General features: G+C 39.6%; 3 long non-coding RNA genes and 7 other non-coding genes across 12 annotated transcripts; 5 read left to right on the top strand and 5 right to left on the bottom strand.

Annotated features, from left to right (window-relative positions):
* Positions 1 to 33,527: 33,527 nt before the first annotated feature.
* Positions 33,528 to 34,003, bottom strand: LOC124341774. The gene is made up of 3 exons (XR_006918602.1): positions 33,911 to 34,003; positions 33,664 to 33,791; positions 33,528 to 33,589 (listed from the first exon to the last, which is right to left on the bottom strand). It is a non-coding gene; the product is annotated as an uncharacterized LOC124341774 (long non-coding RNA).
* A 7,371-nt stretch (positions 34,004 to 41,374) lies between these two features.
* On the bottom strand, positions 41,375 to 43,754 carry LOC124344377. 2 transcript variants are annotated; one of them, XR_006919716.1, is made up of 8 exons: positions 43,525 to 43,754; positions 43,375 to 43,471; positions 43,213 to 43,311; positions 43,052 to 43,131; positions 42,759 to 42,990; positions 42,222 to 42,606; positions 41,803 to 42,157; positions 41,375 to 41,737 (listed from the first exon to the last, which is right to left on the bottom strand). It is a non-coding gene; the product is annotated as an uncharacterized LOC124344377 (long non-coding RNA). The 2 variants fall into 2 exon arrangements; XR_006919715.1 differs by lacking the exon at positions 43,052 to 43,131 and having other exon boundaries at positions 42,222 to 42,596.
* A 132-nt stretch (positions 43,755 to 43,886) lies between these two features.
* On the bottom strand, positions 43,887 to 43,968 carry Trnas-aga. The gene has a single exon. It is a non-coding gene; the product is annotated as a tRNA-Ser (tRNA).
* A 3,818-nt stretch (positions 43,969 to 47,786) lies between these two features.
* On the top strand, positions 47,787 to 47,892 carry LOC124346338. Its single transcript, XR_006919893.1, has one exon. It is a non-coding gene; the product is annotated as a U6 spliceosomal RNA (small nuclear RNA).
* A 66-nt stretch (positions 47,893 to 47,958) lies between these two features.
* Trnat-ugu lies at positions 47,959 to 48,046 on the top strand. The gene is given in 2 exon segments: positions 47,959 to 47,994; positions 48,011 to 48,046. It is a non-coding gene; the product is annotated as a tRNA-Thr (tRNA).
* A 13,809-nt stretch (positions 48,047 to 61,855) lies between these two features.
* LOC124344378 lies at positions 61,856 to 63,700 on the bottom strand. Of its 2 annotated transcripts, none has more exons than XR_006919718.1 (7): positions 63,471 to 63,700; positions 63,321 to 63,417; positions 63,159 to 63,257; positions 62,998 to 63,077; positions 62,705 to 62,936; positions 62,168 to 62,552; positions 61,856 to 62,103 (listed from the first exon to the last, which is right to left on the bottom strand). It is a non-coding gene; the product is annotated as an uncharacterized LOC124344378 (long non-coding RNA). The 2 variants fall into 2 exon arrangements; XR_006919717.1 differs by having other exon boundaries at positions 62,168 to 62,542.
* Positions 63,701 to 63,832: 132 nt separating this feature from the next.
* Trnas-aga lies at positions 63,833 to 63,914 on the bottom strand. The gene has a single exon. It is a non-coding gene; the product is annotated as a tRNA-Ser (tRNA).
* Positions 63,915 to 66,514: 2,600 nt separating this feature from the next.
* Positions 66,515 to 66,596, top strand: Trnas-aga. The gene has a single exon. It is a non-coding gene; the product is annotated as a tRNA-Ser (tRNA).
* A 1,136-nt stretch (positions 66,597 to 67,732) lies between these two features.
* LOC124346337 lies at positions 67,733 to 67,838 on the top strand. Its single transcript, XR_006919892.1, has one exon. It is a non-coding gene; the product is annotated as a U6 spliceosomal RNA (small nuclear RNA).
* A 66-nt stretch (positions 67,839 to 67,904) lies between these two features.
* On the top strand, positions 67,905 to 67,992 carry Trnat-ugu. Its single transcript is given in 2 exon segments — positions 67,905 to 67,940; positions 67,957 to 67,992. It is a non-coding gene; the product is annotated as a tRNA-Thr (tRNA).
* Positions 67,993 to 72,089: the final 4,097 nt, after the last annotated feature.

The raw sequence follows: 72,089 nt of genomic DNA, 5'->3' as shown, positions 1-72,089 counted from the left end.
TCACCGTGCTCACGTTCGCGTTTACGACAGTTTGCAAAAGTATGATTACTATAGCCACAGAAAGAACAAAGATTTTGTAGATTGCCTCCCATATTAAAACAGCGACGTTGATTTGAGATAAGTAGAGCTGTGTAAGTAGGCTGTAAGCTGTGTCACGTCCTTTTTAATTTTGAGATTCACGATGGGCATACATTGATTCAGCAAGTAGAAGCTTTGCTTACAACTTCTCTTTTGTTTGCTCAATAGAAGGCAAAAGAGCCCATGTCTCTCGGAAATTTGCATATGTTACAGGAAGAGTCATTAACACTTTGGTAGTTAAATGGTCTTCACCAAGAATAGTGCCGATATTGCGAAGCTGATAGACCAAGCTCTCTTTTGTCGAGACATGGGCCATGACGTCATTTCCTTCTTCGTACTCGTAGCGAAAAAAGCGATCAGTTAAAACATGTTTGTTCTCTGGAGCGCTCTGCTTATATTGTTCATATATTATATTAGTCAAACGATTCCACATCATAGAGGAAGATGTGCAATCCAACAGGGTTCTTCTAACTCCTGTATTTGGGAAAATATCTATATATTTTTTTTATATTGATACCATGAAATAAGTAAAGAAAAAATCAAGCAACCCTTTTCAGTTGTGCCGAAGATAAGATTTTGGACTATTAGATCCAAATCATGTCAGGCTAAAATAGCTGCTTCTTGAGTTGGTCTTCAATCTTCATTAAGTTAAGGGGCATTGTTATCATCCAGAAGTTGTGCTGGACATTCAATGGTGCCATTGAGTATTCCATCCAATATGTGTACTTGAACGACAATGTACACTTGCTTTTCCAAAAAATGAAATCGATGCCGGTAAACTTTGGAATTTGACTCGTTTTCTTTGCAGTATAGGACAGTACCATGACCACCAACAACCACGGCTATGATAATTTCTAGATTGTAAGGTGAATAAATTGCACATCAGATCATGAAGATGATTCACAAACATATTATATTGAAACTAATCGGATAAACGTTCTGGGCCCATAACCTGTTGTAATGGAATCTGTGTATTACCTTTGTTTGTAGTGAGGAAATAGAATTAGGACGAGATAAGGCAAGAGTGCGACTCAACTACTAGAGAGTTGGAAAGAGAGAAAGACTAGACTTCATTGTCTGTCCATTCAGAAGAAGAAAGACAAACGTTGATAGGACATATAGTAAACAGTACAAACACAAACTTCTGCAGCCAACATAAGGTACGTTATAGTGAAGGTTAAAAACAACACTCCTCGAGTGTTAGACGAGTATTGACAATAGCCTCGGTATAACCCAACCACAATGAACAGTCAGAAATATTCGATACTTTTCCGGTCTCTTTACATCTCTTCGAAATGACGAAAAAAATGTCATGGAAATCAATCCTACCTTTTGTAGTATCAACAGTTGTAGAGAGATTTTTGGTGCATGAGTGCTAGAAGAGATTATGGGGTCAAAATCCATTTGGAAGCGTTGCATCACGTGACTCATCCACTGGAGGGCTGCTCTGCATCAGAAATGCAACTGAACTGCAACGAACTGCGTCCCTGTTAAAAAACGACAGATCGCAAATCTAAAATCAAATATTGACTGGTAAACGTAAGCAACAACATGAATGTCTCCATCTGTCTATCTGTTTCACATATTTTGAGATTTCCCTACTCATTTTCATTTGATTACGTGATTAGTATCTTTGTAAAACTGTGAGCAGGGCTGTTTTTCGTGGAGATCAAATAGTCAAATCGTTGTCGGAGAACGAGCCCGCACCACGTATCAAAAGAACCTCCTCCTCCCCCCTTCTATTTTAATTAATGCATGATGATGTATGCCCTAACAGTCTCCTCCATCTCTACAAAGCTGTAACTATTGTCGTCATAATCCCCGATATAATATGCAAAAATGTCTTGATTCAACTGACAAGCCCCGTCTTGATTCAACAAACGCTGTACGAAACTGTAGTTTAAAAAAAAATAATCCTCGTTCAGAGCAGATTGCCGATAAAAAAATTGATAGAGGCTTAATTTCTTTGTGTTTGTTAAAAACAGAAGAACTCATTCAACATCGAACTCTCTACTAGGGACAAATGAAAAAAAACGAATAATTCCACACACATTGCCTATCGTGCGTATTTTGGTGCGGATATTGCTTAGAGTGAAAACGATTCCATTTCTTCGTCTCGTGTACATAGAGAATTTAAAAAACGGTGGGGAATGTTGGATTCAATATACCTTGTGTGTGTTGTGTTCAATTTCCTTGATCACTAGAGATTACACAACTTTGTTTTAACATGACGTCAAAGTTTCTTCTTTTCACTAGCCGTTTACTTATTTTGGCAAAACAGAAAAGAATTCCACTGCTAGAAGCTTCCCAAGTGCCTCAATACTCAATACACTATCGATAATAAAAGAAATTCCTCCTGCACTCGAAATATGTGTTTTGTCACACTCAAAACGAAATATACACACACACACACATAGTTTAAAAGTTTGTGCAAGTTCGTTAGGTAGATATTTTGGAAATTGTCTGAACAACGAGAAGTTGGCTTTGCAACCTTAATAGTGTTTCTGGATCTTTTGATGGGAAAATTAGAAAACAATTTCGGTGATTGCTGGATGCTCGGCTGATTTGCGTTTTAAAACTCAATACGGAAACTGTGAGAAGTAACCAACCATTGTGGCTACCGCAGTTGAAAAAGTGATAGTCGAAACTCGCGGACGTTGCCGGCTGCCGTCCGCCTGGCAAACCAAAACCGAGTCTTTGACAAATTCAGAAAAGGGAAAGAAAAGTTTTACTGTACAGTTAGTTACACAATGGATAACAACAGTCCTTTAACTGACGATGCGCGAAACTGTCATGAAAATCGAAAAAGCCATCGGTATATAGATGAAAATACAGATGATTTTGATAAATAATATCAGAGCTGAGCGGTTTAATCCGTGGTTGAATGCAACGGCCACAGAACTGGATCTGACTAGTCCTGCAAACAAAAATCAAAAGCCATTAGTATGCACAAAAAAAGGATAATTAATTGATTTGACAACTAAATTGATTTAGGGAAACGGAGACTAAACTGCTGGAGAAAAGTAGCAAAACCCAAAAATATTGAATCACACAAGTTGTTTAAAAAATATCAAGGAGATGACAAGGAAAAGTGGCGGATCGCTGGTCTCGAAAGACTTTCACGAGATTTTTTTGTCCACGAAGGAATGTAAAATAATGGCCAGTTAATAATGTTAAAAAGATGCCTTCTGAGGATATTCAAGATTTTACAGCTTATCCAGTTCATCATATCGATTTTCCTTTCTCAGACCAGTGCCTTCAGCCAGAGACCGATTGTGCCCATACTCCAAAAGCGGTTACTTTACCTAACGCCTGTTATCATCACGAGAGTACCAAAGCTTTGCTGTCCGATGCGTCTCACTTAATTAAAGATACCGTGATCTGTGGGCCAGTTGCCACCAATGCGGTGGTTCACACTCGTGCGGCTATTAGTGTTTTTTTCCCAAGCACTTTTGCAGAAAACTGGCTACTTCCTTGCTCCGCATTTTCTGTTGTACTGAATCTTACGTCCCCAGACATTCAGTTTTCCGCTGTTTCTCTGTTTACCTCGTAAAAATTGCTATCCACTAAATCACTGTCTGTATAGGCATTCCAAATTCTGACTGTTGAAATGTAAGATAGAGAGAGAGAGAGAAGTTAACATATGGTAATCTTACAATCTTATCCTACGTTGAAATATGTAAAAATGAATTCAAATTTGCTGTACACTACTTAGTCTTTGACTCTTTTTCACTCATTGGAAGGTCTAATTTGTAAAGAAGAGGTAGAGACGAACGAGTTTGTGCATGATGAAATCGTATACATCATATATATTATATATATGGATATATATTTTTTTTTCTTTGGGGGGGGGGGGGGTTACTTTCATACAGTCTGGTAAATCTACACTTGATAACTAAATATGCAATTTCAAATTGACAAAAGAAAATGATTCGATCTTCCGCGTAATTTGTATGCCTATGTAGACACAGATGCAATTTAAATTACAAATTCGTGTTGGAATTGATTAGAAAAGTGTACTTAAATAATACCGTTGCACAAGATTTCCTCCATTAAAGTACTATGTTGTTAAGTAATGTTGGTTTGACGACCAGGTACATTTTGGTCATACATTACAGATTTTTAGTAAGAATTGTAATTATTAATATCTATTTGTCGGTCTTTAAATTCCATCGCTGGCAGTTCCATTAACTATTCATATAAACTTGCCCTCGTTCATTGTATTACCCACTTTCGTTACTGTGTCCAAGGTTATACCCTCTAGGTATGTCCTCTTCCCCTTTTTGCCACCGTCCAATTCTAGTGTCCCCTCCTACATTGGAAGTCAGAAGAACGTCAGACTAACGTGTAACGTTAGAGCTCTATCGGATCCTGAAACATTAGTGGTAGTGAATTAGTGCGAAGTGGTTCCTTGTCCAAGGAGTACCAGTAATTGGAATTGAATTTTAGTAATAACTGGATGTTTATTCGCCTGCAGATGTTCAACTTTACCTATTTTTCATTCAATTTTTCTGCCCAATCGCAAGGTCAGCAGCGTGTCTCGAACAGTTCGCGTAATCAATAACAGCCGAGCAGCACCAGTGGCCGAAATAATTCTGTTCCAGCCAAATCAACTTCGTCATTAAACAAAACGCACGACCAGGAACAATAAAAACCGACGTTTTGTCTTGGAACGCTGGAATTTTCTTCATACCCCATTGCTTGTTAGTTTTATTGCCAATTAGAATTAGGGATTTTGCTATAGTTAGTTTTTTCAAAGGCAACCATGCTAAACATGTTATCTTTTTTGAAATAGAAATTAACCTGCTTCATTCTTTTTCGAAGTTTTTACAAGGCTTCTGTCAGCCGCTCAACAAACATGGCTCAACAATTAATTCTAAAGATACACATGATTAGCTTTACAATGTTGTTTCACACGGTCATTTAACATTGTCAGTCTAATTTTTTATGGTTCTTATTTTTGCAGGTGTATTCTTCACAGTGTGATAAATATGACCAGTACGCTGTATTGCAATTGCTGGACATCCATCTTGTTTGGCGAAAATTTGCAACGCCACACAACTTGATCATCTCGTTTGATATTTTTCACGGTGATTGACTCCCAGTTGGATCAAACAAAGAGCGTGAAATTCTATGAAATTTATCTAAAATCATTAATAGTTCACTTGTTTTTTGTCAAATTTTACTTATAAAGTTTTCCCCAGTGCTTCATGGTATTCCAAACCCCCAGTTCCAGAGTTTGTTATGTCACATTCCAAAGCATCATCAAGGCTAGATTCAACTATTGGAACAGGCCTTACGAAGTAGCTGGTTTGATGTTCGTTTTCTTCGCTGCTTGGCGTGACAATAATGTACTGCTCCAACACGTAATTTTGAGAAATTGTTAATTCAGTATACAAGCGATTGGCTCATCTGGGATGAACCAAAAAGTTAAACTGTACAAAACACATAAATTAATATTTTTATAATCTTGACTAATTTCTAATCTATTTACTGGTCCAAGGCAGAGTTGAGCGCTATAAGCATTTTAGCTTTTCCATATTTCGCCATTCTGTCGCACAAATGAGTCATAGAGCAATAAGGATTCGGAATAAAATCTTGTATACATTGTACACATACAATTGTAAATTATACAACTGTAACACACCCCCACTCTCCTCTACTCCGCATTAATTATGTTAAGACAACATTTATTAGGTAAGTTCATCAGACAGGTGCATTAGTGTGATTTAGCCTTTACAGGATATTTTTTAAATATATTTTGTTTGCATCTGCTCCACAGGATTTTCGTATGATCCTTGCAATTACAATCGCGCAAAGTATGCAACGTCGAGCTGGTTTAATAAAAACACGTGACCGTTGAGCCTAGACGCGTTCTCGTGCGGGGCTGGTGGGCCGTGACGGATCATAAAAGGCCAAATTACTGACCGTCGAATGAAGAATTCTTTCCTCGTTGAATGCGTCATCGGGCCATTGCACCCACCTCCAGGTGTATTCTGTCTTCAGTAGCGGAGATTAAGGGTCCAATGCCGCTGACAGCTGGTCGGAGAAATGACCAACCTTTTTGCACAATCCAAAACAAGACCGGATGTTGGTGATTGAATGGAGCCATGGGAATTCATGGATGGTTTGCTTGAATTCAGAATTCTAACAAAAATTGTCCGTTAACGTAACTAAAAAGGGGCACTGTATCCAGCTGTTGGCTTAATCACTCGGGGGATGATTTTGGCCTCACCCAAGGCGTCATGTTCGGCTTTCACCTTTAGCAGGAGAGGTACTGACACTGGGTGGAATCCTTTCATCGCCAATGGTTGAGCGTCGAAATTCAAATGAAAAAGACCGGTCCAGCCATTGGCCGGCACTGGCCGTTAAAAATCGTCGGGCTTAAAAAAACTTCGAGCTCTCACTCATCAGCAGGATAAAATTTGAATTAAACGTGAATTGGTGTGGTCACACTGACCGGTGAACTTGATCTTCATCAATGGAGGCGTAAGAAATCCCGATGCTGACGATGTTGCTGCTAATAGCATTGACGGGCTAGATGCCCTGCGGTAATGACTCACTGCGGATTTTTTGAACATAAAGCACCTCCGGAATGACGTCAAGGTTTGTGCTCGTTTCGGGGAGTACGCCGACCTGGACGGACTGAGCTTGGTGCTTTTCCCTTTCTGAATTCCTGGTCGTGGTAGGTATAAGTTGTCGTGTATATCGTCTTATGTGTAATGTCTTGTCCTGGAATGCCACCAATCATGCTCAGAGAGTGTATGGGTGTATGTGTTGCCTCTGGAATGCAGAGAAGCATGGCCAGGTGCAAACGGCCGTGGTAATATGATTGGTTCGGGTTGCGCTGTGACGTCCTGGGCACTGGAGACTGCAATGCGGTAATGCGTGAGCTTGGACTGTTGTTGATTGTTATTAGTTTTAACTGGAAAATAGACTAAATTTCTCATCTAAAACCAATCTGTTTTCTGCTTAGTCACTATGATAATCCTGGTTATACTGCTTTTGCATTATGGTTGGGTGGCCGCAGTTGTCAAATTTTTGGGACAGTATTGTAACTGCTTACAACGCGTTCGTGCACCACAATTCCAGCAGCCATCTCTGAAGTCGATGAGTAACTTTGTTTCGGCCATGTTATCGTTCTTGCTGGTCTATATTTATCACGCTGTTGAGCGCTGGGAGGTAGTTTTCCTCTCTTGTATGAAGGCATGGTAGCTTGAATGGCTGCTGCATCACCATGCTTGAGATTCTTCGACAGCTTCTTGGAAGCTTCGTCCGTGTGGTGGATAGCTAATGCTTGAAGTCGCCCCTTGTTCAAGGAGCTTCTCACGTACTGACACAACTTGGCCAAGGATCCTGGTCGGCTTGCAATTAAGGCAACAGTCCGTGGCGAATTTTCACTTTCTGGCAAAATCACGCAGCTCACATAACCAATCTTTTTCGCCATGCTAAAGAAAATCTATCATTTCTTATATCACAACTCGAAGGAATATTTGTGGTTTTTTAAATCAAAAGGCGGAGGCATACCATAAAGGCTTGACTTTCACATACTACGTAGTATGGTTTTTACTGTATGTCGACCCCCTCCCACCGTAGTAGATATAAGTACTATGCTGACCATCCTTCCCTAAAACTACGTTGTAGTTCACATGATGACACCCCTAAAATATTAATACATTTTTAACTCAATTCCTTTAGGGAACAACACCAAAAGAAAAAAAATTATAAACAAGAGAAGCAATGCAGCATTGAAAAATTAAAATCAATGAGCAAGAAATAATTTTTTTTTCTAAAATAATGTATTTTTATATTTTTAAATTTAGAATTAATTTTTTTCAATTTACTACGTATCAAACCGTCGAAATCCCCTCCCCCACATTACTACAAGTGATAATGCTGAACCCCTTCCCCATTTTTACTACGTATTACGTGAACGTTGCCTAAGGCTTGAAGGTTTTGTTTGCTATGCTGGCGTAATAGCTCCAAGGAATCGAGTACAGCCAGGCAATGTCAGGATCGCTTTTGAAGTTCATCTTCAAAATCGAAAAAAATTCGCAGCAAACGCGAAAAGAAACTCAGAAAGTCAGTTGGAGTATGAAAATTTAAAAAATGTTAGAGAAGGGCTGCACGCAAAATAAATCAGAGAACTGTCCAACACGTAGGTGCTGTGTAGGTGTGTCGAAGAGAAACGAGTCCACAGGTATAGTGCCAACAAAACATAAAGAACAAGAAAATGTAGAAATATATAATGCTGTGCAATGTTTACTCACCACCAAGGCGTGCTTCCATAACTCTTATTGTTGCAAAGGTGTAGTGAAATCTGGAGAATTTTGAAAGATGAAGGTAAACAAACTGCAGCTAGTTACTAAGATACTTACATTAACGTATTTCTGCTTGTTTTGTTCAAAATTTCGGATACACATGAAGTTCTGGCGGCTTCTTTATCTAAATGTAAACAAAATCTAATGATTCTATCAAATAACTCATTTTCGAAATCCACTGTTTCCTCTGAAGAATCTATTTAAACCAAGTTTTTGGCATACTTTTCACTTCATCGGAAAACTATAGGCTAACTATAACCAGTAGTTGAATAAGGAAGTGTGAGGAACTGCTCCTCTCCAAATCCCACCACAATTCTAGTAGATTTAAAACTCATCAAATAAAGCATGTGGAATTGTGGATTACATATGTGCCCTGCCTATAGGAGGCATTGCTTTGTTATTAAACACTCTAAAAGCGTCATTTACCATTTATTTCTTCCATTATTCATTTCCTTACGTGGAATTAACTGTGTTGTGAACTTCGGTTATAGCTTCTGTTAGCTGTTTTTATTCCTATCCAAACATTGTTTTTCTGTTATTATAATGATTTGGAAACACGACGATGTGTTTCCACGCTTTTAACCGGTGGCTTACGGGAAAAAATATTTTCCTTTTTTTCGCGATAACTCACGTCTAAATTATCGCAAAGAGAAACTAAAATATCTTCTTGTAGAGGAAGTAATAGTTTATATTAGTAGTTTACCCGCAAATTAATAGATTAAAAGTTTGGAAACATCCTGCTTCCGCTATATGTTCATGCTAAAGTGTGTGTTAGTGAAAAAACAATTCAGAGAATTCATTGTAAATTTTGACTTGAAACTTGCACAAATGGTAGATAACATAGTCGTCTACAAAGTGGTCAAAGTTTCAAATGTTTTTCACAATGTGGTTTTATTGCAATTTTTTTTATCGCAAACGTTTTTCATTATCCAACGTTTTTATTAATCCAAAACATTAGAGTGACACCCTATGTAGAGGATGAGACGAGAACCGTCTGCTTGTTGAACAAAGGATCTGGCCTATATAGGTGGTGAAGCGTAATAACAATCTTAGTTCTGCTATCGGCCGCTGTGGTGCGCAACGGCGTAAACTGCGCACGATTTTTTGCTCGACTACTACTTTTTCATTGGTATAACATCTATAGTACTTTTTCGCCTGTTATATAGTGGAATTGGATGGCTGAAAAGCTTGTTGTATGACGAATGGTCTCGCATTCAACTTGTCTTCTCTTCAGGTTGAGCTGGAAGTGTGTAAATAGTAAAACCCATTGAGATCACTTTAACATAAATAAAGGATGTTTGTCAGACGGGAGAGAAAGACAAGCGTAAAGAACAAGTTTGAATCAGATTAGTTATCCCTTTAAACATACAGTAACCACCAAACTATTAGGTACACCCCCCTATTTTCAATGCATTCTTATGGCACTACGTGTCCTAGAAAAAATGCAATAACTCTTGAACCGCTTGGGCTAGATTTTTTTCCTTTTGGCCCTGAGTAGATCTAATGATGATCTACATTTTTTCTACACATGAAGTTGTCGTAGGATTAACCCCCACGGCGCTACGGTATCGTTCAGTTTATTAGGTACACCCGTTTTCCCCCCCATATGCGCCGTGTTAAATACGGCGTTTTCCAAAATTTACAAAAAATACTAAAAATCAAGCTAAAATCTTTTTCTTTGTGCCAAAAGATGCAGAATTCTTCACTCTATACGAATATAAAGAATAATTTACAATCAAACCAACTCAGAGAACCCTTCCCTATACCTCAAAGTTTTCCACTTCAAAATTTGTACTTTTTTCAACAAACTTGCACTTTCGCCAGCAGAGGGCGCCCAATTTCGCCCAATTTTGAAGTGGAAAACTTTGAGGTATAGGGAAGGGTTCTCTGAGTTGGTTTGATTGTAAATTATTCTTTATATTCGTATAGAGTGAAGAATTCTGCATCTTTTGGCACAAAGAAAAAGATTTTAGCTTGATTTTTAGTATTTTTTGTAAATTTTGGAAAACGCCGTATTTAACACGGCGCATATGGGGGGAAAACGGGTGTACCTAATAAACTGAACGATACCGTAGCGCCGTGGGGGTTAATCCTACGACAACTTCATGTGTAGAAAAAATGTAGATCATCATTAGATCTACTCAGGGCCAAAAGGAAAAAAATCTAGCCTAAGCGGTTCAAGAGTTATTGCATTTTTCTAGGACACGTAGTGCCATAAGAATGCATTGAAAATAGGGGGGTGTACCTAATAGTTTGGTGGGTACTGTACTTTCTGAGATTCCAGGTTCCCAGCAAATAGACCAACTCGACGCACAGAGTTTCACGAGGGTAGGCCAGTAGGGTCCATCCAGCCGAAGTCACCGAATCGATGGCGCGCTCATATTTTAGAATTGAGCTAAATTTGGACAGTAGTTTTTTACGGCCCTAAACAACTTATTTGCCAAATTTTGCCCATTCTGGACAATTAGTTTTTAAAATACAGCGAAACGAAAATTGACTTTTTTCATTTTGCCGTAGTCCACTTTTTCCGTGCGTTTTTTGTTTTTCTTAATTTATAGACCCATTTTTTGATAATCTAATTTTTTAAAATACATAGTTTTATTTACATTTTCACGGGCTATCTTTTGGTTTACTTTATTTTTTAAAAATATTTAGTTTAATTTTACTAATTTAAGGACAAAGTTTTGATACCCTCTTTAAAAATCAATATCTTCCCCGGCTGCGAAAATTTTCACAAGCCGTTTTCATAATTATATAGAGGAGATATTGATTTATGCTATGTATAACAATGAAAGAGGTGTTATTTCTCGTTTGTCTGATTTAATTATTCTAATTTTAAGGTTTCTTGCGAAAACTAGCGTCTTTTTCGTCCATTTCTACCTTGGGGGTGGAGCTTCATCTGTTTCCTTTCGCCGCTCTCAACCCCTTAATTGCCCTAGGCTCTCAGATGAGAGCTCCCTTCGTAAATGGGAAGATGGATAACACCCGTAAGGCTCTCATTGGTCGGTTCGTCTCACTAGAGCCAGAGAGATGAGCCACTTGGTTGGGGGTATCCGATCGACCTGCCACCTAGCGGTAGAGTTTTACTCGCTGGTGTTACATATGAAGGCCCGGGAAGATTCCCCGGGCTACCAGGAGCTCATCGTTAGGTGGCGTGCAAATCATCGTTGTAGAATCTTCTAGATAGTTGCTCATCTCATTCACGAACTCACGTTTTTCTCTGGCCGTCACGTGACTGTCGTGTACCAATCAAATAGCGCCGTCTGGCAGGCGTTCAATTTTCCACGTTTATTCCAGTTTTTCGTATTATCCGGTCATCTATGAAAACGCGTTTTAATTTCATTCTCATGAACTTTATGTATTCTATTGTTAATGCGCATTTTTTTCATTCGCAGCCGAATACTGTTCTGTGGACTATTAAACAATCCTGATATTGTTATATTGAGTTTGACAAGCATTTCCTGTATGCATTTTCAGGTAATAAAAATTGATAATCTGACATGCCTCCACACGGAATTTCAATATCGATGACGTGTCGTAAATAGAATATCTCTCCGATTCTCGCTTTCAATAAAAGTTGGGATACCACACTTTATTTTCATAACATTACTTTGGCACAAAATTTGAATTTCAAACTGCCAGCGGGTGATGGTTGTTGTACCAACCAATCAGAAGACCTCATGATGGTGACAAACAAATTGACAAAAAATAATTTTTTCTATGTAAGATACATGGATTTTTTTCCAGAAAAAAAATTTCTTGTTTTCTAAATGTATTGAGTTTAACTTGTTTGACTTTAATTGAGAATATGAAATTGAATGGAATTTTAAAAAAAAAGAGGAGGGGACGGAGGAACTTCTCAAGGTTCCCTTGAAGATCTTCCTCAAGGTTGAACCAATCTCCACAGATACCTACGTTCCCTCAACTGAGATGAGAAGGAGAAAAATCAATGGCCAATTGGATGGAAGTAGGAAAAATTAAATTGAAAAAAAAAATTATTAAAAAGACATCAATTAATATAAATTTGTTCAACAGTTTTTGATCGTCCTCCTTGTGGCGCTGGATAATCCCCTCTGTGGGTCCTTTTTAAGGATTCTATTAAAAAAAATAGCTATTGTAAGGTAGATAAACTTAATAATAGGTAATTAGCGTTAAACATTGTTTTTAGATATCCATGTATGGTTGGAGTTGGAGTTTCCAATGGACTGAATCTTTCCTCCGTATATTTCTCGATGGCCATCAAGAAATCCTCCCCGGAAAAAAAAAAAACATTGCACGGTTTTGTTGCACCACCGTCCTTTGTCATAGTTAACTCCAAACCATAGCAAAAAAAATTAGAGCTTTGGTAGGAATTCAAAATTTTTCAGCTTTGATAATGAAATCAGCCTAATTAAGTCATATGAAAGTTATAGTATGATTAATTAATTTTAATAAATTAGTTACTTACAAAATGAAAGGGGCTAATAGGGAAATTGGCCGGATGTATCATTAAAACGAGCTCCCGGCTAATACTTCGAAAGCATCACATCAGTAATGTTGCTCATTGGTTGATTAGGTGAATTTGCGCAACATTTTGTCATTTCGGAAATTGCACTTCTTGCATCGGCATGAGCGTCAAAGGTAGTGACAAATTTTTGACGAAAATCCACATTGATAAAGCCTTTTTGGTCCAAACTGCAAAAAAACATGATTTATTTAAAAATGAGTAGCGTAAAAAAGAGTAGCGATAAACTTACTATTTGTAGTAGAAGGCTTCACATCTGAAGCGATGAAAGGTATGCATTGTTTTCTCGGCAGTGTGTCTTCCTACTGCGAACAAATATTCGTGCGGGATAGCACTAAAAGAGTCTGGATCCATGCTGGACTTGATTTCCTTCCTTGGTTTGGAAAGATATCTTCTGAAAGTATTTTCTTTACCACACTGAGCACATTTCCCCCGACACTTATTCTTGCAATTTGCAACACAAACAGAACTTTGCATTACCGATGGGGAATAGAGTAAATCATCGTCATTGTTGGTTTCTGCTAGTTCACTTAACGTTTTCTCCATTTCATTTCCTGGTTGGGAGTAGTGTTGTTCAATACGTGAAGTAGGAATCTCACCTTTTGATAATAACACTGGAAGCACTTTTGAATTGAAATTAGTATCTAACCCCGAGGAAAAACTAGAATCCATATCAAAATTCTCTGCCATTTTTAAAACATAAACTAGATCATACACCGTGTTACAAAAGTTATAAAAGTAGTTTAACTATCCGAGATTGAAAACACGTGAAATGAAATCGATTTAGATTCTGAAAATTTAATTTTAAAAAACATAAATGTTAATAAAATTGATGTGTATGTGTGTATGTATGTATCAATTTATATAGCGCACTATCGCAGATTATCTAATCCGATCTAATGACGCTGGTGGGCCATTCCATGGTATTTAAATTTTTTTTGTCGCGGTCCCTCACCGATTTTGATAAAAAAATACTGTGTGTTGTAAGTAATGGTTACATAACACTGTAAAATTTTCAAATTTTTTGGATCAGTGGTTGAGCGTGAATTGTCGTTCCAAATTTCCGGGTTTTTGCGGAATCGTTGAACGGAATTTTCACTAAAACGTAAATGAAACGGCGGCGGATGGAGCAATTGAAATCGGACAAAAACCAAAAAAAGGAGAAAAAAAATTCAATTTTTTGGTTTTTGTCCGAGTCTGATTAGTCATTGGCAAGGTTACGCAATCTTCATTTTAAGAACAAAACTTTAATGGCTAATACCTCCATTCTTGAACGGCGAAGCTGGTCGCGACTTGCGCCATTCGATAGCCCGTCTTTATGTTTACTTATCCTGTAACAATTTCTCTCCTTCCAATCTTCGTGTTTTAGTTATGAATTATTTAAATTTGTTCGTTTTCCCTATCTCTATACCTAGGGGAGCTGTAAACGACGCGCGCGCCCCCCTCTGGGAGAAGTGTAAGGTGCGATGGCCCCTGTGTTAAAAGATAGGGGATTTTTTTTTTCTCCTTTTTTTTGGTTTTTGTCCGATCTCAATTGCTCTATCCGCCGCCGTTTTATTTACGTTTTAGTGAAAATTCCGCACATCGATTCCGCAAAAACCCGGAAATTTGGAGCGACAATTCACGCTCAACCACTGATCCAAAAAATTTGAAAATTTCACAGTGTTATGTAACCATTACTTACAACACACAGTATTTTTTTTATCAAAATCGGTGAGGTACCGCGACAAAAAATAATGAAATACCATGGAATGGCCCTGGTTGGTTTCCAATTTGGAAAGATGTGATTAAACACATCACCGTATGTTTAACGTCATATCCTTGAAAGCAATCAAGGATCCCTGTGTTGTGCGTGCTGCCTTTCTCCACGGCGCGACTGCTACAGGTTTTTGGGTTCAGCTGGGTTTCGAAACCAGAACCTCATTGCCTTTTTCCAAAGCGTTGACGCTCTAATCCACTACACCCCACATCCCCGGATATGGATGAAGCGACACACTAACCGGTTGTTCTACCGTACATGTGGAACCAAAATGAGAAGCAAACTACTTCGTCCAACACGGCGGATGATCCGGATGATCCGCCGGATTTCAATACACTTGGGATAAATCAAGCGTAAAGGGCAATCCTCGCCCGTGTGTGAAAAGTTGCTCGCGTGCGTACCTCGTTAAATTGTATACACAAACAGCACACGAGACTGGTTTGGGGATTCAAAAAGAAAGGGGGGAATTAGAACATGTTTCTTTTTTCTTCTCTCCTAACAATCTCGTCTAAATTGTTTAATGCAATAATAATCGCAAATGCACGAGCGAGGGAGCGTAATGATTCAATTGGCCATACGTCACGTTCTCCCAGCGCCCATCCGTCACGAGTAATAAAGTTAGTCGGTTAATTCGGCACTCGCAAACCTGTCCTTCCTGGTCGACCAGAAGAGTGTGAAATAAAAAAAAAACTATATGAATAAACTGCGCCCCTTTTACCCTCATTCATTACATTTTAATAAAAAACCGATAATCAATTCTTTTAAGTTTTCAGTTCAGGAATGGCTTGACAAAAAGCCATTTGCATTGATTCAAAAGTGGCGCCACAACCCGGCAATTGTCTCATCTACTCGTTCGGCATCGGCGGCGAATGGTCGTTCGACGAGCAGATGGAACGGTATGGCTGTCAAGTTTACGCATTCGATCCTTTGATGGGCCTGGACCAGCACGACCACAGCCCCGCCATCCACTTCTAAAATTGGGGGCTCAGCAACCGGGACGAATTCAACATTTACGAAAATTGGACGGTGCTTTCGCTATCGCCCATCTACGAGACGCTGTCCTCTGATCGTCACGGCCGTCAAATCATCGATTTTTTGAAAATCGACGTCGAGTTTTACGAATGACTGGCCCTGCCGCAGATCATCGAGTCCGGCATGCTGTCCAACTCCGCCAACTCGGCATCGAAGTCCATCTGGACTAGCGGGATCCAATTTACAAGTACCGCGAATGGGCGAAAATATTACGGACGCTAGAAAGAAAGGGAATTATCCGCTTCGATTCGAAATACAATCCCTAGTCGACCGGCGATTTCACCGAACTTGGACTGTGGGGATCGTTTGGCCACGAAATTGCGTAGTACAACGACAATCATTTGCATATTGAATAACAATAAACTTTGACAAAAATCAAATTAAAAAGTATTGGATTTAGTAAACATTAATCTTTATTTGTGTCGTGTTCTAAAATTTTACTGTCAAATAAACTAATTTTCTGTTTACGTCTATTTTTTACAATTTTAAAATATATAATTAACTGCCGGACAAGTTGTCATTGGCAATTAAAAGATTTCGGGAGCAATAGCGAAAATAGACGGGCAATGATTTCGGGCCAGCAAAGTGTAACGATGGGTCGAATTCTTGTAAATGGGTTTGTTGTACGTCAACTTGTTCCACTGTGAACGGTTAAAAATGTGAAATTGGTTACAGTGAAAAAAACTGTGAAATTTGTTACGGTGTGAACGCCAACCACCTGGTCGGTGAGCCAAGCAGGTAGACTTTGGTTGGCCGGTCGATGGATGAAAAATTCTTTCTTCGCAACCGAATAGTCGACGGGGCAAAACGACGAGTAGTGAAGAACGTTGAACCCGTGACAACTGACATAGTTCATCTCCAGGAGATCCTGGGCTTTACACCAATTTTTCAGGACCCGCAACAGCAAAGCGAGACAATTGTGGCCTCATACGTCTGACCTGTGCCAAAAATTCGAATTCGAATATTTTGGAGGAAAAATAATGTCAATGTTCAACTTGCCGGTAATTGGCGGCAAAATCTTTAACGGTCAATTCCCGGGATTCTTGAAATCCGCATGGAGGACCCCGCTGCCGAGATAGTCGTCCGATTCGGCGGCTACAAAATCGCGCAAGTCGGTGACTGGGCGGACGGATATCACGTCCAGATCGAAAAAGTATACGCCGTACTTGTGCAGCGTCAAGAATCGAAGTCCGTCGCTGAGATGAGACACGTGAAAAGGCCCGTCCCTCCAGCCGTTGCGATGGTACCAATACTTGAGCGGAGATCCGGCCATGTAATTGTTCAGATTGAAACTGATTAGGTGAATGTTGTTGTATTTCTCCTTCAGCTTTTTCAGCGTGACCAGGCTAGTGTTGATTCGCCCACTCATGAATAGGACATTGACGGTTAGATTGGGATTGTGGTGAGCGAGGGACTCGACGGCGCAGGCCTGCCGGAAGTTTAAAGTAGTTCAATCAAACTAATATGATAAGATTTAACACTAATAAAATGTCTCAATCAGTTCTTAGAGAGGGAGAGTTTACCAAAATGGCCACTGACGTCGTTTCCAGGCAGCGGAGTGACCTGGACCCGACAGCTAATCGAAGGCGTCACTGGGATTTCCACGGGATCTGTTTACATGTCCGATCCTTCCCCAGTCTTGCCCAGCCAAGGGAACGGAAGTGAGTACTACACGGACGATCCGCTGTGTGGCTGTACCATCGTCGACAAGGATCACGAGGCGACCATCAAAACAAATGAATCAAAACTTTTGAACTAAAAACAAAACCCCTTTTCTGCCCTTTTCATCCCCGGGTTTAAGAAAGCAAGCAGCCGCAGACATTATAGTCTTCTTCCTAAATGACAAAAAAGAAAAACCCAAACCAGCAACCGCCATTTTCCCAACACTGTCTTATCTCCGCCTCAATGCATCTTCGTAGCAAAAAATAAATATTAAACTGCAGCGATAATGTAGTCTACCCAATCAAAAAGTATGGTTCGCTTCTTTTGCGGTATATTAAATTCTATTCATTACTCCCCCCTCCACCCTGGTCTGATGGATCAAATGTCCCGCGTGCGATGACCCAGTTATTATCCCGTCATCATGTGATCTAGTGGATTGCACAATTAATGCGTCTTAATGCCAAGATTTGTGAAACATTTTCTCTTGCCAATGAAATGTAGAGATGTTTGTTTTGTTTAAATACGCAATAACTGAGTTGGTAACGGTTTTTTGGATTGTTTTAGTCGGTAATGTTTAATTGTAAAATGGGATATATTACGTTACACACATTCACGTTCACACATTGAGTTCTGAAATATCAATTCATTTTGTATCGTTTCCATTGAACTTTGAGAAAATGGGAAAAGAGAGAGGTTTGTGATGGATTTCTATTGGTTTTGGAAGCAATGGAAAAAGGTTTTGGGGAAAAACGTTACTTTGAGGAAAAACGAAGACTTCTGAGATCCAATCTGCGACATATTCAGACTAACATCTTTTTCTGAATAGTGATTTGTTTTGTGTACTACCTGGGAAGAAGAATAAATAAAAAAATTAATTTCCCTTTTTTTTTGGGGGGGGAGAGGGGATAGTTTTGTTATTTAAAAACATTGCATTTAACAAATGCAGTGAGAATTAGCAAAGCAAAAGAACAGTGCCTAATTTGTTATAGTCATTGAAGCATGTATATTTTTTTTACATTTCAAAACAGCAGCCATGTTTGGAATAACGTGTTCGATGACCATTGGTTAGACAATCTGACAGTCCCGAATTCTGTCGCTTCTTCGATTTTGTCATCCAGTTAGTGAAAGAAAGAAAAATTTAACGTTGATAGGATGTCATTTGGGATGGAACAACATCGGGGTTGGAACGAAAGCGAGTTTGTAAGATTACCTGGGCGAAATAGTTGTGTACCGTAACGATAGTGTTTTGGAAGGCAAAACAGTTAATGATTTCTTTAACATCGTTGACGTGTATGACATAAATAAACTGAATTCCTTTTATGGAAATAACGGTTTCGAAGGGTTGGACAGGAAGTTGTTGCCATTTTTCAATTTGGAACGCCATGTTCTTGATGGTGAAGTGCAGGCGAATAATTCTAATGTTAGCGTTGAATAAAGGTAAACAGTAAGGTTGGTGGGGAGGATAGGCATAATTCTTCTCCTGACGAATTGCAAAGATCCAAGATCGGGTGGGGGACGAGGTGCATCCAGCTAGTCTAGTCAAATAAATTTTTAATGGGCTGAAAGTAGCTGTTTTAGTAGGATAAGGGTTCCTTCCACGGGGTTGCGTAGATGAAGACGGAGACTTTAAATCACTTTGGTTCAATTTGAAGAAGTACACGATGCCGGATCCTGATCCTGAAGATTGATTACTCTCAGACACCCTCTTTTCAAAATCTTGGGAGTTCTTCATTTCTTTCTTTGTAATGGTTCTCTAGATACAGTCTCAAATTTGTGGTTTATATTCTTTTTCATATTTATTGTTCACATACACATCTTTCCCTTTTGTCTTGACCAGACAAAACCTTTGGAGATTTTTTCATGCCCATCATTCCTAAAATATTTCCAATGCTCTTTTTCTTTGGCTCTGTTGTTTTTGGAGTATTTGTACGAGAAACAGACGATGATATTCCTGATTCGTCGAACTGTGAGAAGTCGTGGTCCGCATATGCTTCTTCGTCATTTACATCAGTCGAGGTCAAAGTTGATGTGTTTTATTTACGCTTCGCAGTTTATTTTCGTTTTTTTGTTTCAAATTCTTATTCCTTGTTCGTAGGTGTAGCTGAAGCTTTCTCTGCCATTTAAGTCGCCTTAAAATGAAAAAAATTGTGAATACAACCTCAAAAGAATAATAATTTTAATATTTAGACTTGGTGGTGTGTGTTCACATGTAGGTGAATGCTCTTCGGTGGAACGCAATCAATAACATACCATGCACTGCAAAAAAGAATTGATGGATTGATTTAGCATCTAATGTCAATAATTTGCTATAATGTAGTTTAACTTAACAAAAAGTGTGTTATAGAACCCATTCATTAGAATAAGGGGAGTTAATGATGCACAGCGCAAATCCCAATAAAAATCAAATACAAGCAAAACAAAACAAAAAATTGGACGACTCAACAGAAGTATAACTATATGTTGTCTGATGAAGAGCAGAGTAAGTAGGATTGAGTGCTGCTGAAGAACAAGGCAGTTAAACTTAAGGTAGTAAACATAAATGAATACTAAAAGCATTATAAATAAACCGATCTTCCAGTTTCTTTTTGCACGTCACAGAAAGAAGAACTAAAGGAAATATTTGTCTTTCAAATGTTTAATCGCTAAATTTCTACATTGTTTTACATATATAGTATAAGAAACAGCCAGAAATGGAGTAGAAGTCCTTTAAAAATCAATAAATCAGTGAATGCAAAATCATTACCAAAGACAAAATTACATCTCCCAATCATAACTAAACGCAAACCATAACAATCCAAAAATATTCCACAATAAGTTATCGATGTAAAATAATCTCATGTAAAATAAAGGTTCAGAGATGAGAAACATTTTTTTATTATAAAAAAGTTCGTTCAAGTAGGATCTACAACACAAGACATTGCATGGAGCAAAAAAAAACAAAAAATTGACTATAGTTTAGAGTTGTGGCTTATTACAGTTCACGAGTAGAAAAAAGGTTTTTCTCTCTTAACTCCTTATTCTCTGCTTCACGGATCTTCAGCTGACTAAACAATTTTGAAAAACTTATATTATTTTAAACATGCATGTTAAAGGTGAGCATCTCTTATCCTTCTTCTATTGTAACGAGAAGCATTTATCTAATAAATATTCACAAATTGAAAATGGTGAAAGCGCGATCAAGATGTGTCATCACATGGTTTTCCTGTAATTTAAAATGCATATGATTACCACATCTCGATAGATTTCTTTCAATTGGAATTTAAGAGTGAAGTATAAACATCTCTACGCAAATGAGCTGAACATATTCTTCAGTCATGAGAGCTCATTTTTTGCATTCTTCATCCTAGTAATTTGTTTGAGTTTTGAGAGTTTGCATTTTAGTTGTCGGCAAATTAAAGTTTTACCCACGCATACCACTGCGTTTGCAACTGTTGTTCTTGCAGCGATGAATAGAACAGATTGTCATTTTGACAGCTGACTCTACTTGGCTTGGCGGCAAACTAACTTCAGTTTCGACCAGAACTGATGAACTCCTATAAAGCTCAGAGTAATTAATGAATATATTATATTTACCCAAGATGTTTGCATTGAAAAAATATGACTACGACTGAGTGTAACTTATCTGAAGAAAATAAAGAAGAGGGAAACAATTTCTAATAAACTCAGCATCTTGGCGTGGCCTATTAGGCTATTAGGCAACACATTTCTTTTAATAATACCTTTTCTGACTTTTGTAGTGCGTCAATTCAGACCAGGAATGTTTAAAGTTAACTCTGTGGAAGAAAATATCAATGAAAATAATCGTAAAACTCCCATTACAAAATGTTCTGTAAACTTCAACATTTTGTTATAAATTGATGAAAAATATTTAAGCTGCCAAAACTTGCAAGTCATGCATAAAATTAAGTTGATTTACAAGATTACATAAAATGAAATACTGCTTTTATATTTCATAAAAAACTAAAATAATTCATTTTAAATTAAGGGAAACTTCACTATGTGGCATATGAAGCAAAGAATTTATATGTAAAACAAACTTGAATAACATACAAGAAAATTCTTCACGCAAGAAATGATCATCTCTTTGATTTGAAAGGACAATCTTTAAATGCTTAATTTAAAACTATAGAAAACTGTACCATGTGACATATATGCTGCAAAGTATTTGTATCTAAAACATCTTTGAATGAACACAAGAAAAATCTTGAAATGTTTAATTTCAAATTAGAGCACCCTTTACAATGTGGCATATGCAGCAAAGTCTTTGGATCTGAAAGACTCTTGAGTGAACACAAGAAAGTTGTTCATGTTTGACTTCTGTTTTATTTAAAATGACACTCTCCATATATTTTAAAATTAGGGATGCGAAATGTTTTTAGGTAATTATTAAGATAAATGTGGGGTATTAAAAATACTTGAAGAGTAGCGAGAATTGTGCGTGCAGGGAGTAATGACTTACTTTCTTTAAAATGACAACTATCAATGTATAATTCATTATTAAGGAAAACTTTATGATTTGAGATGCAGCAAAGTCGTTGGATCTGAAATAAACTTGATTGAAACACAAGAAAATGTTCATGGAGGTAATAATAACCAATTTTATTTAAACCTTAATTGGTTCTTTTTTTCTGGCTTGGTTTGTGGTATGGTGTACGGTTTGGGGAAAACTGCTCCAGGAAGAGGGTTGCCTTCTCCACGGGAATGTTATTTGTTCACCGTTGCGGTTATTGAGGAGGGCGTAGACGATTTCTCTCCATCAATTTATCACAGTTTTTGCAAATTTCGCCAGTGTTTCATTTCCATCGTCCAGTGTTTCAATGTGTCTCTCCAACTTACCTTTCTTTGCTTCAAGAATAGAGGAAAGTACTCTTTTTTTCTGTTTAAGTTTTGTTGACATGGGTTTTTTCGTTATCGAGCAGGGTAGATCTTCAAATTTGGTATGCTTTTCTTGCTTGTTTTGTTTCTGTTTTGCGCTCTTCTGTCCAACATGGTTTTTGAGAATCTCGGGTGATATTCTGTTCTTCGGGGAAAAGTATTGGTTGTTGGCGTTCATCATTGCAGAGTATAGGGTATTGTAGCTACCTACAGCGTTTTTATTTGGTTTGTTTGTTTTTAGTTAGTTCTTGATTACTTCGTTCCACTCCTTTTCAAATTTCCATATATGGCTCGGTAGTGTGTGTGGTGTGAAGTTAAACACTTATATCGATGATTACAGGCATAAGGTCTTCCTCAGCTGTACATAAGGTGTGCCAGGTTGGGCGTGCACAGCGTTAAGTCTATCCTTGCACTTCTATTATCGATCAGGGGGTTTGGTATTGAGATTCTTTGGTGTAGTTTTTAGTAATGAAATCATTGCATTGAAGATTATCACTTCAATAATTTCCTTCGAGAAGCAACGAAAATAAACTTTTTAAAGAAAATTAAACAAGATCCTTTTGTTCCTTAGTAGCTAGATTGAACTCGTGAACCTCTCGTGTTTTTTAAGGAAGGGAATTGGTTGATCCACTCCATGCTGTAGATCAATAGATAGAAGTCAAATTAGCTGAAGATGAGCTCTGCGCACTAGTATGGAATGAAGAAATATAAGTTTTTTTTTACATTTTTTTAACAGTGTTGAATACCTAACCATGCCCTCAATTTGATTTAAGAGTGAACAGTATTCCTTGGCATGGGGACTCCTGCTACCCGCGACACTGGCTACCTGGGGGGTCGTTACTGGCTACCCCGACACTGGCTACCCGACACTGGCTACCCATAAGGCCGACACTGGCTACCCCGACACCAGCTACCCGACACTGGCTACCCAAAGATGGCGACACTGGCTACCCCCTATTTGCAACCTCTTAAAAAAAATTCTAGGCAACAATGGTGTAGCTTGAATTCGAAAAGCAATAAAATTCGTAATGGAACAGATTGAAAAGATTCATTTATTACTAGCTGCCTATTTACAATAAAGTAAGCTACACCTACCTTGTAACTTAAATGTGCTACTTTCTAGTGACCTTCAACAAAATCGGTTTTTCTACTGTCAAGAACTGTTGGAATAATTTCCTAAATGACAAGCAAATTCTACAATCTATTTTGTAAGCGGTTTCATACAAATCAATCTTTCCTTCTTTTAGGCTTGAACTATATGTTCACAATTGATACAAGCACAGCGTTGTCTTATATGCCGTATCACTCTAAATGATGATGGAACATATTCTAACGTTTCTGAGATATCGTCACTTATTTTACGAAATGCTTCCCCTCTACATAAGCAAAAACTGATTATAATCATGCAAAATTAAACTTGCAAATTGCAGAGCAGAACTTACTACTTTTGGCTCTACAAAAGACTACAGAGGAAGAAAAGTTAAAAGGATTAAAGCAAAATATTTTTAAAAAATTATTTAATTATAAAAATGCATATTAACTATAATTAAGTATTAGACTTAAAGCTACGTCACGTGCTTGCAGCATAGTTAAAGGTATTCGACGCAAGCCAAGTAATTGTTCAAACATTTAACACTCTTAGGATCTTACGCGAATCAAAAAATTTTTGCCCCTTTGCTTTTGGCCTCTTCAATCAAAGGATATGACGTCACTTTTCAGGAATTTAAACCTTATGTTATTAAAAAATCGGTAGTGGGTTATGGTCATGCTGAAAAAAATCAAGCTGTAACTTTTAGTTATAATAGTGGGGTTAACATGTTTTATAATCTTACATTGCATATTAAACCCGGGAAAAGAATAAATATAAAATTTTGTCATTTATCACTAAAAAGCTAAAAAATACGGAGTGTTACTTGATGAATAATCGGACGGGATCCAACAGAAAATGGACTTGCCGCGTAAGACTGTTGTAGACAGCTAGTTGCTAAGACAGCGGATAGAGAATAGCGAAGGTCACTGTGGCCAGTTCTGCAACACATCGACGGTTGGATCATAGGAGTGTTAACAAGCGGGTGGATCAATTGAGCTGTTTCCGGAACCCAGCGACGGAAGGATCACAAGAATGGTTCCCGGAAATCAGCGGCGGTTGGATCATACGGTCGCAGCGCATTAGCTGGAATGGTGCACTGGCAGGAGAGCTGGAACTTCCTTGGTGTATAAAAGGACAGTGAAAAGTCAGAAGAACTCATATCATCTCTAGCTTCTGTCCATCATCCGTCTAGTTTCTTTCGATGATCCGTCCAGCTTCTGCACAGCATCCATCCAGCATCCGTCTCAACATCTTACGATGTGAAATGGTGAACAGCAGGAGGAGGATGTTAATCCTGTCGTTGAAGAAGTTACAGCTACCCGTCGGACCGGTGTCCGCTACAACTCCGAGCGAGGATATAATTATCACAAGCAAAAGACCACGTAAGTACTGTAAATAAACCACATATTTAGTTGTACGTGTGACTATACAGCGAAGTAGTACTAGTAATGTTCTGTAACTAAAAAAAAAATTTCATTATTACTTACAGATTGAACGATATAATATTCATTTGCAAAAACCAAAAGAATACTAAGAGAAATTGCAACGCTCGACTCAAGAAGGATATACTAAGCGGCATGTTTCGCAGAGACGGCTCAGCACACAATCATCCTCCGGAATTGCAATTGCAGCATCAGGTAGCCTTTGTGAACGCCGAAGCCCAGGAATCCTTGGTCTCTCGTGATCTGCCCAGTGAGATCTTCGATCACATTCGTCGGCAATTTCCAGAGCTTGTTGTATGCTATAACGACGCGATGCAGCAGCGCATCCAGCGGGAGAAGCGGAGTGTGCAGCCGCGGATTCCATCAACCATTGAGGAGGCAGCACAACTCTTAATGGAGCACCCTGAATATAGGTAAAAATTTAGATTAACATTGTGTATGTGAACGGGTAAACATTGTTGTTTTCTACAAGGATGCATTTGATGGTGGCGTTTTCTTTCAAGGCCGAGTTCAAACCAACGACGGAGGGGACGCATTTGTGTTCATTTCGCCGAAGCTGTTCCCCGAAATCGCCAAAACAACTGAATTGCTAGCTGACGGAACTTTTCGGAGTCTTCCTATACTCTTCAAGCAACTATTTACTCTTCACATCAGCCACTTTTCGTACGACTGAAACTGCCAAATAACGTTTATTAAAAATTCAGTTAATGTAAAACGTTGAAACTTACACAGGTATATCCTTTTGCATTCCTCTTGATGAACACGAAGACTCGTGAGTTATATGACGCTGTCCTAGATAAAATTTTGACTGTATATGAAGAGCGTTATCCTGACGTGTATCTCAACGTGGAGAATCTTATGTCAGATTTTGAAAACGCCATACAGTCTTCCTGTGAACAAGCCTTTGTGGGATGTACAGCAATCGGCTGTTGGTTTCATTACGGGCAGGTAATAAAAACAAAAAAAGATGAATTGATAGGCATAACCATTAATTGATAACCACACGTACTACTCTACCAGGCAATTTGGAGAAGGTTCCAAAAATTTGGCCTCACGTGCGCATACCGGAGTTCACCAACAGTCCGGCTAATCGTCAAAGAACTCATCGCACTAGCCCTCCTACCAGCAGGTGATATTTTAGCAGGATACCAGGTACAAACTTAAAAAGAAAAACATTGATTAACTCATTTTAAATCTGTTTTTAAACCTACAGAATATCAAAAATACCTGCTATTCCAAAAGAACAAAATATCGAGAATCTCGATGATTTCAACGATCAGCCTCGTCCCACACACTGAGGCCAACGTAGACGCTGGCTTCCTGCAAGTTTGCGTCCAGGGGGGACTTCATTGTTCCTCCTACTAGAAGACCTCGATTGGATTCAAACGCGGCCTCTGCTATCGTCGCTGGACGTGGCCGTGGACAGAGACAACATCTTGGAACACGTGCAGTACGTTGTTAAGCAGCTTCCACTTTCATTTTGATCTTTTGTAAAATGAAAAATGACTAAGGTTGAAATTACTTGATTGCTTCAAGGTATTGTGTGAAAGAAGGACATCACATTACCAACATAGCAAGTATGACTGCAGACCCAGACTTTTTTGTTCGCAGCAAATATTCAAAAAAATTTTGTTCGCAGTCAATACTGCAAGTATAGGAACTGGGGTACAACATATTCAAATGAGCATGAAGATCAAATGACAAATTTTTAATTTTAACTTACTTGGCTGCTTCGAAGCAAAAGAAGCAAAAGAATGAATAAAGGATATCACATTGACTTAATAGGAAGTATGCCTCTGGACCCAGAAATGTTCGCAGTCAATTCTCCAGAACTTATTTCTTCACAGTCAACGCTCTATCTGGTGATCTTTGGCTCTAAGTGGTTGTACACAGTCAATATTCCAAGTTCTGGTAAGATTTAAATATGCATGTGAAGATGAAGAAATTTAAACTGGCAGCCCCATGCTAAAAGCCAAAGACTGCTTCTTTGGTAAATAATCAACCGGGCAAACACGGGCAAACCATACAAAGCCAGCGTAGTCTTCTGTTTAAATCTGTTTTCAAGGGGTAGCAAATCGGGAGGTGGTTTTTGTCACCATCTTTGGGTAGCCAGTGTCGGGTAGCCGGTGTTGGGGTAGCCAGTGTCGGGTAGCCAGTGTCGGGGTAGCCAGTGTCGACCACCCAGGTAGCCAGTGTCACGGGTAGCAGGTGTCGTTTTCGCTATGGAAGAACCCAAATTCCAGAATACGTTTTTAGAGGGCGCTCAGCTCATCTTCAAGTTAGTTTAATTTAGTAGTGATCCTTGATATTCGAAGATCCTAGCAAACTTTGGCTGAAAGAGTGAAACTGCTTCTCCAGGCAAGGGACAGTCAATCAACTAAAGGTGCATTTTAAAATGCATTTATGAAGTTTTTTTTGGTGAATTAGGCATGAGAGTTTACAACGAAAGTGATAGCATGAAATGGAACCATAATTCTGCCTCAATCAACAATGTTTGTATTCAAAGCCCTGTTGTCTTGGCTTCTCTATTCGTTAAAGAAAATTCGTTATATTTTACAGGTGCTGGAAACATTTTTTTGCTATTCTGAAATATGGTCTCTTATATACATGGAGGTGACTACAAGAATCGGAATCAGTTGTGAACCTTTTGGCCTCGATTCGGCTTTTTCTCCCGCAAAGCTATTTTTCAGATTCCGGTATTGTTTTTAAAGAATTATTTTTAAAAAAGGACCTTACATTAATTCATGTTTTGGGGGTTCAGAGTGAAATCTAACGTTTACTTTGTTGTCGTTTGTGGTGATAGTTTTATTGATTCATCCCTCTTTAATCCAACTTTGTACAGTATGCATTTGTCTTTGTCTTGCAGGAGTTGTTTCACGTTTCTTCCAGAATTATTTGACTGGATTTCTTTTCCCATAGGTCTGAGTCAGCGTTTAGGTCGCGTCCTACGATAGCATTATTTCCGGTTGTATTGATTTTTTTTTCTAACTCTCGTAAGAAGTATGGTAAAAAAATCCGAACTAACTTAAAGCCACATATTTGTCATGAGGGAACTATTTTCGCCTTATAGTCCTAAATTTGGGGGGGGGGTGCTAAGAGTAATGGGCCAAAGTAAAAAGTGGGAAGAAAGAAAAAGGAGTAATAGTGGCTCATTTTGCTACTGGCCATGTCTCCCCTCCGCCCCCTCGGAGTGAGATTGAGCACGTTGAGAGGCTGACCACCCACCATAGGGCGGACAAACCAGAGGCTGACCACCCACCATAGGGCAGACAAACCAGAGGCGGAGTAGTTGGTTTTTACAGGCTGACCACCCACCATAGGGCGGACAAACCGGAAACTGCCCCAAGTCGGTGTAGTTGGATTGGTGTAGTAGTTGAGAGCACACACCACATGTGTAAATGTTGGAAATCCATTCCATCCAAATCCAATACACAGAAAAAACAATGCATATCCACGGTGGGGTTAGTGACCTACCAAGATCAATAGAAACTCCAGATAACTATGATGATTATTAACTGAATATGAGAAGAGGTATAAAAAATGGCATTTCATGAAAAACAATGACACTTGCCATCTATTGGGCAACTCTGAAAGTAGGAAAATTTCCAAAAACGTAAATAAGTTTTGTTACACAACTTTAACTAGAACAGCGTACTTTAATTCGATTAAAACTAGCTTGAAATCTTGAGAGCATTGCAGGTAACAAAGCTCACATGCTGCTTTTATGCAAATTTTCCGGAAGTGTACCGGAAGTAAACGATTGCGCCTTATCCATTGAGCAACCGCCAAAATTTTCGTGATCTCCGTGAAATTTGGGGATGATTAGGTGTAATTTAAACGAAATCCTATTTTTGGCCAAAATCGAGAATTTTCCTGAACAGGGCTGTTCAGGGCTATAGTTCTCGCCTTACCACAGTAGCGTCCGACTGCGATTAGCTCTCACCTGAGCAAAAAGGTTTCCTTCCGGGGATGCATGGGATCCAGGAACACACCATGCTGCTGGAGTCAGCCATTGAAGAGGCAAAACTGAAGAAAAGCAACCTCATCATCTGCTGGCTGGATCTTGCCAATGCCTTCGGTTCGCTCCTTAACGAATTTCTCCACCAGCTCTTCGCGTTACTCCCGATTCACTGAACTGCGCGACATACTCTCTGACATCTATACCGACAGCATCTTTCAATTTGTGGTTGGCAGGGAACTAGTCACTATTCATCCCACTTCTGGAGTCCGTCAGGGCGATGGACTCTTGAAAGCCTCGCTGCGCTAAGGCTCCTTCCAACTATGGTTTTCCCCCTTTTCTGCGCCGTGCTGAAAGCAACCGCCTATGCAGACGACGTTTCTCTCATCGGCACTACTCCGGAACAACTCCAGTTCATTCTTGACGCTATGCTGATGGCGGCTAAACTTGGACTCCGATTAAACGTACGGTACAATTCTGCTTACATGAAAACGTACAGGAAATTGTTCAACGCCAGGAAAGTTGAAGCATGTAAGTTTATGCCGACTATTCCATCAACAATTCCCAACCAAAACATTAAATGTATCGTTAATGGGAATTATCTGTATGATCACAGTAATTATTTTTTTTTTACATTTTAAAATTTTCAGATGTTCCTGATGGGGTTGTTTTCACGTCAAGCGACGACGTCAGATACAAGAATCGACCCTTAGAAGGATATATTGTCAACTTCCAAGGAAACCAACCGCAAATATCATACTTCAATGGTCGTTCTGACGAAGGATCACCATCTGCTGCTCCAGTTGTTCTTGATAGATTGGTGGTCACTCATGGTGTAAACGGAGGCCCCAGCGTGGAGGATACCCCGCTTTTTCTTGATGGATTGACCTTCAAGTACCGTGATGTCCGCCCCAAGGGACCAACCACTTACGCAACTCCACGTCATTCAGATATGTGATATTTCTGATGTTATCTATTGATGAAACCCCATTAATTAATTTCATTGACAGGAGGATGCAATATCGCTGGTTCGAATGTACCGTCTGAGTTGTCAGCCCTGGCAGTGTCACTGGTTACAACGTTGATAAATGCTCCACCCTTGCAATGTCCAAAGGAAATGCCACTATCTCATCACATCTGACCAAACACGGCACCCCTTTTCGTGGTTTGGAAGGGGGAGAGAGCGAGTGCTATCTCGGTGTCCCCCTAGGCACTCGTCTAAACTTCCGCCCCGTCTCCGATCTGCCTGACAAGTTAACCAAATTGGCCAACTCAGACCTGGCGCCCTGGTAAAAGCTGGAGGTTTTCAGAGCCCACTTACTTTCGTCGCTCTCTCTTCATCTTGCCACAGGGCGGGTACTCCGTGGCTTCCTGGACGAGATGGACTCACGTTGCCCCAAATTTCTTAGATTCGTTTCCAATGTGCCTCAAACTGCTCATGATGGTTTCCTGTATTCCGACCGTATGGCCGGCGGCCTAGACGCCTCTCAGCTCACAAAGTACTCGGATATATGGATTATTGCTCGGGACGCGCAACTCATCGACAACAACGATCCTGTGGTCCGACTCACTGCCCGTCCCCAGCTTAGCCATAACTTATTCAGTGGATTCGACGGCAAAACACCTAACCCGCTTCCATTCTCGGATTACCTCTCTGGTTCGGGCCAGGGCGGCCTCCACGACATCCACTTCTACAAGTGCGGCTCAAACACTTGGTCCCGTGCACCAGGAAATCAGCTCGAAGGCTTGAAGTTTGGATTGATGTATCCGGCGATGAATCGACCAAAGTGATCGCCGACGACGTCTCCTACCTCTCGCTGAAAGCTGTAAGAGGGCTCCGCTCTCTCATCCGGAAGCGATGTACCGTCTCCCTCACCAACGCCTAGCAACAGGGTTAAGTAAAGAGCTAAAAACTATATATATTTAAGTTGATGCCTATTATTATTTAAATTACCTTGTACAACAAGTAACTGCTATGACTTAAAAAGCTAGAGGTTTACAGATAATTTACAATACCTTTTCCACTTTTCAACACTATGTTTTTATGAGCAGCAGCAAGTTTTCTTGCAACATATTCATTATGAACCAAATATGTATAGGAGATTCTTCTTCATCACTCTTTATAACAAAACAGAAAGTTTGCTGTAGTTGTATTGAGAGATAATTCAATTGGAGTCCTTATGTTGGCCATTTTCGTATTTGAACTGTGCAAGAGCATGAACAACTTCTTTCTTTTCATCATCAGACCCTGATAACTTTAAAATGCATTCCGAGAAAAATTTTGAATTGAAAAGAAAACAAATTATTGGCAGAAAATAAGAATAACCTGAGTTCTATACTTTTATTACAATGCTTTTATTAAATTGCAATTACTTTAAAATATAACAAGGGTAAATCAAAATGTGGCAATAAAAATACACTGAAAAAACGAATCAATTTATGTAGCATTGATTCAAGATTCAATTTTGGCAGTTCCAAGCTTTCAACAACTAATCAATACAATAAAAATAAAGCTTCATTTTCTTTTATCCACGGCCCACTCCAATCACAATGCCGAGAATCTGACTAGCCCTGAGGGTTCCAAACGAAATCATGCCCTCTGGCATGATACATTCGAGCAAACATTTACAGCCAGATTCACGGTCATGATTACAGTAGACCATACTTAAACTATCTGCTACTGCTTGTTTTGAATTTAAACTTTCCTTCAATACCTAAAGAGGTCTTAACTTCGTAGAATGGTTTTAAACGCATTCGAAATTAGAAATGCAAGAAACATCCGTGGAAATAGTAGCCAATACCAGCGTGCTTTCGCAGAAAGCCTTAACACAACCAACTTCATTACTCAGGTTGCCTGTCACCGTCAAGTGCAGGGAGCTTTGCATGTGCTGATATCTCGTTTATACAACAAAAATCGCAGCCGAGAGTATCGCTTCAACTGTATTGTTGTGCACAATAGCTGGCGTTTCACCATGGTATGTTCTCCTAAATTAATAACACATCAATTCACTAACCTGTTCTTACCATTTCAGTGTGGAGTTGTAAGAGGCCTTGGTTTGGGGCACAACCGTGGACACCTTCTTCAGATAGCAGCTCAAATTCAAAGGGTTCCTCAGCAAAGAAGGCAGCGACCCCAACAAGCTGCTCAGCAACACCAACACGCTGCAGGGCTAAGTCAACAAGTTGCTCAGCGACACCAACAAGGTTCTCAGCGACACCAACAAGCTGCTCAGCCAGGCCAACAAGCTGCTCAGCCCAACAAGGGCAACCTTCTTCAAGCAGCTGCATTAAAAATTATTCCTCAGCAAGGTAAAACAAATGAAGAAAAAAATGAAAGGCCAATCATTATCGAAGCTTAATGATGATTGGCATTGGTCATCAATGGGCTCAGCCAGGTGGAAGAGGCCGTCAGAGAGGTGGAAGAGGCCGCCAGAGAGGTGGAAGAGAAGCTCAGCCAGTGGAAGAGGCCGTCAGAGAGGTGAAAGAGGCCGCCAGAGAGGTGGAAGAGGTGCTCAGCCAGGCTAGCAAGTTGGCTAAGGAGCAGAACAACAAGGTGCTCAGAGTGGGCAGTAATTTGGCCAGCCAGGGAAGAATTTTCTCCAGACAAAATTCTGCATCACAAGTTCAAAGAAAAAACTAAGTAGGTGTTTAGTTTAAAAAAAAACTTTTGATTTTATAAGTTGAACCAGCTGTATCAGCGTGGAAAATTAATGGAATTAATTAATATTACTCATTTAGATTAATTCTTACCCCCCAGCATTATTGCAACAGCAAATATATCATGGTAACACCTTTTGGAATACAAAAGTAGGTCTAAAAGTATCAAAAATTAGGTAAACCTTAAAATTAAATTTTTACTTTTGGATTTTAGCCTACCAATACGCACACCCATCACTGTTACCTTCATTAACTGAAGATCTAGTGTGCTAGTGTAGCTAGTGTTAAATTCTTTATAATTACTTGTTTGTAAATGCAAAATCTTAATATACATAACTGTTTTTCCAATAAATGGTTTTCCCTTTTTCTATTTGAAACAATTGAAGTTAAAAAAAATAAAATTAGAAATGTTAATATAAACATACCTGTTAACTAGTGTACTGTTATTTTATAAGTTTTGATCGTGGTAACAGATAGAATAGAAATGGCTGACTATCGCAAGAGTCTCTCGCTTTTCCAACACGAGTTGCGCTGAGCCGGCTCAGGCAAGGGTGAGGTTAGCCCGTCGGCGGCAGCGTGGTATTCCATAGATCTAAGCGGCTGATGGCCGCAACTCGTCCTTAGCGTCAGACGGCTGTTTTGAAAATAGCTCACCCCCGCCTGAACTAGACCACCTCTTCATTTGAACTGTCAAACTTATAATTGTCACGTTTCATCTAATCTGCTGCTTCATTAATAAGGGGTATTGTCCTAAATGATTCGTAAGGGTCGTAAGCCTAAACCTCGGAATGAGGAGGAAATGCTACAGCAAATAGAGGAAAGAGCAGCTAATAAGTTAAGAAAGGTCGATCATCGAAATGCTTTTAAACGAGCCAAACGAATTGTCAAGTTAAATATGGTCCCTTTCCTAGGGGCTGCAAGAAACCAAGTGAGAAGAAGGCCAAAATCTAGAAAAAAAAGCTGAAGCCGTAAGATAAAAAAAATTCTCATCTAAAACACAAATCCAACGTAAACAGCAGCACACTTGGTTGGTTGCCAACAATCTATTTAGATATTTTTAAATTATTTTTAATGAATGTATACTTGTTTATTTCAGAAGGTCAAGAGAATCTACACGAAAAATTCCGTGAAGATATTGAACAAGCACCTGTGAATAGGATTGAGCGGCACCAAAATTTGCCTTCGCTCTTGTCTACCTCTCGAGAAGGAATCTGAAAAGAAGAAGGGAACAAATGAAAAATCGACGAAAACTAAAAAAAAATTAAATGAGTCTATCGAAACTTACTTTGAAAGCGATTGTTTCATATGGTTCTGCAGCAAACAAAAGATACTGCCAACGACGATCTGGAGTTTCAATACGCTGCTCATAGGCTGACATGAATCGATGCTTAGGTGCAACTCCTTCAGCGATTTCTGTATGACAGGTAAAAACTATGTTCCATTATTAGATGCCTTTAAAATAATTCATAGGTAAAAAATACATATACAAGCTAATACAAAAGTTAACAATCCACTTGGACATCAAATTATACCTGGGTAGTCAACTTTGAAAAGCATGCTCAGGTGACCAGAGTTTGGATCACGCTGCTTTGTGACTCTGTAACCTGGCCTGCCAATCTTCACAAACTTCCTGATATCTACACGTGCCTTTATAAGTGATACAGGGAAAAATTACTCAATTATTGTAAATCTAGAAATAAAACAGAACGCGCCCAATACAAAATTGATCATAGTTTAAGGTTTATGGATAATGAAAAACATCTAAAGTAATTTTTGCAGAAATACAGTGGTTACAGATACCAAAACTTTAAGAATTTTAAAGCACGTCTTTAGAACGTTCAAGTAACGTTAAACAATAACAAGAACACAACAGAAAATGAGGTATCTGTGAACTAAACAAATGTCGCGAAATTTCTAAGTTCAATTACATTGATGAAAAAGAAAGGGAGACAAGCGGAAGACCGATACGAATAACTCAAGTAATGGAGTGAATATTCGATAGAATGAATTTACCGATGAACATGAGCTTCAGTCACATTGATTGCATTGAACTCCACGTGAAACGCATTCGACGTCATCACTGAAAGTATCACCAACGCTAGGTTCTTGCAATAACTTTTCCGTAGAAGTCGATTTCCTTTTGAGAAGCGAGTGGTTTCTGTTGCTGGCAGCCTTGTCATTGAAAATGGCAGCAAGGGATGCAAAAAATTCTTTCCTTGGTTTGGCTAAGGGGAAAAAACTAGGAACTCTAGATGTGAGGGAGTTGTTTCCATCGGAAAGAAACTTCAGCGATCACTTAGGCTTGGCCCCTCCAATATCGTCTGATCCGCAACCGATTTTGGGGTCTTCCAAACCTGAACTGCAAGCCAAAAATTTTACTCCATGCTGATGCCTCGGCTGCGAGGTTAATGAAGGATGCCCAGTAACTTGGACCGTCGACTCTTACGCTGCATTATCTAGGAGCATTCAAGTGCTATCTGACAACACAGCTGATGCGATAAAACATAACACATAATTTAAAAAATTCTGTCGTTGAAAACGTTGAAAGTATGACAGGAATTAATGTATGTACCCAAACGAGCATGGGAAATGTTTTATAGTTTGGCGCATATCCCTCACCCCCCCCCCCCCCCATCTTCAAATTCAAATTAAAAACTGAATTAAGGTTTATTGGTAGATGAAAACTTGACGCTCTCTCGAGGTTTGGCTATTCTGTTCATAAGTAGTATGGTAATTGTGATGAAGTGAAGTACGCTGAAACTAAGCGGAAGGCAATTTTTATTAGGAACGGAGAGAGATGCAACGTGGCCGTCACTACAAGAGGGGCAAACTTGGACTGAGTGGGAACGAGGCCGCGAGCCTCTCTGTTGGGCACATTTTTTTTTGGGGGGGGGAAGGGGGGGGTAAGATGCCAGATGTGGCGTCATCACAGAAATTATTGTCAAAATAGGTACGGTGAACCGTTACTAAACCCTAGCTATATTACCAGAGCCATTAACTATGGTTACCGGTGGTTACCGGTCTCTTATGGCAGAAGATTCTCTCGAAAGTGGCGTCGCCTTGATGGGTCCGCTACGGACATGCCTCTTTAAAACTCTACCCCCAGCCCTCCTTGAATGTCTGCCGAGATGGTCGCGCCGCTAGCGGCGATAGTCTCATTTTATTTTAGAAAACGGCGAAAACTGAGCCGTCGTACCAAAATCTTACGAAGCAATCGTCCAAATTACGAAACTCCTTATGCAAGAACAATTATTATTTCGTATTCAATTTTTTCCAATTTTGGTCAAACTGGCAAGAAAAAGAAAAGAAAGACGCAGTAGTAATGAACGTTGTTCGTTACGGACATAAAACCAACAAAGGAGTACATTGTTTAATGCGCGTGGAGAAATGGAAGAAGTTTGCAATTACATAACACATCCCTTTAATTTAAAAAAAAAAGTAAATTAGAAATAAAAAATTTTTATTCATTTTTTTGTTATTTCAACATCTTAGTTTCAGTGGTAGTGGTAGATTTCTACCACTTCAAAATAACCAATATGAATTTTACATTTATATAAAGCTATTTTTAGAATCTACAGCAGCGGGTTCGAATATTACAGAATTGATCTCGGAATGTAATTATTAAAAAATACGGAACCTACTACGGACATGTTGAAGATGCTTAATGCTGCATTTTATGTCATGAACAGAGTTGAAAGGAGCTCACTGAAAATGGAGCGCGCTCAGAGCTATCCGCTCCTACCCTCAAAACGAGCGGCTCGCGCTCTTAGCTCGTGGTTTTTAAAAAAGAGCTGAGCGCGCTCGAAAACCGCTCTTTTTCCGCTCTTAAAAATTTTTGTTGTTGAGTAGGAAATTTCGATGTGTCCTGATACTGAGAGTTCTTTGAAAAAACTTGTATTTTAATGAAATACATTACATTTCTAGTTTCTAACAAAAATGCTCAATTGTTTTAAGGATTGCATCCTTATTTATTCTTAATTTGAATGGCTTAAAAAGTGAGAAGTTGAAACTTGAAAACATAAATGGTTGGTTGGTTGCCCTAATTGGTTTTAGAAGGACTAGTCTTCCAATTTCTCGAAGATTTACAGTTTTGTTTAAAAAAAAACAGTCTATCAAAATTAGCACTTCAACGGCAACTTAATTCTTGTTTCATTCCAGCTTCTTGATTTTTGAACACTAGAGGATGAATTCTCTTCTCTATTTTCGTCATTCATACTGACATCGTCACATCACATGAGAATAGAGATAAATAGAAATAAAAATAATCAATTAATGAAATAAATAGATGAAAATAATTCACGATGAGATCATGAGAGTTATTGGATAATTATTAACTTACGAAGAATTTGCGTGGGTTGATTCAGATTCAGAGCCTGAAAGCGTGATTTGATCAGCGTCAGCCATGCCTTACTTGTACTTGACGTCTTTGCGTTTAGACTTAGCAGTAGGCCTACTGCTTTCATTTTTTTCATTTGGCTTTACAGTCAAATTCACTTTGTGACAACACTGGATCATAGATGGCGCCACTGAAGGAACTATTTCCGCTCGCGAGGCTTCCGCCCCCGCTCTAGCTCGCAATTTTTAAAATCAAGCGGCTCCCGCTCGCCGCTCACTGAAAAACGCGAGCGCGCTCGCATTCCGCTCTAGCTCAGAGAGCGCTCGTTTCAACTCGGGTCATGAACGGTCGACAAAGAGATGAATCCATCAGCAAAGAAAACTAGGAATGAAAACATAAACTATCATATAAAATTTTGAATGTATATGTGCTATACTCTCAATACTAATGAAATATTTTGCACTTATTGGTAAAGTGTTATATGTACTTCTTGATGCAATTGACATAACAGAGCATCTATTCACAGAAGGAAATATAAAACCGTTCATGTCACAGACAAAATTACAGGCGCTGAGATCAACTATGTACCAAACACAATATATCTAACAAATGATCTTTTTGCGAAAAATTATGAGTTCGTTTTAAACGCGAAATTCAAACAGGGTTGTATAGAGGTTGCATATTATGAATATTAATTTTGTTATCATAATTTTTGTTCTATTACCAATTTTTTTGAATAATCCAAAATCCTGGAGGATCCAGTGAACACCCAACTATTCATTCATTAATGTAGCTCTTCCGGCTCTTTTGTATATACTTTCCGACCAAAAACTCTGTAGCACACGGCGATATTGACGACGAGGAACAGCACCAAAAGCTCGTTTCGTATGGTGAATTCCTCGAGGTCAAATGCATTTCCCCAAAAAAGTAGAACGACTTCCTTTGGATGAGTATGAAATAGAAAATACTTGAAAACTTACTGGAGCGTGATCCCATCATTCATATTAAGCTATCTTTAGTTTTGTGATGGACATTTTAGATGTATTCAGTTTGCCTCTCTCACCAACAACATTAAACTTCCGTCTCCATAAAGGAAGTTTGTGAAACAAATTCGATCTTGTGGTTAAGGGTGGTTAACAAGTCGAGCATCTGCAATTATCGAAAAAAAAATAATTGTAAAAAATACTAATTCCATGATAGCATTGAACTACCGTTACTTCTGAGAGTTGCGTCGTCACAGATATTTTCAGTGTGGCCTATTTCGCCACAGTCTTCTACATCGTCTTTGGAGCGTTCACATGTTTTATTTTTTTTCTGTAAATTTTTTTTTTAAATTCCAGTAGTAGTAGTAACTCTAGGACAAATCCAACATTATCACGATCTTGTAAATTGGTATCACCCTTTTCGCCTGGCAAAACAACATCGAGCCCGTCTACAACAAATTTAGAATAGGGAAAGGGCAGATTCACCATACAGTCAGTTGCACAATAAATAACAACAGTCCTTTAGCTGCCGATGCGCGAAACTGTTATGAAAGTAGAAAAGGACATCGGTATACAGATGAAAATACAGACGATTTTTATGGATGACATCAGAGCTGAGTGGTAAGTGTCGCAGATGACTGCAACGTCCTCAACACTGGATGTGACTAGTCTTGCAAACAAAAATCAAAATCCATTAGTATGCACAACAATAAGAATTAATTGATCGATGTGACAAGTAAAATGATTTAGGGAAACGGTGACTTGAATGCTGGATAAAAGTGTCAAAACCCAAGAAAGTTGAATCACAGAATAAGTTAAAAAAATGTCAAGGATATTGCAAGAAAAAGTGGTGTTTTGCTTGTCACGAGCGAAATCCCACTCCCTTAGTACACGTTACACAGAGTGAACGTTTTTTGGGGAATCCGTAAACATCCACATGTCGTATTTAACGTGTAATCTAATCATTTTGTTTCGATAATGTTATGGCTGACGAAATATAAAACTCTGCTCGAAATGTCTTCTTTTAAAAAAAGTGGCGGGTTGCTCGAGACGACATGAGCGACCCGAATCCCGCTCCCTTAGCACACGGTCCACAGAGTGAACGTATTTGGTGGGAATCCGTAAAAATACACATGTCATATCTCAAGTTTACTCTAGTTTTTGGATTATTTTTGGGCTGACGAAATATTCAACTGTGCTCAAAATGTCGTCTGTAAAAGTAGTCTCGATCAAACCGAATCCCACTCCCTTAGTACACGGTCCACAGAGTAAACGTGTTTTTCGGGGGATCCATAAACGTCGTATCTAACGTTTAATCTTTTTTTTTTTTTGATAATTGTCATCTTTGATTGTTTTATGTCATCTTGCACAATAAGTGGACAGTTAGATTAACGACGGCTAAAACTTCATCTTCAAAAAATTTAGGATATGGGGATAGTGGAGTTAGTTCAAATAAAAGCAAGTAAAAAGGTAAAATGAGTGCAATGAAGCAAAGGAAAGAGAGAAAGAGACAAGCAAGGTAATGAGGATGTTTACTAATTTGGTAAAAAATCTGGCAACAAATATTTCATCTAGACATGACGTAAGGTTGACATAAATAATTCTTTATTAAACACAACTATCAATTTTATTCAACTTATAAAAGGAAACGGTTATTTCTGATATGACACTTAGTAAGACGGTTGCTCTTAACTGTATTGATAAACAAAAAATTTGTTCTTTATTTGTCAATTAAAAAAAGTAATTGCAAACACTTCAATGTCCAAAGAAATTTCCAACTTAAACTGTTACTCGTTATCGGAGTACCTTAAAGAAATGGAAGTGGATACAGCAACAATTACACATCTACAAATTAATTATTTCTTTTTTCCGTTTCTTCTTCAAGATAATGAATAGTTTGTTCTTTATCTAATATTCCTGATAAGAAGTGAGATAGATGGTCATATTTTTCCCTCTCTTAAATAAGATCAGATTAATGTTTTGTGTTTGATACCTTGCCAAGCAATGCATAAAAATATAGAAAATGTAAGGATAACGAATATGGTGAACCCTTTTCTTATTATTCAATTACATGAAAAACGAAACACCAGTGAAAAGCAAACAACCCATATTTCAAAAGATGTGTATTTCATGGAAAGCTTTATAAGCAAACAAATTTTTTCAGATTAATGTGAAAGAATAATACAATTGGTAAACAATAAATGAAAAGTTGTGAATTGTGAGAAAAGTTGCACTCACTAGGCGCCCGTTGTCTGTGTCGACTATATCCTGGGATAGGTTGAAAACAGCTGCATTACCGTTTTTAGTTCTTACTTCTGTTGACTTTGGCGATAGCAATAAGACTCTGTAAACACATCTCTGATTTGCTCTTTCTTTTGACAGTTTGGTGGCAGAGTATGCAAAAGCCTTACTATAATAATATAATTACATTCTCCGCTAATTCGAAGCCAAAAGACCGAGTGAATCAAGGTTTTCAAAATTATTTGGGTCAAATGAGAATTGGAAAAACATAATGAAGATGTCACAAACTACTAGACGTTGGGCTTGAGTACGACATTCACGACCATCCGAGCTTATTACACTAGGAAGGTGGGGAAGGCAACAAGGGTGAATTAAACATGACAAAATGTTTTTTTTTTATTCAAGAATTATGACACAATCTGGCGTCGTTATTCATGATGCCCCCAGCATTGTTTCGCCCGAATGACATTTAAAAATTATGTCTAAAACCACATTTCTTAAAAGATTATTAAGACTGAAGATCGAACCTACCTTGCGAACTCTTGAAGCAATTTGAATCTCTCTTACGCTGCCGGAAAAGAGCTTAATATCTCTCACTAGGAAAGAGTTTTCAGTGTAGTTATCATCACTTGATCAAGAGGTGGATAGGTGGAGGTGCAATTAGGTGGGACAAATATAATTTCAACCTGACCAATCAAGGCAACACAAGAAGGATCATCGCCATAGCAGTTGTCCATAAAAATTGCAACTGGTTCCTTTGTATTTTTTCTGGATCGAAGGAAAAAACACGTTGTTTCACAAGCCTTTATAAATATCTTGATCGACCCAAGCGTTTTTTGGTTCGTGTAAGGAGCTGGGGATTGTTGATCACACCAAAAAAAGATCGAAGTACCACTGGATTGTTCAGGCAGTATAAGAAGAACCCCTGCTCAAAACAGCTAATTTACCCAAAAAAAATCCGTAAAGGAGTAAAATGTTACTCATCATGAGTGGAGAATGTGCTACTTGCAGTTGTTGATTGTCCAAAATGGCAGCAGCGGCGGCTTCAGCGGCAGCAATGACCATATGAGTCGAACTTAAAAGTGAAATTCGTCGCTGCTTCTGCTGCCGTTGTTGAAGGACGAAATAACCACCACTCATCACGATTCCTCCATTTGCGGCAATCATTAATTGTTTTCCATTAAGCACGGCCTTTTAGGATGATGGATAGAGAAGGTTTATGCTACTGACATTTGATGACGGCTAGGATGTCGCGAAGGGAAGTTAACATTCTTTGTAGCTTCAACTTTCTGTAAATAAAAGTCAGATTACATGTGCTGGTACTATTCCCGGATTGGACCAAATATCTAAAAAAATAGGATTTCACACTGTTCACACTTCTCATACCAATTGCAATTGCAAATGGAAATTTTTTTGCAAATTGGAAAAGGTGGAGAAAAAATCTATTTTATATTTGGTTCATCAGGAACAATAACTCATAAATTAATTGTTGTCAAACAGAGCATCAAAACAAGGAATAATGATTTTTCACAGACAGAGAAAAAGTCCACGCTTCAGATTTTTTAAACACCACAATACAAAAGAAAGGAAAAGTCTACATTGCTCTGTTTTTTCAATCAGTTCCCGGACCATACCAGATTTCCAGGAGAAGATGAGGCTGTTTCACGACATACATGCCCTGATCAAGGCCGATAAGCCAATTCAGTTGGTTATTTTAAGTCGACAAGAGGATAAAAAGGAAGAAGGTAGAGCTGATGTTAATGAAGAACCTTCTACTACTGATGAAAGTACTGATTTGCCTAAAAACGAAAAGGTAACACTTTTTTAAAATTTGATTTCTTTTTATAATTTTTTAATCAAATACTTGTAGATCTCGTCTTGGGCAGCCATTCATCTAACGGTTGCAACAAGAAAACGGGGCAGGCCAAAAGAAGACAAAGGCTTCTTCAACCCATACCACAAGCACGCAAAAAAGAAAAGACTGGCAAGAAACGACTTCGATAATCGATTGGAAGAAGAAGTGGCAATCCTGAACGAGGAAGCCGAGGCCATTGCACGAGAGGAAGAAACGTGCAATAACATTGATCTCATCACTCCCTCACTTGCTGATAGTCCTCTTGTGGACGAAAGTTGCGAAGTGGAAGCTTCCACCGTTTCACCCTACGATTTGTCTGCCGACGGAAAATGCAAAGTGGACGCTGCTACGATTGATGATCCGTCTTTGGAGGTAAAAAAATTAAATAAGAAAGTCTTTCAAATAAATGCTACTAATTTCCTCGTTACCTATTGATAGGTTCTAAAAACTTGTCGTACAGCCAAAACACATAGAAGCAGGATCAGAGAGCCCTGTCTCTTCTTGGATAAGCCCCAAATGATAACGAACCACAATTATCTAAACACGGGCGACATGAACTTGGCCCAAGTGATCCTGAAAAGACTTCATCCAACGATCGGAGGGTTGTATTGCTCCACAATGGGGGCGACACTTGAATTCTCTCCCGCGCAGGGCGATCAATGGTTCCAAATAATCCAGAATGGGTCAAACCATTGGGTGTGTGTCGCTAAAGGTTTTTCCAACCTAACCACGCTCTGGTGTACGACAGTATGCCCAGCACGCCATGGAAGAACGACCACATCCTGAGCTGCATGTCGAGTCTCCTTTACACGCCTGAAAAGAAAATGACATACCTTGTTAAATCTTGTCAGCGTCAAAGTAACGGATATGATTGCGGAGTCTTCTCCATTGCTTTTGTCACAAGTTTGGTCACTGGAGAAGACCCTGAAAACAGATTATGCAACCAAAAGAAGTTGCGTGCGCACCTGATGGACTGTTTGGTTTCGGGAACCTTAACGCCATTTCTGTCGGATCCAATCCGAGCCAAGAGGTCTAGGGAGATTGTACAAGAAGAAGAGCTGTTGTCGCCAAACCGGATGGGAGAAAAAGGGGTTGGAGCTCATCGGATATGACACAAAGGGTTGTGAAGGATGGTATCACACAATATGCATCAAAGGTTTACCCCCAAAATTTTGATGATGATTGGTTTTGTGACAACTGTAAAAAAACGAAAAATCTTTAATCACTTTGTAGTAGAAAGCTAATCACGTGCACTTACTGATTGGTTTATTGATAACTGTATAACATGAAAAATTCAGTATTCACTTTGAACCAAGCTCATCGTGCACTTACTGATTGCTAATTTTGTGATAACGGTAGTAAATAAAAAATCATTAATCAACTCTCTGCCAAAGCAAAAACTCATCGTGTTGTACTTACTGATTGCTGGGTTTGTGATAATTGTAAAACAATAAAAATCCAGTAATCCACTCTGTACCAAGCTTTTCGTGCACTCAATGATTGCTGATTTTGTGATAACTGTAATAAACATAATTCATCAATCCATCATGTATCCAAGCAAAAAGCTCAAAATGCACTAACTGATTTGTTTAGTGATAACTGTAAAAAATGACAAATTAATTCTTAAATCAACTCTGTTTGCAGAAAGCTCGTCATGCACTGATTGGTGTTGTGATAACTGAAAAAAAGACAAATTTATTAATAAAACATGTAAGAAATCTGATCGTAAACTAACTTATTGGTTTTGTGATAAAGGATCGGTGTCCAATTCAATCTTTACATCAAATCATGATTGTCAGCAATGACAGCAGGAAAATTTCAACTCATCAAAGAAACAAGGACGCCATTAACACTCACGAAATATATAATCAGGCCAATTACTAGGTAAAGAAAGAAAACCAAGAGAGCAGAAGAAGGTACAGCAGAGCAGTCCGCGCCACCTGGTATCCACGGAGCAATAGAATATTTTGAAATGGAGTGGATCCACAGTATAATAACACTAAGTGACACTAGAGCGCCGTGGACTCCACGGTGCAATAGATTTTTCCATTTATTTCTGCCAAACTTGTCCTGTAGGGAATAAAGTGTCTAAGCGCAGATGGTAGGATTCGAACCTACGCTCCCAGAGGGAAACTGATTTCTAGTCAGTCGCCTTAACCACTCTGCAACATCTGCTGTTACATTATTCAAAATAGGTTTTTTGAATCCTCCCTATATTTTCTTCTTGGTAGATTAGTTAATAGCAGAGTTGTGACAATAAATGTTTTAAGTTTAATGGTAGGAATTTTCTACAAAACGACTGAAAGTACCAGGGATCGCCGGTTTTTCCAAATACCGAGATTTTAAATGTAAGGGGCAGGGGGAGAAAAAAGACAGGCCATCTCTATCAATAATAACCATCTCTATAATAGACTCGCAATATGCTCTGCACTCTCCAAAGCCGTGGAAATCATCTCCCATAGGCGGCATGCTTTTAATTATTTTGAAATCTGCTTAGAGGGCAAGGACACTCCAACGTTATTTCAGCCAACGTCTTCTCTGTCTGAGGCTGAGGCACTTGTATTCTCTGCTATACAGGCCCTCGGTCAGTCTTGTCTGCTCCTTCCTGCATGCCACTCGTCCTCTCCTGGCTGCGTCTTAGCTAGGCTTTGGGCAGACCGACCCACTAGGGGTGATCCCAACGCTGAGGCGTTACCAACAAAATCCCTCGCTGCTAAGGCTTTTTCTGCCTTTCTGACTGAAGTATGGAACAAGGAGTGGACCTACTCTCCCAATGGCGCTACTACTCGACTGTTTTTCCCAGAAGTCACCTCCGCTGCCTTGCTCCTGCGCAATCGCTCCAATGCAGTGACGTTTCAGCTACTGTCCGGTCACTGCGCTCTCAACTCCCATCAGCATCGCTTTGGCTTCTCTGCCTCCCCTGCCTGTGCGTGCGGCCATTCTTTCGAATCCATCTCTCATTTTCTATTTGACTGTCCAAATTTCTCCCAGTTGCGTCAATCCCTATTTCTCACAACCTCTGCAAACGATCTCCGCTGGCCCCCAACGCTATCTACGTTTCCCACATGTATTCCTCTCTGGCATGCCCTGGTCGTTTTCATCACAAAATCCAAACGGCTCGTTTTAAAACAGGCCTAGAGTCTTTTAGCCAACATTCCGGGTCTTGTTTTATTTAAGGTGCTGCTGCCTGGCCACGATATCCATGCTATCGTTCTGGCCCCAGGCTATCGGCTGCACTGTCATGACTAGACGCCTGGCCTACCCTCTCCCCAAACGAGTCTGTCGTTTCTGGATGAGGCCGCTCGCTATCGCGTCTGTCGTCTATTTTGTTCTGGTTTGGCAACCCTGCTGTGTTTAGGCTTTTTTTCTCTTTCCGTTTCGTTTTATTTTCTTTCTCTTCGCCCATGCCCCCCCCCCCCCTCCCACCAACTTGTCACATAGGCCGCACTCTAGGAACTGCCAAGAGGGCTCCTGTGTCTGTCAGTAGCTACACCGGCGGTCGCCGGCTGGCGGCCAGCAGGTTCAACCAAGCCGGGCAGGTCTCATCAAATGGCGACACAGGGTCCCCCCTCGAGGCCCGCACTAGAGCTGGCGGTAGGCCCAGTTTCCCCTCGGTTATTTTTTGTCTGTTTTTATTCGCTTGTACCTATAACCTTTCACTTCTAAATAATGTATATCTCCATCGGCGTGCAATACACTGGGCTATACTCGGAATCCGAGGTGTGCCCAATTTATATTAAAAAAAAAAAATCTCTAGGACCTTTTTTTTAGACTTGGTATTTGGAAAACCGGCAACTACGGGAGGGGGGAACAAAGGGAAAATAACTGAGAAATGAAAACTTTTCATTTTCACATCGAAATTAAAGTGATTTTTCAAATAGCATGGGGGTCGAAATTATAAATGAGGTTATAGAGCTAACGATGCTCTTTTTTTAAGCCCTAAATAACTCTCCTAGCCCTATTTTCCGTCCAGTACAAGAGAGCCAAAGTAGTACGATTTACTACTGGCCCTCTCGACTGTGCGGAAACTTTTACCTCCAATTTAAAAGGGACGTTCCCGTGAACGAAAAAATCCCCCCAAAATATATGTTATACACCTTAAGGGTAGTCGGTGAAATAGGACTGAAACGCAATAGGACTGGTAGAAATAGGACTACGTTTTAGGACTACGTTTTAGGACTAGTCAAATTAGGACTGGTCGAAATAGGACTACTTTTTGCAACTCATTATTGCCAGTCCTATTTCTCCTTACGAGCAGTCCTATTTCTACCTGTCCTATTTCAACAGATAAAAAATCTGACATCCTTGTCGGATTTGCCAAAAGACGATTTTAATGTAGATCCGGCACCGCTCATATACTATTCAGCCAATTAAACTATGTTAGTAATAGTCCAGTTCGTTTTTCATTTTTAACTTGTATATTTCAAAACTTTTTTAACTTTTTTTTTATGAAAAGGTTGAATACAATCATGTTAATAAAGCCCATTTGTTAGAAATATCAATTTGATATGCAATTTAAGGTTTATTCGGAAATAAGATATTGTGTTAAAAGTTTCGATTTTTACGGGACTGACGCGCAGCCCAAGCCGGCCAGAAGGGGGGTCGGACGGGGGGGATTGCACGTACCCATGGGAGAGGGGTAAGAGAGTTTACCTGGGCCATACCATACGGCACCATCTTTTCCGTATTGCTAAAACGTCAAAATCAAAACGTCAAAATCCACCCAGAAGACAATATAGGGAGGATTCAAAAAACTTTTTTTGGACAATCCAACAGAAGATGTGGCCGAGTGGTTAAGGCGACTGCCTAGAAATAAGTTTCCCTCTGGGAGCGTAGGTTCGAATCCTACCAACTGCGCTTTGACACATGATTCTTACACGACAGGTGTGGCAGAAATAAAAACCTTGTTTCATAAGTCTTCGATAGCTCAGTTGGTAGAGCGGTGGACTGTAGGTTGTATGAGAATTGATATCCATAGGTCACTGGTTCAACTCCGGTTCGAAGGATTTTGTCATACTATATTACCCAACCTTCTTTTCTTACATGAAAGTATTTACTGGGATACATGATGACAATGTATGCAAAAAGTTCTTTTGCCAAGTGAACATTCTAAGATCAACCAAATTCACAAAAGAATCATTACATTAGAGGTTAAAGTCAAATTCAAGACTGATTGCGAGAAAAGTATGCAACACTATCTTCACATGTTGAAAATGTATGATGAGGCAAATTCACGTTGGAAACATCGAAATATACAATAAAATTGAAAGCCATTTGTGGAAATCGATACAGTCCGAGTGGTTAAGGCGACTGACTAGAAATCAGTTTCTCTCTGGGAGCGTAGGTTCGAACCCTACCATCTGCGCTTTGACACATCATTCTCTGAACGACATGTGTCACAGAAATAAAAACCTGTTCATAACCCTTCGATAGCTCAGTTGGTAGAGCGGTGGACTGTAGGTTGTATGAGAATCGATATCCATAGGTCACTGATTCAACTCCGGTTCGAAGGATTTTGTCATACTATATTACCCAACCTCCTTTTCTTTCATGAAAGTGTTTACTGGGATACATGATGACAATGTATTCAGAAAGTTCTTTTGCCAAGTGTACACTCTACAGTCTAAGATCAACTAAATTCACAATAGAATCATTACATTAGAGGTTAAAGTCAAATTCAAGACTGATTGCTAGAAAAGTATGCAACACTATCTTCACAGGTGGAAAATGTATGATGAGGCAAATTCACGTTGGAAACATCAAAATAGACAATCACATCGAAAGCGACTTGCGGAAATCGATACCGTACTGCCAAACATACATACAGTTACTGTGGAATATTCAAAGAATGATCACTCACTGGACATTTTCTAAACACAAAATAATAACATTCAATAAAAAAGTGATTTTTGTTGTTATTAATTTAACACTGCAGCGGAATATATGTTGTGAATCGACCAGGTATAAAGTAATCACCTGGGGTACATTGAAATGTATTCCATACGTAATACATATACTAAAATTGGAACGATACAGAGAAGATTAGCATGGCCCCTGCGCAAGAATGACACGCAAAATCGTGAAGCGTTCCACATTTTTTTCCCCCAAACTTCATGGATGGAGATAAAATAAGCTGTACCATAAGTATTAGTCGATGATTTACCAGCCTTCTTAGCTCAGTGGCAGAGCATTAGTCTTGTAAGTCTGTAGTGGTGTCAATTAATGGTCATGAGTTCAATTCTCATAAGAGGCAAATCGGAAACTTAACGAATAAATATTGATTAAAATTACGTTTTTTTTCAATGAAAGAAGAGAAAACTTGTCAATTTAAATCAATTTAAAACCACCACTGCCAAATAACAAACAAATGCCCCAATAAGCCAAATAAAGAAAGAAAATTATTCGTGTGGATGAGCGGCACTCCTCATTTCGTTCAATCATTGTTCTTAGTTTTCCCCTCGTTCGTTGAACAAAATCTCTTTCCCTTGATTAGAGTGTGGCCTTCGGAACTCATTGGCTGATGACATTTTGAGCAGGAATATTCCTTTCGCGGTTTCTTAATTTTGCACATCTCCTTTGTTCTTTTTCGTCAATCAGTCGTTCACGGAATTTTTTAACGGGCTGCTGATTTGTATTACTTTGAGAGACGTCGTTAACATCACCAACTTTGGAAATCAGTCCGGAGATTGATTCAGACAAGAGAGGTATACTCGTCGGTGGCATTGTAGACGCAGCCTATGTACATTAGTAGTTTAAAATTATGCACAAAATTGATGTCAATAAAAAAATTACCTTAGTAAGCCCAAACGTTGATCAGAAATTTAAGCGCCGTCTCACGCTAGCTTGGCCTGTGGTGTCTATTTGCTCTTCAAAAGTAGCGGGATTGACTGATGGAATTGAATGGAATGGGCTAGCAAAGGAGACTTCGAACATAAGTTGGAATCAGGCAATTCAGTTATCTAAAGTAAAAGTTTCACTTCTTCTACGCAGGTGCTATTCTTGTACACTCACTTCCATAAATAACTTTACAGGCCAAAGCGCGAAACAACGCACCTGTGTTGGCCACAGTGGTGTACAGTCTTTGTTGTTTGTAATCGAGAGGGAAGGGTTAGATTTTTCTCAATGAAAGAAAAGAGAATTTTGGTTAAAGCCAACATTGGAGCGTTGTTTCGCGCTTTGGCCTGTAAAGTTATTTATGGAAGTGAGTGTACCTTAGAATTCAAAAAATACATTTTAAATCAACGGCGATATATTTGTTATATTTTCTCTTACCAGTTTGACAGAGTTGTCTTGTTGATTTGAAATAGAACGAGGCCGGATTTCTCCATAATATTGGGATTTTGCGAGACAGCACTTTTCATAAGGTGGTACCGCTGCATAATTAAGGTATAATGAGAAACGTAATTTGGTGTTTTCTGGGGGGAAACTATTGTGTTTAATAGGTGTACACAAATTGCCTCAACCACCCGACTCTTAGAAGGTGGCATAAAGGGACTTCCAGCAGATACGAAACATCGCTTCATAGCATCTACACCAACGTGCCCACTTTGATTTTTTGATCTTCCGAAACGCCCTTTGGGTGATTTAATTACACGGCCTTAAGAAATTGGTTTCTTGTCGTACGGAGAGAGGTTGTTGTAAGACTGAACTATTTTTTCAGCATCGAGTGTTGATATTGATAAAGACTTAATGTCAACGAGCAGCTCCATAAGTTCGACAACTTTGTCCCAGACTTCGATCGAATTGAAATCCAAAAACTGGTCTTCTTCAGAATTATCTTCTTCATCAATCATGAAGGAGAGGACAGCAACATCCAGTTCAGAGTCAAGACAATCATCTTCGTAAAAAAATCATCGTCGTCGTTTAATCCTTCTTCGATTTCAATATCGATGTTGACACCCAGAGTTAAATTCGATCCCATTTCCGAATAAAGATATTCTATTCCAAATAATTCTCCAGTGTAGGCTGCTAATGGATGAAAATCGATGTCAGTAGATTGATCCAGTACGGCTGAACGTAGACATTTGAGTTTCAGTCTAAGTTGAGGATCAAATGAACGGATATTGCTTTCAGGGGAGTTAATTACTGCAATCGATATTTGGCTATTCCACCGTACAATTCCTTCGAGGATGTATGCTTGAAAGTGGACATCATTTGCTGCCGTTCCTAAATTTTTTTGCAATAAAGTCATCATTAGTTTCGATATTATAAAAAAATAACAATATCAAGTCATACCAGAAATAAAGTTTTTCAAATGAGAATGAAAGCTTTCAAGTGATGTGGTTCCTCGGGCAAACCGAAACACAGGCAAAAACACGCCACCTTTTGAAAATCCTCCCGTCTTTGTATATAATTGGTAGCATTCTGGATCTTGTATGCAAGCAATATGGCGTTTCTCTTCTTTCCAAATATCCCACACGTCTTCTCGTAGCAATGGTACGCCAAGACGAGTGTCAGTTGAGTCTCTTAGAAAGCGAATAAGATCTTCAATCAAACGAACCGTTTTTTCTGGTCCTATTGTTCGTCTTTTAAAATGTTTTGCAAGTTCTACTTTCGAGATCGACTTGTTAACGGCATCCGTAGAAGGGTTTTTGAAACCAGCCAACACCAGTTCAAATTTATTTTGTTTCACGAAGAAGATCAACATCTTTTCCATCCCATTTAAAAATAGTGCCGGATAGCTTTGCCATAAAAATTCCGTAGAGAGGATGGGATTCATTGGTGCAGGCTTTAGCCATTCTTCTCATGAAATGCCACGAATCGAGACGGACCAACAGTGATTCCCAGCGATGGAAAAGATGTTGGAATTTAGACTTTTCTTCACCCGCCTTGCAGCAGTCTCTGTCAGTGTACAACACAAAGCGGGTTGCAGAGCGTTTTCGTAACGATCCTTTAATCCATCAGCCATGCGGGATAAATTGGACAGACTTTCAGAGGTAGTCATAGATATGAGGATATCTCCACGCTCATTCCCTACGTTCGTACACCACGATGCCGATTTCACCCCTTTACCCTATCAAACAAGTGTTGTAAGGATTTTGTATACACATTGGGCTTAGGGAATCAAAATAAATCTCACCTGTAGTCTCCGCATGATTTTCTTAGTGGAATCAATTTTCAGTACTTCTCCGTAAATAGATGTAGCACTAGCCTTCAGACACGGCAAACGCGACCAAACGTCTCGAATATAGGTAGCTAGGAACCATTTCGGATTAGGTGGGGATTTAAAATCAGGGGATCGTGGTACTCGCATGCTGATAATTTCAGCTGTTGGTGACTTTTCTTATGCCTCTTGCAATCAGTCAGATAAGATATTGTTCTACGCATCCAGTCTTCGGTCTGCATTTCGTGTACGTCATGGCACACAGCAGTAGGGCTGTTTACTAACGTTCTAGTGCGCATCAGATTAACCACTGCTCTATCGCATGCATACTTTCTCGTCAATATAACAGGAAAGCGAACTTGGTAGGCGTCGGGCAGTTGAAAAAGTAGACGGGCGTCATAAGAAATTAATGTTACACGACACGAAATACACTCCAGATATTCGGCGGCGAGGTAGTAATGACAAGTGAGATCGATGAATTTTCGGACTCGGTTGTAGAGACCTTTTGACGTCAAAGATTGGACATCACTGCAAGTTGGGCATGTGAAATTAAACGCCCACATTTTTCTATTGGAAATGGTCTATCAAACCTAACGAGTACATTGATCTATTTACAGATTGAGCTAGTTGGAGAACCGAGCAGCTGTCAGTCTAAGTAGCAGTCTTATATAGGTATATAAGGCGACTGGAATCAGCTGTCAAGAACTAGTTAATGTCTGAAGTTGTTCTGCCATAGTTACACTCTCTCTTGTTTGAACTGTATCCCGATTCACAACTTTAACTATACTCAACTTTATTACTGCTATCTAAAATGTAGTGTATACTATTAACTATTGTTAGAAATAATTGAATCAATACAGTTCTCTGTTCAATAAATTATATTGACTCCAACAGGTTATGGGCCCAGCTACATGCTAAGTATTTGTTTGTTCACTGAACAGTGAACACGTTCTATTCAATATGGCATCTCAGAACAATAATGTGTTAAGGGATACAGCCCACATTCCAAAATGTGATGGATCGAACTTTCATACATGGAAATTTGGTATGATGCTATTACTTCGCAATCATGACTTACAGCATGTTCTTGATATCGAAAAACTCCCAGCTGAGGTAACAAATTTCTTTCAATCGAGAATCCAGTTTTATCTAATAACTGAAGCCGACAGCTTTTACAAATTCTCTGACTGTTGACGATTCACACCCAGTTTGTTTAGACTTGCTGAAGCCAACAGTATAAAATTTATCTCTTGTTGTTGATTAAATATCACTTGTTACTGTTGATGATTAACATCCATCTCGTTCCTTTTTTAACCTTGCTGAAACCAACAAATATTTTATGTTGAAGATTGATCAAAAGCTATAACAAACCAATTCATGGGTATCTTAAGCAAATGTATACTGATCCACTTTATATTAACTTATTCACTAGCCTAAAAATGCTAAAGGCGTTGTAACCAACAACGCGATGCCAATTAAAACCTGGCATCAACGAGACACACTTGCAAGCAACTATATTTACGCAACTGACGCAACTGATAAAATGAGAGAATACTTCAATTGTGAAACTTCAGCAGCCATGTGGATAAGACTGTCAACGAGATTTACCTTTAGATCCATGACCAACAAAGGGCAGCTGTGGTCTCAGTTCTACGAATACCAATTCAACCAGTCCCAAGACATGTTAGCCAACATTACACCAGTTGAAAATTTAGTTCGGCAATTAAAAGATCTTGAAGAAACCATCACAGAAGTTCAAACCACTAATAAAATTGTGAGTATTCTCCCGTATCAATTTCAACACTTTAGAGTTGTTTGGGATACGTACAAAGAATCTGAATAGACAATGGAATTGCTCACACTTCGTCTCCTGGCTGAAGAACGAAGAATGGATGCTGTCAAACGTGAGATCCCAAGAGAACCAAGTCCCAGCAAATCTGTAGAAGCACTTGCCGTCATGAATCAATATCGAAGAGGAAGTTATCGTGTTGGTCGCCACAACTGAAACAACAGGTGGCAATCCCAGTCACAACAAAACAATTGGAAGAAAAGGCAAAATGTTTTCTGTGACTTCCACAACAGTTCTACCCATTCATCCGAAGAACGCAGAAATCATCCCAAAAACAAAAAGCAGAAAAGTGATCAGCACGCTAAAGTCTCAAATATAAAGAAGAAGAAGATGACCAAAGTTTTCACATCATGGAAGACTCTATGGAAAACACAGAAGAAAATGACGACTGGTATACTTACTCTGGCGCTACATGCCACATGTCAGGTAATGCAAGAGTATTTAGCCGTCTTGAAAAAAAGCTACCATGAGCTGGACTGTCAAATGAGTTGGAGTAAATCGTCTTTATGTTGCAGGAATGTGTCCTTCAGAGCATTTATTGACAATCAACCCTTTACTGGAATATGCTGGAGAACGTACTTTACGTACCGAACGTAGGAGTTAACCTTGTCTCTATTTGTTCGGCGACGGAAAAAGATAATATACAAATTCTTTTTTCGGAAAACGAAGTCTTCTTCTCGAAAAACGGAAAAATATCGATTAAAGGAAAGAAGCGTCTAACGGCCTATATCAGCTGGACATCACAGAAATTCCGAAATCTGAATATAACGCTCTAGTTGTTTGACAGACTCTTCTAACCACTTGGCATGAACGACTTGGACATGTGGCAACCAAAACTGTTCAGATTCTGGCTTCGTTGACATGGCTACTACTCGGTTCCTCTTTGGAACGTGTAAAACGACCCTTTGAAGGTTTTTTAGTTTTGTCAAATTGAAGCGGCCGTTTGTCGTACTCTACTCGATCTTTGTACAGACGCACCACATCATCCGCTTCCGATTGTTTATTTTGTAAATTTTCAAAAAGTTAAATACGAATTGGTGAGAGTGGTTTCATTTATCTGATAAAGCGCCATGCCGGTTTGCTGTAATATTGTGTCGTTGTTCATGACGCGCTCTCAGATGACGGTAGTGCTGGATAATTTTGGTGAATCTAGAAACGTAGGGATTTTTCTCTTCTGATACAATTTTGATGTAAGACGGGAGCATATTGCTTCCACTAGACGGCTCTTTGCTGGCGTATAGGAATATGCGCCTCCAGGTAGAAAACACCGTTTCATATTTTCAACGTTGACATGGCTACTACTCGGTTCCTCTATGGAACGTGCAAAACGACCCTTTGGTCCTTTTTAGATTTTTCAAATTAAAGCGGCCGTTTGTCGTACTCTACTAGATCTTTGTACAGACGCACCACATCATCCGCTTCCGATTGTTTAAGACATAGTCCGGAATCGCTGTTCACCGATGCCAAAGCAAAATTGTCCACTTATCCCATCCAGCGATCGAGTTTTTTCTTTGGCGCGAGAGAAAACAAAGGGATGGGTGCGGAAAAAAGGGGAATTCTACTTTTTCGTTTTTGAACTTAAAATTCAGATAGTATGAATGAAAAAAAATTAAAATCAGACCTGATATAAAGCTAACGCAGATCTATTTTTTTTTAAGTCGCGTTTCCCTAGCCCTAGCCGTTCAACTGCAAAAAAAGGACAAAATGGCCTAATTTGCATAAGGTCCTCTCGGCTTTCCAAAGACTTTTAGAACGGGTCAAAAGTACTTCGGAAAATGAAAACAAAAATCTGAAAAAAATCAGAGGTGTTCTCACTACCTCCAACAATGTACATACCAAATTTGAAAGAATTGGTCAAAAACTGTAGTAATGAGAGGACTGCAAAAACAGCGTTATTGCATAAGGTCCTCTCGGGCTTCCAAAGACATTCGGTAGGGTAATGTATACATTACGTACGTATATATTTTTTTATTCAATATGTATCAAGTTTTCCTTATTATTGATATTTGCAGTTTTTAGTTCAGTTTTCCACTCTTATTCAAATATCATATCAAGATTTTGGCATGTAGTTGACATAACTTGTTCACAAACAGCAGTTTATACCAGATCCTTTACGCTAGATATTGCTAGTAAGTAGTATTCTTATAACAAGTGAAAGCTTATCGCGAAAATGTAAGTTCATGCCATCATTAATGTGATGTTCAAAGCACCTAGCCTGCGTGAGAAAAATTGTTAGATAGTCCAGTCTACTTGCATGTTCCAATACGCTAGATATATTGCTAGTAAGTATTATTCTGATAACAAGTGAAAGCTTATCGCTACAAATGTAAGTTGAATCATGCCATCATTAAAATAAAATTTTTTACGTTCCTAGATTTCAGATCACCAGTTCTGCGTAAGAAGAATTGTTAGATATAGTCCAGTCTACTGGCATGTTCCATTTTTTTTTAAATTTACGTGATGGCAGTCTTGCAACACTAAAACGATAAGGTAAATTGTCATAACGTCAAAATATGAAAGAATCATATTTTGTTTACTTCTCTTTTCATAGGTTGATCCAAAAATCCAAAATATGCCAAAAGAAGGAAAAACTAATGCTGAATGGAAAGAGCGTTTGCAGCAGTATGCTACCGGTAGTTTTCGATTTGGCAAAGGACAAAAACCGCCACCTCAGTCGCCAAGGAGTAAAGCAATTGAACAAATTGATAAGTGCCCCAAGAAAAACAGATCGAAGGATTTGTTCGGGAATGCTGTCCTTTTTTACTGTGGATATCATCATAGCAGTCTAATTATATTTCATCATTTTATTTTGAATTTATATGCTTCAAAATGTATCTGATAGTTCATTTTTCATATTCGTTTCATATTAAGCATCGGACAATCGTTCACTGTCTTCTGACAAACCAATCTTATCGGTTACAGCGGATACAGAAACCTCTAGGCCTACTTTGATCGCCGCCTCGGGAAATAAGGAAGCTATTCGACCTTCAGAGGTAAAATTTTGTCAGTTTAATTGCAATTTCATTTATCTTTTACAGTTTTTTTTCGGATCGATTGAATAGCTTGTATCTTAACGTGTGTTATTCTTCTCATTTAAAAGTAATCTAGTCGCAAGTGTGACTACTCTAGCTAGGAAGGAGACGTTGAACCCTAACGATATAAACTTTATTGCACATAGTCTCTTTGTCACTAAGGGAGTTCTAGTCAGCGACTTTTTCCAGTGCCGCCTATTTCTGTGGATGCCGAGGAAAATGTGGGCTTCAGAGTTCAAATGTCCGTGTGGTCCATTCTTTGACCTCAAAAGGACTCTATGATCGAGTGCGGAGTGTAATTGATCTAAAAAATCGCTATTTTTTTGCGACTAAATATCTCAAATGCTCTTCCTGTAAACGACACCTTCCTTTCGTACGATTACCACTGGCTACAACAGCTTCAAGATGACGTGAACACTCGTTTTCCCGTTGTTTTAACACGAAAGTTCACAGCAGACCAGTCGATTGTGGGTCTACTGAGAACAAGAATAATTGGGAACAGCCCAACTGCTCTGTGTAATGATGTACACGAACTACATACGGAAAAATGGATGCATAACACGGTGGAATGTCTTAGTGACTGCAAAAGACACAAAACGGACCGTGAGAGAATGAAACAACTTTCCTGCACTTACGATTCACCGCCCGAGTTAAAAAATCCCCCAAAACCGAAGTTGTTTCTGGCCATATATGTCAGAGATGGAGCTAGCGCCGTTGAAGACTGGCCTTACACCAGTGTACGAATCAATCCTAAAAATCAACTCTACCAAAAAGGTCGCAAAAAAACTTCAAGGAAAAGCTGCTGATCGTTTCTTGGTGTACGAACGTCGGCAATGAGCGTGGAGAAGTCCTCATGTCAATTCTTACGATGTTGGAGAGCTTAGCTAATTTGGACCGAATGGCGCAAAACTAAATGGAAATTTTTGAAAAATCGCAGCCCAATCCGTTAGTATTGTACACAGACAGAGATTGCAGTAAATCAGACGGCCCATCCAAATTTCAAAAGATGTTCCATCGGTGGAACTAATTAATCATCAAACTGGATTCGTGGCACTTAATGCGTCGTCTGTCTTGTGCGTGCACCAATGAATCTCACCCGCTTTACGGGACTTCATGTCTCAGATTTCTGTCACCATTTTTGAGTGGAACCATGATGATGTAGAATTTCTAAAAAAAAAGCAAAAGTGTCAGAGTTGCAGATGCCCAAAATGAAAAATCCCTCGATAGAGACGGCGATGAAAGCAATCTCTAAGCAAGAACTTGCTGGCCATTGTCGTCAAAAGACTAGGAGCGTTACAAACACTACCAGCATGCTCGAAAACTTTTTTCCTTTTTACTGAGCGCCACCGACACCCTGGCTGTCCCGCTTCTGAAGGAGGATGCCATGGCTGTTCTGAACAAAGAATCAAGACACGTTCAGTGCCTACAAGATTCAACAGGAGTTCAGCTTCACACGAAGGTTGACACAATAGAAAAGGAAACATTTCTCTTCCCGTGTACAGGTGCGGCAGGAGAACTACATCCCTGGAAAGCTTTCACAGTCACATTAAGAATTTCATACCTGGTATGTGTTTTTCTTTGGGTAATTTATAAAGCTAAGCTCGACGTTTGTAATCTGTCTATCAGTTTATTTCAAACTTTCCGCTATTTTAGGAGAAAAAATTTGAATTAATTGCACCAAAAATGATTTCACCTGGTTTTATTTGAATTTTCAGGAACATCCGCAAACGATCTTCATTTTCAAGCATTTCTCCTGGACGGACTTTCCAGGTGGAATACTGCGCGAGCAGCTGCCTCAATTGAGGCCCCAGCACATTTCAGATCGTTTGACAACAAGCTACAAGGAAAACGAGATCAACTTTCATTTTATCTGTTAGGAAAATGGCTCGACATCAATTATCGCCCGCCGTCTGCTTATACTGGCGAGGTCTTCGGAGTCGAATATTTGTATACTGAATGTGTTACAGCAGCACCAACATCTTTAAGTGACATTGACGGTGGAATAGAAGAATAAACTGCCGAAGACAATTTTTATTGTCATTCTCCCGTTGGCATTGAAGAACTCGATCCTGAGGTTGATCTGGCATGTGCGACGTTTATTGAAGCCTCAGAGTTGAATTCCTCAGATGATGAAGAAGAGTGCAGAATCGATTTAAGATCGATTCCTTGGTGGGATAAACTTGACAAACTTGCCGCTGCCCTTTGTTAATTCAACGAGCCTTAGTGTAACTAAATCCGAGGCAGAAAACGTGGTCCGTTTGTATGAGGATTTGTCAGATTTTGACAAAATTCCTTTGAAGTATACAAGAATTCTGAAACCATCTCGCGGTTGCTTCGGTTGATCTAAAAATAACAGTGGCCACGTTGGCCAAGAAGCGATGAGAAGCTGTTTTATAACAGCTGGTTCCCCATCTTTGACACCAACAAAGAGCAGAATCGTTGAGGCCATCTGCTTTCGTCTATCTCTTGAGATAACTTCACCAGATAAAGATCCTCAGATTTCTCGTTATGGAAAAATCGTAAACCGCTATAATTAGAACCGAATGCGTATTATGGATTGCTCATCAATTCTAGAAAAAAACCGGTCTTTCTTTATTTCCAATTAACGAGACAAGAGTAATTCTTTGGTAAGTTTGACGAATTTAGCCAAAGTTCGTCTATTTCTGTTCCTATTTATGTTTTCATTTTTTTTTTGTTTTATGTTTAAAAAATAAGATTAGGATATCCGAAGTACAGTTACTACTCCAGGAAATTCAGCTCCCCGAACTACCTACCACCTCCTTCGAAGCTCTGCCGCTAGCAAAGGAGCGAGAGATGCACCTTGCTCAACCCACAAATCCGTTTGTTTTTGCTGAGCCGGAAGATCGAACAGGATTGGCAAAAGTGAGAAAACGTTTATTGGTGCAAAAGGAGTGTGATGAACAAGCCGAAGGAATAGAGATAAGTGATCAAGCAACCGAGTGTCAACAAGCAACATGCAATCAAGTGCTGGTGAAACCAGCTATTCCAAAACAACTGCATGGAGGAAGCGGAAAGCCGAATTAGAATCTCAATCAAAGCACCAAGGAAGCGAGCCAAACTCATGCAGTTCTCTCAGAAGATCAGAAAAGAATATACCTTCAAAAATTGTGATCAACCCATGACCAGTCAAGGACACACGCAATATTGCGGTCAAAGATTTTGTCCGAAGGACAATCTCCTTTCAAAAACTGAATGGCTTGAAGAGAAATGAGTCGAATCAAAAAAGTAAGATCCAGGTAACGAATAAATAAAAGAAAATGTATAATAAAAATAATAATGTATAATCCGGATAAAACTTTCGTCGTTCAAGAGGATCAGCCGGATATGCTAGCCTGTACACTTATACATCCGGAGGAAGCGAACGTATGGAAAAAGGCGCGTGTTGGTTAAAACTTGTCAGCGGCGGAGAGAGATGTGGTGTTCAAGCTTTTGGCGCGACGTCGATGGTGCTTTCCACCAGCAGATGGCAATTTGGGATTGACAGACATGACGGAAAATGCCATCGACACCGGCAATGCGCGACCAATAAGCTGCGTGCCGTACCGCGTTTCTGCTTTTGAAAGAAGAATCATCACGGACAAAATAGCTGAAATGTTCAGAGAGCGCATCATTCACCCTTCTTTTAGCCCTTGAGCTGCTCCAGTGGTACTAGTTAAGAAGAAATCAGGTGACTATAGGTTTTGTGTAGACTATCGACGTCTGAATGCTGTTACTAAGAGAGATGTATACCCTCTACCCCGCATGGACGATATATTTGATCGTATCACCGGTGCAAAATATTTTTCAAGTCTAGATTTAATGTCTAGGTACTGGAAAGTACCGGTAGCAGAGGCTGACACATGTAACAACAGCAACAAAACAAAACAACAACAACAGCAAAGACTGCTTTTGTAACACCATACGGCCTGTATGAAGTCGTTCGTTTGCCTTTTGGTTTGAACAATGCGTCATCTACCTTTCAAAGGCTAATGGATCGTGTTCTGGCCCGTCTAAAGTGCCAAATGTGTCTCGTATATCTAGATAATGTTCTAGTATTTGGAAAGTCTTTTGAGGAACATCAAGAGCGGTTAGACTGTGTGTTGAAAGCTCTGGAAAAATCTGGATTAACGTTAAACGTTTCAAAATGTATTTTTGCGACTAATATTATTTTTTTCATTTAGGCCATATCATTGACGAAAAAGGCATACGGCCCAACCCAGCTAAAATCAATTTCCTCGTCAACTTTCAAGTCAACAACATCAAGTCGTTGAGAGCATTTCTTGGCCTCGCATCATTCCACCGTCGGTTCGTCCCGGAATTGGCATCGTTGGCTAATCCATTACACGGCTTGTTGAAGAAAAACGCCGTACAGAGATGGACTGACGCTCAAGAAGCCGCCAAGGAGAAACTCGTGAAAATATTGGTATCATCGCCTGTGTTGGCTCATTTCGATGAGAACATTGATATTATTGTGCAGACAGATGCAAGCCTGGTAGGCCTTGGAGCCGTCGTGATCCAGGACGGAGGTGAAGGACTACGGCCTATTGCTTACGCCAGCCAGAGACTGAACGATGCCGAAATAAAAAGTATCACGCAAACGAGTTGGAATGTTTGGCTATTGTTTGGGTTTTATAAAAGTTTAGATCGTATGTATACGGTCGCCGGTTCTCATTATTAACAGACAGCTCATCTGTTCGATGTTTGTGGTAAAAAAAGAAGTCAATGGGAAATTTGCTAGATGGATTCTTGCTCTGCAGGAATTTGATTTTTAAATACGCCACGTTAAAGGAGTAAATAATTTGGTGGCTGTTGCCCTATCTCGAAACCCTGATGAATCCTGTATTGGACCCAGTGGCTCCGAGATCGGTCATGTAGTATGCATTCTTGATAGTAGAAAGCCTACGGGCATGAATAGCGCTGTGTTGGCGTTCCAACAACAATTGGATAACCAACTGCGTCCCATTATTAATCGGTTGAAATCAAATACCCCTGGTAAAGTGTCAGAAAACTTTAAACTCTGTCTGTCTCTGAGTATTGTATAAGAAAAATCCCTCACAAGGTCGTAAATTTCTTTTGTGTGTCCCGTCCATTTTACGCAGAGAAATTATTGAATTCTGCCATGATGACCCTTCTTCTAGTCACATGGGCATAGATAAGACAATCGCTCGTGTATTTGAACGCTATTGGTGGCCAAAGTTTCGCACAAGTGTAAGAAAATTTGTGTTATCATGTAATTACTGCCGATTCCATAAGTGTATCCCTGGTTTCCCTGCTGGACAGCTGCAACCTATTCCCCCACCTGATCGTCCGTTTCATACTGTCAATATGGATCATATTGGTCCTTTTAAAACTACGAGTGGAGGAAAGAAACATATTTTAATGTGAATCGACTACTTTACTAAATGGAAGCGGCGACCGTAGCAGACACTTCCACCGCACTTATGGTCGAGTTTATAAGAGAATACATCAATTTCCGTCACGGTTTGACCACTAGAATTATTAGTGATCAAGGCACCGCATTCTCTACGCAACTTATTATGGAGGATAACGTCAAGGAGTGGGAAACGCATCACGTTTTTGCTACAGCAGAATATCCTCAAACATCTGGATTGGTCGACAGAGTAAACAGGACGATGAATCAAGCTCTGGAAGGGTACGTCAACACGGATATGATGATTGGGATCGCCATCTGCCGGCAGCAGTTTTTAAAATCAACACAGCTCGACAAAGTACGGTCAAAATTTCAACATTTCAGCTCGTGTATGGCCGACTTCCCTTCACAACATTGAAGAATCATTTCCCGTGTCCGAAAGAACGACCGAAACCTTTCGACATTTTTCTTGCTCGCGTTGGAGAACTACGAGAAGCTGCACGTCTCAACATCATCAGAAAACAGGAGAAGTCAAAACGCCTGGTTAACCAGCGGCGCCGAATTGTTCGAGACCTCCGACCTGGTGAGCTGGTGCTTATTAGAAGAAAATTGAAGAAGAAAAACAAGACCAAAAAGTACCTGCCTAAGTATGTTGGCCCATTTCAAGTCGTGAAAAAGTATACCATACCATACCACAAGCACGCAAAAAAGAAAAGACTGGCAAGAAACGACTTCGATAATCGATTGGAAGAAGAAGTGGCAATCCTGAACGAGGAAGCCGAGGCCATTGCACGAGAGGAAGAAACGTGCAATAACATTGATCTCATCACTCCCTCACTTGCTGATAGTCCTCTTGTGGACGAAAGTTGCGAAGTGGAAGCTTCCACCGTTTCACCCTACGATTTGTCTGCCGACGGAAAATGCAAAGTGGACGCTGCTACGATTGATGATCCGTCTTTGGAGGTAAAAAAATTAAATAAGAAAGTCTTTCAAATAAATGCTACTAATTTCCTCGTTACCTATTGATAGGTTCTAAAAACTTGTCGTACAGCCAAAACACATAGAAGCAGGATCAGAGAGCCCTGTCTCTTCTTGGATAAGCCCCAAATGATAACGAACCACAATTATCTAAACACGGGCGACATGAACTTGGCCCAAGTGATCCTGAAAAGACTTCATCCAACGATCGGAGGGTTGTATTGCTCCACAATGGGGGCGACACTTGAATTCTCTCCCGCGCAGGGCGATCAATGGTTCCAAATAATCCAGAATGGGTCAAACCATTGGGTGTGTGTCGCTAAAGGTTTTTCCAACCTAACCACGCTCTGGTGTACGACAGTATGCCCAGCACGCCATGGAAGAACGACCACATCCTGAGCTGCATGTCGAGTCTCCTTTACACGCCTGAAAAGAAAATGACATACCTTGTTAAATCTTGTCAGCGTCAAAGTAACGGATATGATTGCGGAGTCTTCTCCATTGCTTTTGTCACAAGTTTGGTCACTGGAGAAGACCCTGAAAACAGATTATGCAACCAAAAGAAGTTGCGTGCGCACCTGATGGACTGTTTGGTTTCGGGAACCTTAACGCCATTTCTGTCGGATCCAATCCGAGCCAAGAGGTCTAGGGAGATTGTACAAGAAGAAGAGCTGTTGTCGCCAAACCGGATGGGAGAAAAAGGGGTTGGAGCTCATCGGATATGACACAAAGGGTTGTGAAGGATGGTATCACACAATATGCATCAAAGGTTTACCCCCAAAATTTTGATGATGATTGGTTTTGTGACAACTGTAAAAAAACGAAAAATCTTTAATCACTTTGTAGTAGAAAGCTAATCACGTGCACTTACTGATTGGTTTATTGATAACTGTATAACATGAAAAATTCAGTATTCACTTTGAACCAAGCTCATCGTGCACTTACTGATTGCTAATTTTGTGATAACGGTAGTAAATAAAAAATCATTAATCAACTCTCTGCCAAAGCAAAAACTCATCGTGTTGTACTTACTGATTGCTGGGTTTGTGATAATTGTAAAACAATAAAAATCCAGTAATCCACTCTGTACCAAGCTTTTCGTGCACTCAATGATTGCTGATTTTGTGATAACTGTAATAAACATAATTCATCAATCCATCATGTATCCAAGCAAAAAGCTCAAAATGCACTAACTGATTTGTTTAGTGATAACTGTAAAAAATGACAAATTAATTCTTAAATCAACTCTGTTTGCAGAAAGCTCGTCATGCACTGATTGGTGTTGTGATAACTGAAAAAAAGACAAATTTATTAATAAAACATGTAAGAAATCTGATCGTAAACTAACTTATTGGTTTTGTGATAAAGGATCGGTGTCCAATTCAATCTTTACATCAAATCATGATTGTCAGCAATGACAGCAGGAAAATTTCAACTCATCAAAGAAACAAGGACGCCATTAACACTCACGAAATATATAATCAGGCCAATTACTAGGTAAAGAAAGAAAACCAAGAGAGCAGAAGAAGGTACAGCAGAGCAGTCCGCGCCACCTGGTATCCACGGAGCAATAGAATATTTTGAAATGGAGTGGATCCACAGTATAATAACACTAAGTGACACTAGAGCGCCGTGGACTCCACGGTGCAATAGATTTTTCCATTTATTTCTGCCAAACTTGTCCTGTAGGGAATAAAGTGTCTAAGCGCAGATGGTAGGATTCGAACCTACGCTCCCAGAGGGAAACTGATTTCTAGTCAGTCGCCTTAACCACTCTGCAACATCTGCTGTTACATTATTCAAAATAGGTTTTTTGAATCCTCCCTATATTTTCTTCTTGGTAGATTAGTTAATAGCAGAGTTGTGACAATAAATGTTTTAAGTTTAATGGTAGGAATTTTCTACAAAACGACTGAAAGTACCAGGGATCGCCGGTTTTTCCAAATACCGAGATTTTAAATGTAAGGGGCAGGGGGAGAAAAAAGACAGGCCATCTCTATCAATAATAACCATCTCTATAATAGACTCGCAATATGCTCTGCACTCTCCAAAGCCGTGGAAATCATCTCCCATAGGCGGCATGCTTTTAATTATTTTGAAATCTGCTTAGAGGGCAAGGACACTCCAACGTTATTTCAGCCAACGTCTTCTCTGTCTGAGGCTGAGGCACTTGTATTCTCTGCTATACAGGCCCTCGGTCAGTCTTGTCTGCTCCTTCCTGCATGCCACTCGTCCTCTCCTGGCTGCGTCTTAGCTAGGCTTTGGGCAGACCGACCCACTAGGGGTGATCCCAACGCTGAGGCGTTACCAACAAAATCCCTCGCTGCTAAGGCTTTTTCTGCCTTTCTGACTGAAGTATGGAACAAGGAGTGGACCTACTCTCCCAATGGCGCTACTACTCGACTGTTTTTCCCAGAAGTCACCTCCGCTGCCTTGCTCCTGCGCAATCGCTCCAATGCAGTGACGTTTCAGCTACTGTCCGGTCACTGCGCTCTCAACTCCCATCAGCATCGCTTTGGCTTCTCTGCCTCCCCTGCCTGTGCGTGCGGCCATTCTTTCGAATCCATCTCTCATTTTCTATTTGACTGTCCAAATTTCTCCCAGTTGCGTCAATCCCTATTTCTCACAACCTCTGCAAACGATCTCCGCTGGCCCCCAACGCTATCTACGTTTCCCACATGTATTCCTCTCTGGCATGCCCTGGTCGTTTTCATCACAAAATCCAAACGGCTCGTTTTAAAACAGGCCTAGAGTCTTTTAGCCAACATTCCGGGTCTTGTTTTATTTAAGGTGCTGCTGCCTGGCCACGATATCCATGCTATCGTTCTGGCCCCAGGCTATCGGCTGCACTGTCATGACTAGACGCCTGGCCTACCCTCTCCCCAAACGAGTCTGTCGTTTCTGGATGAGGCCGCTCGCTATCGCGTCTGTCGTCTATTTTGTTCTGGTTTGGCAACCCTGCTGTGTTTAGGCTTTTTTTCTCTTTCCGTTTCGTTTTATTTTCTTTCTCTTCGCCCATGCCCCCCCCCCCCCTCCCACCAACTTGTCACATAGGCCGCACTCTAGGAACTGCCAAGAGGGCTCCTGTGTCTGTCAGTAGCTACACCGGCGGTCGCCGGCTGGCGGCCAGCAGGTTCAACCAAGCCGGGCAGGTCTCATCAAATGGCGACACAGGGTCCCCCCTCGAGGCCCGCACTAGAGCTGGCGGTAGGCCCAGTTTCCCCTCGGTTATTTTTTGTCTGTTTTTATTCGCTTGTACCTATAACCTTTCACTTCTAAATAATGTATATCTCCATCGGCGTGCAATACACTGGGCTATACTCGGAATCCGAGGTGTGCCCAATTTATATAAAAAAAAAAAAATCTCTAGGACCTTTTTTTTAGACTTGGTATTTGGAAAACCGGCAACTACGGGAGGGGGGAACAAAGGGAAAATAACTGAGAAATGAAAACTTTTCATTTTCACATCGAAATTAAAGTGATTTTTCAAATAGCATGGGGGTCGAAATTATAAATGAGGTTATAGAGCTAACGATGCTCTTTTTTTAAGCCCTAAATAACTCTCCTAGCCCTATTTTCCGTCCAGTACAAGAGAGCCAAAGTAGTACGATTTACTACTGGCCCTCTCGACTGTGCGGAAACTTTTACCTCCAATTTAAAAGGGACGTTCCCGTGAACGAAAAAATCCCCCCAAAATATATGTTATACACCTTAAGGGTAGTCGGTGAAATAGGACTGAAACGCAATAGGACTGGTAGAAATAGGACTACGTTTTAGGACTACGTTTTAGGACTAGTCAAATTAGGACTGGTCGAAATAGGACTACTTTTTGCAACTCATTATTGCCAGTCCTATTTCTCCTTACGAGCAGTCCTATTTCTACCTGTCCTATTTCAACAGATAAAAAATCTGACATCCTTGTCGGATTTGCCAAAAGACGATTTTAATGTAGATCCGGCACCGCTCATATACTATTCAGCCAATTAAACTATGTTAGTAATAGTCCAGTTCGTTTTTCATTTTTAACTTGTATATTTCAAAACTTTTTTAACTTTTTTTTTATGAAAAGGTTGAATACAATCATGTTAATAAAGCCCATTTGTTAGAAATATCAATTTGATATGCAATTTAAGGTTTATTCGGAAATAAGATATTGTGTTAAAAGTTTCGATTTTTACGGGACTGACGCGCAGCCCAAGCCGGCCAGAAGGGGGGTCGGACGGGGGGGATTGCACGTACCCATGGGAGAGGGGTAAGAGAGTTTACCTGGGCCATACCATACGGCACCATCTTTTCCGTATTGCTAAAACGTCAAAATCAAAACGTCAAAATCCACCCAGAAGACAATATAGGGAGGATTCAAAAAACTTTTTTTGGACAATCCAACAGAAGATGTGGCCGAGTGGTTAAGGCGACTGACTAGAAATAAGTTTCCCTCTGGGAGCGTAGGTTCGAATCCTACCAACTGCGCTTTGACACATGATTCTTACACAACAGGTGTGGCAGAAATAAAAACCTTGTTTCATAAGTCTTCGATAGCTCAGTTGGTAGAGCGGTGGACTGTAGGTTGTATGAGAATTGATATCCATAGGTCACTGGTTCAACTCCGGTTCGAAGGATTTTGTCATACTATATTACCCAACCTTCTTTTCTTACATGAAAGTATTTACTGGGATACATGATGACAATGTATGCAAAAAGTTCTTTTGCCAAGTGAACATTCTAAGATCAACCAAATTCACAAAAGAATCATTACATTAGAGGTTAAAGTCAAATTCAAGACTGATTGCGAGAAAAGTATGCAACACTATCTTCACATGTTGAAAATGTATGATGAGGCAAATTCACGTTGGAAACATCGAAATATACAATAAAATTGAAAGCCATTTGTGGAAATCGATACAGTCCGAGTGGTTAAGGCGACTGACTAGAAATCAGTTTCTCTCTGGGAGCGTAGGTTCGAACCCTACCATCTGCGCTTTGACACATCATTCTCTGAACGACATGTGTCACAGAAATAAAAACCTGTTCATAACCCTTCGATAGCTCAGTTGGTAGAGCGGTGGACTGTAGGTTGTATGAGAATCGATATCCATAGGTCACTGATTCAACTCCGGTTCGAAGGATTTTGTCATACTATATTACCCAACCTCCTTTTCTTTCATGAAAGTGTTTACTGGGATACATGATGACAATGTATTCAGAAAGTTCTTTTGCCAAGTGTACACTCTACAGTCTAAGATCAACTAAATTCACAATAGAATCATTACATTAGAGGTTAAAGTCAAATTCAAGACTGATTGCTAGAAAAGTATGCAACACTATCTTCACAGGTGGAAAATGTATGATGAGGCAAATTCACGTTGGAAACATCAAAATAGACAATCACATCGAAAGCGACTTGCGGAAATCGATACCGTACTGCCAAACATACATACAGTTACTGTGGAATATTCAAAGAATGATCACTCACTGGACATTTTCTAAACACAAAATAATAACATTCAATAAAAAAGTGATTTTTGTTGTTATTAATTTAACACTGCAGCGGAATATATGTTGTGAATCGACCAGGTATAAAGTAATCACCTGGGGTACATTGAAATGTATTCCATACGTAATACATATACTAAAATTGGAACGATACAGAGAAGATTAGCATGGCCCCTGCGCAAGAATGACACGCAAAATCGTGAAGCGTTCCACATTTTTTTCCCCCAAACTTCATGGATGGAGATAAAATAAGCTGTACCATAAGTATTAGTCGATGATTTACCAGCCTTCTTAGCTCAGTGGCAGAGCATTAGTCTTGTAAGTCTGTAGTGGTGTCAATTAATGGTCATGAGTTCAATTCTCATAAGAGGCAAATCGGAAACTTAACGAATAAATATTGATTAAAATTACGTTTTTTTTCAATGAAAGAAGAGAAAACTTGTCAATTTAAATCAATTTAAAACCACCACTGCCAAATAACAAACAAATGCCCCAATAAGCCAAATAAAGAAAGAAAATTATTCGTGTGGATGAGCGGCACTCCTCATTTCGTTCAATCATTGTTCTTAGTTTTCCCCTCGTTCGTTGAACAAAATCTCTTTCCCTTGATTAGAGTGTGGCCTTCGGAACTCATTGGCTGATGACATTTTGAGCAGGAATATTCCTTTCGCGCTTTCTTAATTTTGCACATCTCCTTTGTTCTTTTTCGTCAATCAGTCGTTCACGGAATTTTTTAACGGGCTGCTGATTTGTATTACTTTGAGAGACGTCGTTAACATCACCAACTTTGGAAATCAGTCCGGAGATTGATTCAGACAAGAGAGGTATACTCGTCGGTGGCATTGTAGACGCAGCCTATGTACATTAGTAGTTTAAAATTATGCACAAAATTGATGTCAATAAAAAAATTACCTTAGTAAGCCCAAACGTTGATCAGAAATTTAAGCGCCGTCTCACGCTAGCTTGGCCTGTGGTGTCTATTTGCTCTTCAAAAGTAGCGGGATTGACTGATGGAATTGAATGGAATGGGCTAGCAAAGGAGACTTCGAACATAAGTTGGAATCAGGCAATTCAGTTATCTAAAGTAAAAGTTTCACTTCTTCTACGCAGGTGCTATTCTTGTACACTCACTTCCATAAATAACTTTACAGGCCAAAGCGCGAAACAACGCACCTGTGTTGGCCACAGTGGTGTACAGTCTTTGTTGTTTGTAATCGAGAGGGAAGGGTTAGATTTTTCTCAATGAAAGAAAAGAGAATTTTGGTTAAAGCCAACATTGGAGCGTTGTTTCGCGCTTTGGCCTGTAAAGTTATTTATGGAAGTGAGTGTACCTTAGAATTCAAAAAATACATTTTAAATCAACGGCGATATATTTGTTATATTTTCTCTTACCAGTTTGACAGAGTTGTCTTGTTGATTTGAAATAGAACGAGGCCGGATTTCTCCATAATATTGGGATTTTGCGAGACAGCACTTTTCATAAGGTGGTACCGCTGCATAATTAAGGTATAATGAGAAACGTAATTTGGTGTTTTCTGGGGGGAAACTATTGTGTTTAATAGGTGTACACAAATTGCCTCAACCACCCGACTCTTAGAAGGTGGCATAAAGGGACTTCCAGCAGATACGAAACATCGCTTCATAGCATCTACACCAACGTGCCCACTTTGATTTTTTGATCTTCCGAAACGCCCTTTGGGTGATTTAATTACACGGCCTTAAGAAATTGGTTTCTTGTCGTACGGAGAGAGGTTGTTGTAAGACTGAACTATTTTTTCAGCATCGAGTGTTGATATTGATAAAGACTTAATGTCAACGAGCAGCTCCATAAGTTCGACAACTTTGTCCCAGACTTCGATCGAATTGAAATCCAAAAACTGGTCTTCTTCAGAATTATCTTCTTCATCAATCATGAAGGAGAGGACAGCAACATCCAGTTCAGAGTCAAGACAATCATCTTCGTAAAAAAATCATCGTCGTCGTTTAATCCTTCTTCGATTTCAATATCGATGTTGACACCCAGAGTTAAATTCGATCCCATTTCCGAATAAAGATATTCTATTCCAAATAATTCTCCAGTGTAGGCTGCTAATGGATGAAAATCGATGTCAGTAGATTGATCCAGTACGGCTGAACGTAGACATTTGAGTTTCAGTCTAAGTTGAGGATCAAATGAACGGATATTGCTTTCAGGGGAGTTAATTACTGCAATCGATATTTGGCTATTCCACCGTACAATTCCTTCGAGGATGTATGCTTGAAAGTGGACATCATTTGCTGCCGTTCCTAAATTTTTTTGCAATAAAGTCATCATTAGTTTCGATATTATAAAAAAATAACAATATCAAGTCATACCAGAAATAAAGTTTTTCAAATGAGAATGAAAGCTTTCAAGTGATGTGGTTCCTCGGGCAAACCGAAACACAGGCAAAAACACGCCACCTTTTGAAAATCCTCCCGTCTTTGTATATAATTGGTAGCATTCTGGATCTTGTATGCAAGCAATATGGCGTTTCTCTTCTTTCCAAATATCCCACACGTCTTCTCGTAGCAATGGTACGCCAAGACGAGTGTCAGTTGAGTCTCTTAGAAAGCGAATAAGATCTTCAATCAAACGAACCGTTTTTTCTGGTCCTATTGTTCGTCTTTTAAAATGTTTTGCAAGTTCTACTTTCGAGATCGACTTGTTAACGGCATCCGTAGAAGGGTTTTTGAAACCAGCCAACACCAGTTCAAATTTATTTTGTTTCACGAAGAAGATCAACATCTTTTCCATCCCATTTAAAAATAGTGCCGGATAGCTTTGCCATAAAAATTCCGTAGAGAGGATGGGATTCATTGGTGCAGGCTTTAGCCATTCTTCTCATGAAATGCCACGAATCGAGACGGACCAACAGTGATTCCCAGCGATGGAAAAGATGTTGGAATTTAGACTTTTCTTCACCCGCCTTGCAGCAGTCTCTGTCAGTGTACAACACAAAGCGGGTTGCAGAGCGTTTTCGTAACGATCCTTTAATCCATCAGCCATGCGGGATAAATTGGACAGACTTTCAGAGGTAGTCATAGATATGAGGATATCTCCACGCTCATTCCCTACGTTCGTACACCACGATGCCGATTTCACCCCTTTACCCTATCAAACAAGTGTTGTAAGGATTTTGTATACACATTGGGCTTAGGGAATCAAAATAAATCTCACCTGTAGTCTCCGCATGATTTTCTTAGTGGAATCAATTTTCAGTACTTCTCCGTAAATAGATGTAGCACTAGCCTTCAGACACGGCAAACGCGACCAAACGTCTCGAATATAGGTAGCTAGGAACCATTTCGGATTAGGTGGGGATTTAAAATCAGGGGATCGTGGTACTCGCATGCTGATAATTTCAGCTGTTGGTGACTTTTCTTATGCCTCTTGCAATCAGTCAGATAAGATATTGTTCTACGCATCCAGTCTTCGGTCTGCATTTCGTGTACGTCATGGCACACAGCAGTAGGGCTGTTTACTAACGTTCTAGTGCGCATCAGATTAACCACTGCTCTATCGCATGCATACTTTCTCGTCAATATAACAGGAAAGCGAACTTGGTAGGCGTCGGGCAGTTGAAAAAGTAGACGGGCGTCATAAGAAATTAATGTTACACGACACGAAATACACTCCAGATATTCGGCGGCGAGGTAGTAATGACAAGTGAGATCGATGAATTTTCGGACTCGGTTGTAGAGACCTTTTGACGTCAAAGATTGGACATCACTGCAAGTTGGGCATGTGAAATTAAACGCCCACATTTTTCTATTGGAAATGGTCTATCAAACCTAACGAGTACATTGATCTATTTACAGATTGAGCTAGTTGGAGAACCGAGCAGCTGTCAGTCTAAGTAGCAGTCTTATATAGGTATATAAGGCGACTGGAATCAGCTGTCAAGAACTAGTTAATGTCTGAAGTTGTTCTGCCATAGTTACACTCTCTCTTGTTTGAACTGTATCCCGATTCACAACTTTAACTATACTCAACTTTGTTTACTGCTATCTAAAATGTAGTGTATACTATTAACTATTGTTAGAAATAATTGAATCAATACAGTTCTCTGTTCAATAAATTATATTGACTCCAACAGGTTATGGGCCCAGCTACATGCTAAGTATTTGTTTGTTCACTGAACAGTGAACACGTTCTATTCAATATGGCATCTCAGAACAATAATGTGTTAAGGGATACAGCCCACATTCCAAAATGTGATGGATCGAACTTTCATACATGGAAATTTGGTATGATGCTATTACTTCGCAATCATGACTTACAGCATGTTCTTGATATCGAAAAACTCCCAGCTGAGGTAACAAATTTCTTTCAATCGAGAATCCAGTTTTATCTAATAACTGAAGCCGACAGCTTTTACAAATTCTCTGACTGTTGACGATTCACACCCAGTTTGTTTAGACTTGCTGAAGCCAACAGTATAAAATTTA

The sequence above is a fragment of the Daphnia pulicaria genome, chromosome 6 (genome assembly GCF_021234035.1).
Source record: "Daphnia pulicaria isolate SC F1-1A chromosome 6, SC_F0-13Bv2, whole genome shotgun sequence".
NCBI lineage: Eukaryota > Metazoa > Arthropoda > Branchiopoda > Diplostraca > Daphniidae > Daphnia > Daphnia pulicaria.
This window is presented reverse-complemented; position numbering and strand designations above follow the sequence as displayed.